General features: G+C 32.0%; 6 protein-coding genes and 1 long non-coding RNA gene across 9 annotated transcripts; 5 read left to right on the forward strand and 2 right to left on the reverse strand.

Annotated features, from left to right (window-relative positions):
- Positions 1–7,661: 7,661 nt before the first annotated feature.
- On the reverse strand, positions 7,662–16,012 carry LOC105160841 (uncharacterized). Of its 2 annotated transcripts, none has more exons than XM_011078340.3 (11): positions 15,752–16,012; positions 14,318–14,489; positions 14,039–14,223; positions 12,857–13,828; positions 12,670–12,747; positions 11,862–12,177; positions 11,578–11,777; positions 10,700–10,776; positions 9,338–9,439; positions 8,948–9,134; positions 7,662–8,059 (listed from the first exon to the last, which is right to left on the reverse strand). In XM_011078340.3, the coding sequence occupies exons 2-11, from the start codon at positions 14,487–14,489 to the stop codon at positions 7,970–7,972; spliced, it is 2,379 nt and encodes a 792-aa protein (XP_011076642.1). In that variant the 5' UTR covers positions 15,752–16,012; the 3' UTR covers positions 7,662–7,969. The 2 variants fall into 2 exon arrangements, with proteins under 2 accessions (XP_011076642.1, XP_011076641.1); XM_011078339.3 differs by lacking the exon at positions 15,752–16,012 and adding an exon at positions 14,997–15,237.
- Positions 16,013–19,390: 3,378 nt separating this feature from the next.
- Positions 19,391–25,133, forward strand: LOC105160843 (uncharacterized). The gene is made up of 9 exons (XM_088880171.1): positions 19,391–19,664; positions 21,517–21,714; positions 21,828–21,922; positions 22,122–22,175; positions 22,832–23,083; positions 23,159–23,221; positions 24,217–24,285; positions 24,391–24,436; positions 24,815–25,133. Exons 1-9 carry the CDS (start codon positions 19,631–19,633, stop codon positions 24,874–24,876), a joined length of 873 nt encoding a protein of 290 aa, XP_088736297.1. The 5' UTR covers positions 19,391–19,630; the 3' UTR covers positions 24,877–25,133.
- Positions 25,134–25,937: 804 nt separating this feature from the next.
- On the forward strand, positions 25,938–28,122 carry LOC105160844 (PRA1 family protein B1). Of its 2 annotated transcripts, none has more exons than XM_011078342.3 (2): positions 25,938–26,733; positions 27,870–28,122. In XM_011078342.3, exon 1 carries the CDS (start codon positions 26,046–26,048, stop codon positions 26,682–26,684), a length of 639 nt encoding a protein of 212 aa, XP_011076644.1. In that variant the 5' UTR covers positions 25,938–26,045; the 3' UTR covers positions 26,685–26,733; positions 27,870–28,122. The 2 variants fall into 2 exon arrangements, with proteins under 2 accessions (XP_011076644.1, XP_020549118.1); XM_020693459.2 differs by lacking the exon at positions 27,870–28,122 and adding an exon at positions 26,871–27,339.
- Positions 28,123–34,546: 6,424 nt separating this feature from the next.
- Positions 34,547–39,155, reverse strand: LOC105160845 (uncharacterized). The gene is made up of 5 exons (XR_847719.3): positions 38,999–39,155; positions 36,320–37,634; positions 36,120–36,223; positions 35,537–36,011; positions 34,547–35,329 (listed from the first exon to the last, which is right to left on the reverse strand). It is a non-coding gene; the product is annotated as an uncharacterized LOC105160845 (long non-coding RNA).
- Positions 34,943–37,604, forward strand: LOC105160846 (laccase-12). Its single transcript, XM_011078344.3, has 6 exons — positions 34,943–35,076; positions 35,165–35,316; positions 35,446–35,690; positions 35,842–35,970; positions 36,405–37,361; positions 37,466–37,604. Exons 1-6 carry the CDS (start codon positions 34,954–34,956, stop codon positions 37,594–37,596), a joined length of 1,737 nt encoding a protein of 578 aa, XP_011076646.1. The 5' UTR covers positions 34,943–34,953; the 3' UTR covers positions 37,597–37,604.
- A 6,467-nt stretch (positions 39,156–45,622) lies between the features above and the next one.
- LOC105160847 (dehydration-responsive element-binding protein 2C) lies at positions 45,623–48,028 on the forward strand. Its single transcript, XM_011078345.3, has 2 exons — positions 45,623–45,903; positions 46,586–48,028. Exons 1-2 carry the CDS (start codon positions 45,881–45,883, stop codon positions 47,688–47,690), a joined length of 1,128 nt encoding a protein of 375 aa, XP_011076647.1. The 5' UTR covers positions 45,623–45,880; the 3' UTR covers positions 47,691–48,028.
- Positions 48,029–59,019: 10,991 nt separating this feature from the next.
- Positions 59,020–59,979, forward strand: LOC105160848 (abscisic acid receptor PYL4). Its single transcript, XM_011078346.3, has one exon. It carries the CDS (start codon positions 59,206–59,208, stop codon positions 59,851–59,853), a length of 648 nt encoding a protein of 215 aa, XP_011076648.1. The 5' UTR covers positions 59,020–59,205; the 3' UTR covers positions 59,854–59,979.
- The last annotated feature ends 8,166 nt before the right edge of the window (positions 59,980–68,145 follow it).

Here is a 68,145-nt window from a genome sequence, read left to right on the forward strand (position 1 = left end):
ATAACTTTGTGCACATATTTATGACATTAATTCATGCTAAAGCATTTTTTACAAAATACTAGTAATTATTAAAATCATAAAACTACATTATGATGATAAAATAAATATTTAGATCACCAGAATATATATACATATAATTAATAATAATATTAAAATTCTCAGTTGATATGTATATATATTTTTTTATCACTGCTCTTCTATGTTTTCGTAGTGAAAATCCAGTGCAAGTTCATAAGGCCCCCCTCCTCAAATACGGATTTAATGAACAATGGGTTAAATATGGCTGTAATTTGGCCCGTTTGGTTTTATTTTTATTTTTAATTTTTTACAAATTTTAGCATTTTTAATGCAATAAAATGCTTTATTGATATTTATGAGAAAAAGAAAAATATATTTGAATTGTATGTTTCCAAACATATATTTATAGATGTGATAAATGAAAACTTATTTAGATTTGATTTGTTATATAAGTATTTCGTAGATATTGTATTTTGAATATATAGTATAACATTACTTTTATTTCTTGAAAAGTCAATATTTCTTTTTCATTAGGCAATGATGAGATCTAAACGGGTGGTTGGAGAAATGTGTTATCGGTACGCTAGGCTACCAATTTTCATTGAAAATGTGCTTTTCTAATGGGATTTGGCTAAACAAACAAGTATTTTTGAAATAGTGTAAAAACGAAAGCTGGCTTTTGGATTGGACTCGCTCGAACTTAAACAAATCATATAGTAAGTGCAATATACTTGTCATGTTACTAACGTAAAGTTCAGGAAAGGTAATCACATAGTAAGTATGATACATTTGCTTTGTAATTTGATTGATTCGATTAAACCTAATTCGAACAAGACTTTTTTCTCTGTTAACTAATTCTATTAACAATGAAGCTGATGTAAAATGACATAGACAAGAAAAAAAATGTGGTACACTTTACAGAGACGTACTATGCACAAAAACATGAACTCTTGAAGGAATTGTGAATAGACCTTCAACTTTTAAAATATTTTCTCTGGGTTTCAAATATGGGGTTAAGTGATGTGTTTGTCTCTTGAATGATTATGTAATAGCCGGTGCTTCTTTTGGAGTTGTTAGGTAATTACAATTTTAATGGACAATGTATTTTCTTGAATTGGAAATTTTGAAGTGTTGAATACAAAACATGATGTGTAGTAAAAATAAGAAATATTAATTCATCTATTACTTGTGACAAAATAGCAGTTTTCGTCTAATAAAATATGAGCCTATACTTTTGGTCCTTCATTTTATGCAATATTTTAGATTAAATAAAAAGTAAGACAACTCTGGAACAAAAATTACAATTTTGTCCCATGAACTAAACGGGTTTTACATTTTTGGATCCAAATTGATTTTTCATCGAATATTAAGTGCCACGTATATCTCATATGTGGTGGTTGTCTATTTTCTAACAAAGTTGGAGATTGAACTAAATATCTTGAAAACATTCAAATTTAAGATCATTTTAAAATTCACATATGACAAGAAACTAAAAATATAGTTTTGCTATTATTTGTAACAAGCAACCTACCACGTCAAGCATGTCTATGTTCATGCTCAACTTGTTAGTACATATATCTTTTTTTCATATTTATCATTAATTGAGTATATTTTAAGTATTTTTAACCATCACTTAGGCTAGATTTAGAAATTAATATGAGTTTTAAGTTTAGCCCAAGTCAACCCAACTTTTTTTGTTCTTTTAGTATTACTACAAAAACAAAGTTGTGGTAATTTGTGATAATATTTTTGAGAGTTAATATATATTTTTAAAAAAGTTCGTTACAAATTCTATCGTAAATATGTAGATAACATTTGCAATGCAAGATTTATCGTATAAGTGACTTCTAAGTGGTGGGATTTTGGTATAGAAAGATGTCATTGCAAAAGGTCGCTAATTTGCGGGGAAAAAAGCCCATCACAATATCTGGAACGAACTTGGTGTCGCACACACTTGAGATTGTATGACAATTGTTATAGGGTTATAATAAGACATCAGAAACCTTCAAGAGCAGTCGAGACCCTATGTATACAGTTATCTAAAGAAAGATTCTAGAGGAGACCTTCGTCAAGGATATATCTGAGGTCTCCCAAGAGACCCGCTATATGAGAACATAATATTTTAAGTACCCAAGGTGTCAACTGAAGACCTCCATATTTCTCAATAGAGATCACCTTTCGTTCGTGTTATCGTTAAAAGTTTCCCAAGAGACCTTCTGTCAAAAGTATTCAAGGTCTAACAGTAAGGCTCCCTAGTATTGCAATATTGCCTAAGTATCAAGGCTTCCATTAAATATTTTATAAAAAAACATCACGTGCTTAACACTTAGCCGTTAGAGTTTTTATACTTTTGGTCCCATAACTTAAAAAATTAGCACTTTTCGTCACATGCATTTAACGACTACGTGACCGTTAAATATCTAACGGAAAGGTGTCATGAGACCAAAATACTATATTTTAAAAGTAACGGGACCAAAAGTAAGAATCTCATAATTAATGAGACAAAAGTGGAAGGCCTTAAGGACAGGATGAAAATTACTATTTTCCCTCAACAATCAATAAGCATCACTTATCAATATCAAATATGTATATCTAACCAAGCTGTTTTATAATAAACGAACAATTACTATTAAAAATAAATCAATAACAACATATTAATAAAACTCAATGTCACGAGGCATCAACATCGTCAACTAAGACATATTACACCGCAAAGGCTTTATTCCATTATTCTGCCTAACCAAAAAGTGAAAAAAATTTAAACACGAAACCCTATCACATTTTATTAGACTTTGTAAAAACTCATTTCTTCTTGAGAACAAGTCAAAGACTCAAAAAGTGGAGAGAATCATATGCTCACACCTTTATGCAAATTGATATGCTCTATATATTAATTTTAGCAGTAGATGCATAATTTGTAAATTTTTGGACCATCTTAGCTATGAAATAATTAATTTTTTTTTTTTTTTATGTGAAGAGAAGTACGTATTTCATTTCACTGCATTACTTTTATTTACTTGCCTAACTTTTCAAATCTGTGATTTGGTACATTTATATTGTATATATATACATAAGATTGTTTATTATTTGAAAAGATTATTTATGTCTGTACAACATTCAGTCTTTTAATTTCTTATACACTATGCCATATAGAGCAAGAAACGAGCGCCAATATTTCTATATATAAGGGGTATTTATAATAGGTTCTACATTTTGTGGCAGCAATAATCTGTAGGAAAAATTTAGATTAAGTAGTAGTTGAAATAAGAGCGTTTGAAAACAAAAGTTAAAAGTAAAAATATATTCATAATGACATGCTTGTAAAAGTTAGGAAAGGATTACAAGATATATAATTTATATAAATGAGTTTGTATAGTCCTTTAAGCTACTTTTCATTCATTCTTGAAATATTCCACATTGCTTGTAAAAGTTAGAAGAGGATGTAGATGCAACATAAAAAGCTAAAAAGTTGTTTATATATGACTTGTTTTTTTAATTTTTGGGACAGCAAACTCGTGTGAAACTAGAGGTTAAGTTCGTTTTAGTCGGTGTCGTGTATATATATATATATATATATATATTTGGTAAAAACGCATTTGAGTAGGAAAATCGTGGATCTTTTGCCTTCATCTATTAGAAACAATAACGACATTTCAGTAATTAGTAATAGTTGACGATAGGGCGAGTTTTGGACAGATTGGAGTGGAACCGAAATATGTCTAACTTCATTTTGTGAAAATTTGGACCCACTCAGGAAAAAAACCCACCATGTCCTACCCCGCTCCACCCCCTCCGACCCATACTTATTATAGTGTGTGAAAGATAAATAAAATATATTATACGTCATTCAAGTACAAATATCAGCCCTACTGATTCAAATCATAATTTTTAATAATTTAAGTGGATGGATCAAAATTCTAATTTTTAAAAAAATTAATTATTTACAACAATTGTGTTCGGGTTCGGATTCGAATAAATCCCGAGATCTGCCCAAACCCTGCCCGAGACCCATTATTCGGGGTGGCTCCTGGTGTTTACCTTGATCTATTGCCATACATAGCAATCACTTTATAATTGAAAATGGTTTTTCTCCTTTTGGCCGTACACTTAATAATTCATATTATTGAATTTTGATCAGATTGATATCAATACTTCGTATTATTGAACTTTGATCAGATTGATATCAACTTTATGAGGTGTTCAGATGAGCTTATAAACTTTTCAAAGTATTTTACAATATATTACAAGTTATTTGATAAATTGTTTAGAGACCGAGCTTATAAAATCCAACAAAAGTAACATATTAAGAATTTACAAGCTCATTTAAAAAAATATAGAATTTCTAACTTATTTTTAAAAAATTTAACAAACTTTTTATCGTATAACATCAACAAAATTGTCATTAGTAACATCTCAATTATGAACATCATAACTTTATTTTATCCAAATATTTTGAAAAATTATTTTTAGAATAAGATCTCATGTCTTATAAATTGATGTTTTTATAAATTTACTGAAATAAGTGTGTGTTCATGCAACTCATAGAAAACATTTTAGTTTCAATTTGATGATATTATAAACTAGGGGAAATAACATTTTTTATTGGGATAGTCATACAACCCTCCCATAAGATTTGATATAATTACACATAAATTTTTTATGATTTAAAAAATTACATCTAGTACCCGTAAGATTTGTTTCTATCTATTAAACAAGTGCCTCCGTTAGTCAAAATTTGCAGAATTTGCTAATATTAACAAAAAAGAACTCGATGAGAAATCTATGTTTATCCCCAATTGACTTATTATTGTATTGTAACCAAACAAATCGTTTTATGATCAAACTACAATTATACATCTTCACACGTTAATGGATGTGAAAAGGTATATCATTACCCTTATAAGAGTAATTTTGTTACAAAGATTTTTTTTTTTTTACAATAAGCCAATAGAGGGTAAATACCGATTTTTAATTTTTTTTTTGTTAATATCAATAAAATTGATAAATCTTAACTATCGGATGGACCTACTTGTTAAATGAAAGCAATTCTTAAAGGTACTAGATGTAATTTTTTTATTTTACAAGATGTTTATGTGTAATTACACCAAACATCAGGGAGTGCAATGTTATTATCCCTTTTTCATCCCATACTTTAGGGTCAATATACTTTTTGCTCCATGCGTTACTGAAGAGATTTCGCTGACGAATCCCCTGAATTCCGAGCTTTCATTAATATTTCATAACTTACAAAAAAATATCAATTTTAGTTTTTAACTAGATTTCGTTAATATTTTGAAGAAATAAGCACATACTAAGCATATGGCCGTTAACTCTTTAGCCACTTTTAGTCACGTGCTTATTATTTTTAGTCCCATTAATTACGAAATTCTCATCAATAGTCCCATAAATTATAAAAACATTATCACTGTTAGTGATTCCTTTATATTCCGTTAGTATTTTGGATAACACCACGTACTTCTCACGTGCATTTTCTGTAAAAAAAAAAAAAGAACTAACAAAATATTATGGCATAACTAAAAATGATAGATTTTATAATTCTTAGACCATTAATGAGATCTCGTAATCAATAAAAATGAACGTATAGACTGATCTTAAAATACAATATCAAAATAAACTTTTCACTATAAAAAATATAATGTACAAATAATATATTACAATGTGATAAGTATCCCTTTCTCATCATTCATAATACCTGATGCAGTCGATATCTATAATCATGACAACATTAATTAATAGTTCTTCCAATTGTGAGAAGATGAAAATTTTTCCCTATTAATTAAAACACTTAACAAAAACCTAACTTTCTAACTCCTCAATTATTACATACTTAACAGAAACCCAACTTCTAATTTATTGCTATGCACTCAAAAAATATCACTACTATTTAAATTCATTATTATATATTTACTTCACATAACTAATTCTCTTGTATTTGAGGAAATTGGGGAAGAATGAAATAAAGGCTTATTACTTTTCAACTCCTAAATATTAACATCTTTACGGTGAGATCTAATTATAAAATACTTATTGGTATTTGTAAAATTATAAATAGACCCTTTAAAATTGTAATTATAAATATACATTCGATTCAAAAGTAAAATTTTACAAAACCACCACTTAAAATACATCATATTAACACCCCTTTGAGTCGCTGATTCATCTCCAAGTCATTACATGAGCGAATGACTCCAGCCGACTTAGGGCAAAATAACAAAATTAAAATAAATGGTTAATTAGGAAAATTTTTTAGTTCGAACCTAGCTCAATCAAATCTAAACTAGTCATATGACAAGTGCAATATACTTGTCGTATGATTGGTATACAGTTCTGAAAACTGACAAATCACATAACAAATGTAATACACTTGCTATATGATTTATTTGATTCGCCCAAACCTAATTCAAAAAAAAAAATTGCTGGTGAGTTGTCATTCCAAATGACAACTCACCTTGTTTTTACAGAACTTTATTTTTTATGTTAATCATACAATTTTTACTTTTTTCTTTATAATATTTATATATATAAGCCACAAAAATGAAAGCCTAAATTTAGAACTCCTTATTCGGTAGCATACGTTAAGAAAAAAACAAAAAGCCTAACTTTGTAAAGGCTCAACTTTCATGTCCCAATTTATTTACACGTCCAATAAAAGTTTTACGTAAATTCTAATTGTTCAATTTATACAACTTATTAACTAAGCTGATCTTATAAACTATACAATCAATTCAGTAATATTTTTATTGTATTAAGAAGGATATAACTTACTAAGTTGATCAATCATCTATGGAGTTTCTCTCATGATTAATGATGAAATTTAATTTTTATTAGTTGGAAACATATATAAGGTATAATTGCACTCTTCTCCCTTGAAGTTTAGAATAATTACATGTAGATTTCTTGAGGTTTAAAAAATTACATTAGCACCATCAAAGTTTGCTTCTGTCTAACAAATAAATTTCTTCATTAGTCGAAATTCACTGAATTTGCTAATATTAACAAATAAATAAACAAATAATTGATATTTATCATTAATTAACTTATTACTGACTTATAGCAAATCAAATAATTTTTCCGACCAAATTACCCTTATGACGGTGAAAATATGCCTCTTCACATGCATTAACGCATAAAAACATATGAGGGTAATTTAATTATAAAAAAAAATATTTAATTTGCAATAAATCAGTAAGTAATAAATCAATCGATGATAAAATATATGTTTTTTTAAATTTTTTTGTTAATATAAGCAAATTCGATAAATTTTGACTAACGGAAGAATTTATTTGTTAGACAAAAGCAAACCTCAGGGGTGTTAGATGTAATTTTCCAAAATATAGAAGGCCTCTGTGTAACGACACCAAATCTCAGGGGACAAGAGTCAAATCCCTATATATAGACATAATATTTCTCCTTCTCATCCCTTCCATTTTAACATTTCTTATTTCCTTAAGTTGCAAGAACAAGAATGCTGTTACCAGAGTTGTATGTGTACCATGGTGTGTGTTATCATGTGTAAGTAAACACACAAACATACACAGAGAGAGAAGTTTGCATGCCATACACACAGACACAGCAAAACAAATGAAGTCACACAGCGACGTACAAAGAGATGGGGCAACACATGCAAAACGTTAGCAGCATATTAATACACACATACAGAAACAAAGCGATAGGCCAACACAAGCTAAGTTAGAAGCATACTAATACACACAGACAGACTTACAAGCCATCAACATATGCAAAATCCTGCGGGATGTCGTCAGCTATTTATTTAGGCTTAATGTTGCTAATCTTGCAAGAAGAATCATGCATACAAAATCCTATTTTTCTTAAACAGCTTCTCAATATGATAGGCTCCAGCTCGCAAGAAATATTCAAACATAAAGGTCTCTGAGACTCTGCATTACGTTGTATCATGTTTTTTCCTTGTTCACAGCACAAGGCTAGAAAAGAAACACCTTTTACCAAGGGCCGTCTGTCCAGCCCCCTGCCAACCACAACCCTCCGAGTAGGATTCAATCTGTCATGATGTAAAAAGAAAACAATCAGGGGAATTACTTATTTCGTTTCCTTGTTCCTTTTTGTGTTTCTTTCCCCCTCTTGGAGCTCAAGGAACCAGTTTTTTGGTGCTCGAGCTCAACTGTCTCTATATACTTTAGACAATGAAAATAGTAATTCAGAAAAACTATACAAATTCACAAATGTATTATACCCATATGTGTCTATAAGTGACATGAATTAGTTCTTGGTGTACAAACTTCCTTATACTTTATGTAATTAACGAGATTTAAGTTGCTATTATCTTATCTTAAAATTTATTTTGAAAGTCATTCTCATATTATTTTTTAATATTTATTTACATTGGTACGTATAATAATATTACTACTATTAACTTCTTGTATAATTTAATTCATAATAATAGGTTTCTGCAGACAAACATACTTATAAAATGACATATTGTAAGAATTAATGAATATACGTATTTATTTATTTATCATAAAATATACAACAATACCAAGTTAAATGTGTATGTATGCTTTAATGCATATTGCTTAATACAAGTATATTGCCATCTGGAACTAGTAATATTTATAGATCAACAGTATAACAAAGTTCTGAGTTCAATTAATGGACTAATGTTATGAATAATTAATTAAGAAACATTATTTCAATTATTATTAATAATGTCTAATTCATATTTATTGTTATATTGTGTCTGTAAATTATCTTATTGGTTCTAATAAGAATAACTAAATACAAAATAAAATTCTTTTGTCAAATTAAATTGGTTGTAAGTACTACTTAAACTTTTTAATATTAAAAGTTTTAAATTACATCCTTTTTTTATATAATCGGCTTGAGCTCGACTCCTTTTCACTCTCTAGTATTAATTCATAAAGGAACTTACCACATCCAAAATTTCCATTTCTTGCATACAGCCACCAATGACATATATTTTTTCCCCTAACACGAAAGAGCCAAAATATCCCTTGGCAGCTTGCATAGGTTCTTCCATCATCCATGAACCAACACGTGGATCAAAAACCTCAACAGAGGAAACCATTTTATCTCCGTCATAACCCCCTAAAGCATATCTGCAAGGAAAAATTAGCTCGAGTACATAACAAAGTGGGAATCTCACAAGATGCTGGAATCTCCAGACAAATCCAAACTAGTATGCAATGTTTACGAAGTTGATAGTTGCTGCAGTCTAATCTTTTCCTCTGTTCAAATAAGCTTAACCATGCAGGTGTTTTGTCAAAAAAGAAGAAAAGAAGCTTCGTCTGTACTGACTTACATTTTTTCTTTGAATGCAACCAATGAATGGCACCCCCTCTTCGTGTTCATACTACCAATGCGAGTCCATGCATGTTCCCTCAGATCAAATCTTTCGACAGATCTGCATAAAATTAAAAACACAGAGAAACAAGGTCAAAGAACACGAAAAACAATTTTAAAAGTCTGTGCTAAGGAGGTGGGGAAGTTTTGAAGCTTATATTAAACAACTTCTTAATATCAAATAATGCTAGTCACAAATACACCTATACATTTCTTTGAAAATACATGGATATACTACCCTAATTGGAGGTAAAATTAGCCATCAAGAAGTAGTTGTCCTCCTCACTTCACAATGATCTTAGCTTTGCCATGCTCAGAACGGTTAGACGCAATAAGATATGCATCAAGATAGATACACATACACAAATTCTTGCACGCTAGCACCATTTTCCTCATAACACATTTGTTGCAACATACAAGAGTTTTCACCCTCTTCACATGCAATGGATTTGGATACAAAAGAAATGTGCCTCGAGGTTGGCATGAAAATAAGTTAAGGGCTAAACATTTATCCATTGTGATAAATGAGTCGTACTTAATTCGACAAGCATGCCAAAATATAAGATACTTGAAATGAATAAGTCTTGCACTTGGCGTGATTGGTTAATCACAGTGCAAAAAGAAAAAACCAATAATCAACTACTGAGATTAGGTTCTTCAATTTTGAGGACCATAACAACAAGAGGTGCAGCTTAAACGAAACCCGATGTTCCATTGATCCAAAACCGACAAGCTGAACGGCACGATAATAGCTAAAACTAAGGGGAGGCCAATCACATAAATGGTAAAATCAATTTTAAATTTCAGAATATATATGAATTTGCACTATAATATCGATTGAAGTAAGTTTGTATTTATGAATTGTTTTAACTAAAGATGATTGCTTCAGAGGCAGTTAACGTTTTTGGCTACTCAAATATCATGATAAGTTTGTGTAGTACATACCAAAACGAGCCAAAGAAGCAACCAATTCTTGAAAGATGATCAGAATAAGTGGAATCCCACAATTCAAAACTACACTAGTTTGACTAACTAAAAGTGATGGACCTTTAACTTTCATGTTTTATAAGCCGGCAAATCACTGTGTATGCATGGTTTGTTTGGTATTTTATTTTATTTGGATCTAGTATGCATGGTTTGATTCTTCCATATATATGGATAAGTTTCATGAAAAGGCAACATATAGGAGCAAGATGCTAAACTTACTCCCAAGTATATATATACACACATTGTGTGTCTGTGTGTATTTACCTTCAAATGCATGACTATGGTGTATGAAAGTGGCAAACAATGAGAGAAGAAAAGGAAATTAAGGTCCCACCTCAAGTAATCTTTTCCATCATAGCCACCAGCAACATATATTGCACCATTCATATCTGCTGCAGCAGGACCAAAACGCTGCAGAGAGAAAAGAACATAGACTGCTTCTGGTTCATTTCTACCAAGTAACAAAAGCACTTTATAGCACACAACATAAATGTCCACAAGAACGGAAAAAGAGATTGGGAACATAGACAAATTGATAATAAAAACGATTTGAGATGCTAATTATAAATCTTGTAGAGAAGCATCCTGAGCTGCCTTTAGCACCTCTGCGGTAGATCATAACTATTCAAGCTAGTGAATTCTTATACTTGACTGATCATTAATTTTGATCTTATCAACGTTGTGAATTATCTAATTCCTTCCCTTCTTTTTGTTATCTTTCCTTCTCCTTTTGGGGGGGGGGGGGGTTAAATATCTCAATCTCTCTACTCATGTTCAATCTAAAAAAAAAAAATTTAATGTAGCAGCTAGGTTACACAAGGAACTTCACGCTTCATATGTCCAAACTTCCAAAACTAAATGTTTTTGTCTTCCAATTTAACCATTCTAATTTTTATATTCATAAATAAAATCTTAATAAAGAAATTAATCACATTTTCAGCATTCATGTAGCTGAATCAAGCATCACATCCCCTTTTACAATCCGAGAAAATGACGGCATAAAGAAGTTTATCTGACAAAATTTGTACATACCATCTCAAAAACAAATTTCTTTTACCTAGGAAAGAAGTAGTAGCAAAATAAGATGCCTAACTTAGTGCACTACTGATACACTGATGTCCTAAATGCAATGTATGGATATAACAATTACACTGGAGGCAACCATCTTTCAAAATGTATATACAGTGAACAGAATAGAAAAACTAGACATACCTTTTCAAGCATAGATTGAGTGGAGATCCATCTTCCAATGTTTAGATCAAATAATTCCACATCTGAGAAGCATTCAACTCCATTTCCCCCACCAATTGCAAAAAGTTTGTCATAAATCGACGCTCCCGCCAGACTTCCTTTCTTCTGATTTAAAGAAGGCTGCTTGACCCACTGATTACTCATCGGGTTGTATGATTCAACTACCAAAGAGTGGATTTACTAATTTGGTACCAGAATGGGATTAGGAAAGAAAAACTCAAAACACATAAATACAGAAATTATACCTGTGTCATACCATACACCATCATGAACACCACCAAAGATGTAAAGTTCGCCATTCAACTTGGCTACAGAAGCATGTGAACGTAAAAAGGTCATTGGGCAGAGTGATTTAAAATGGTTCTCGGACGGAGAATACGAACTCAACTCTGAAAGCCATGAGCAACCATCAAATCCTCCAAGTACTAGTACGGACTCCTCAGCTGTGAAATTTGTGGATTCACAGTCCTGTATGTCGGAGTGGTCCTTGGCAGAAAATGGAACAGATTCCAACTTGTGGCAGCGCTTCTTCAATTGGTCAATTTCTAGTTTAGATTGGCTCTACATAGGCGTAGAAGTTATTAAGCACGAGAACACCAACAAACTAATCAAACAGAAAACAGAAAGAGCATGAGGGCAAAATCCTGTGTCAACCTACACTTGACTTTCTTATGGATCTTTAAAAATCTAAGCACGACACCCTTCTAAAAAGATCAAATTGTATTTAATTACAATGAACAAAATAATTAAAATCCCAACAAACATTACTAGCTTTTTAAACCAGCATGCCAGCAACATATGCAAAAGAATGTTGGTCAACCAAGTGAGGTATATAATTAGTAACATGCTAACAATAAAATAAAAATATAGAATAAAATCACCCATGAAAAGTTGGACTTTAGGAAGGTGGATCAGTTAGCATCATATCAACACTATCATAAAAGTTAAATTAAGATACAAAGTAAGTAAACATTTCTTTGCAAGTTCTATAGCTTCAGAATAATGAAAATTAAATGCAGTGCTCCATTATTATGACAGAGGAAGAAACCATACCAACTCATGCTCCAGAGAATCAACTTTTAGCATTTGTTTCAACTGAGAGTCCTTCAACCCTTCAATTTCTCGCATTAACTTCATAGTATATGCCAAAAGATTCAAGAGGAAAGGGGTAAATGAGAGAAAGAAAACTGTTGAATGCAAATATTAGAAATTTTCAAACTTAAAAGAGAGCTCAAGGCACCTTAATGATCACAGACTCAAAATCAGAAGGCCGTATATCTATCAGCACCTCTCCAGACATAGCATTGTTGTTCTCATGAAAGACCCCATTTGTCAAGTTTGGCATAGTATGGTCACTTTCACACTTTTCTTTGGGTGCCAAAGGATTGCAAAATCTTACTTCTTCTTTGGTATCAAGCACATCTTCTCCAGGTTCTTTGGCAACCACGGACTCCAATTCCAAGGGATTCAATTCACCATCCTTTCCATCCACAGAAGTCCTGCTCTGGGAAGATATGCCATCTTTCAAGTCAGAAGGCCTATCACTGTCTTGCTCAGGATATTGCAAGCATGATAACTTATTTTCATATATTTTCATTGCATCACTGTACATTAAAGCATGTTGTTCCCAACAGTCCACCACATATGAATCATACTTTGTATTAGCTGCATCTTTACAAGATTCACGATGCAGGTTATTCATCTTGTGAGAAGATGAGGCAAATTCCCACTCCATATCGAATTGATCTGACACTGATGAATCTAGTTTTACTTCATGAGATTCTGATCGTGCATGACTCTCCACTACACTTGAAGGTGGTGAAGTTTTGAACAACTCAGTCCACTTCTTCTCTGGAGCAAATGCGTCTTTGTTAACAACTACTGAGGCATCTAAATTGTCATTCTCCGTTAACTTAGTCTCAGCCATTTCAGAAAATTCTTGGGAGTCTAGATTCTTAAAATCCTCATCAGCATCATCATTTACATCAGAGTTAGACAAAAATTCAAACATGTTGTTCCACTGAACTGCATTGGGTGCACGAGGCATCTTCTCTGGCAATGGTGATGACAAGAATATTTTGGTCAATCTACTAGTTTGTTCTTTGTCAAGTTCAAACCAAAAAAGCCTCTCTGCATAGTAATTTTTTGCAATTATTGGTTTGAATTCTTTCTCAAGCAGAGCCCTGCATTGCCTCCGAACATTGATTCGTACCTGAACAAGAAGAATATCTGCAGGTCAGTATACTTCTTTCATTAAAGTCAACCACATTGGAACTAACAACAAATGAAGAACATGAAATGGTGGCACTCGTCACTTCATCCTCACCAATGTAGTGAGATCACCAGTGACCCTCGAACAATTGCATGCATTAAGTAATTATTGAATTACTTGGGAGAAAAAACACCAATTACAATTGCTCACCTGTGCAGCGTATGGTGTAATCTCAGCACCCTCGCTAGTAATCCATGCATATGGATTAATATTCATCTGCCCAGGGGATGCCGCCTCAAAAATACCATGAAGTTTCCGATCACTATAGTTAAAAAGAAACAGAGCAAGGCCAGGGGTAACATTCTTCACGTATGAATAATGTGAAGCTGGCAATCCTGCTCAAGAAATTTGTCAAGAAAATACCACTATCAAAGTAGATACATTAACCTAGAAATGAAGTAAAAAAACGTGTATGCCATGTAAGCACACCAAACATCTGCTTAAGCAAGCACTCCTTGATTGTGTGATGCTTGCACCCAAATATGACAGCCCCAAGTTCATTCTTTGTCAAATTTCTAGCAGTCGGGCTCATGTTGACTGTCCAGGAGACTTTCGATTTTTCCTTCAACGGAGCAGTTCCAGTTTTCCTCCTCCTAGCCATCTAAAATTACAGCAGACATGAGAAAAATTACTAGGCATAGTTATTACAACGTTAATAATCTTGAAGCATGAAAGCAAGAACAAACCAACAATAATGTCAATCATAGAAGCAACCAAGAATCGCAATGGGAACATCTCTTACAGTGCTACTGTATGTTCCGGAAACACAAATAACTACATGATGATCAAATGACAACTAATAAGAGAAGAGCAGAGCCAGATCAAAGCTTAGAAACTGGCTTAAGTGGTTTCAACATTCAGTATGCGAGAAGATGAAAAATAATGAGTAGAATTGTTAAAACAGGGGAGAAGAAACCATAACTTCTAGTAGTTAAGGCAATCTTTTAAGCTTTTTGTCAATAAAGTAAAAGGTTGGTCTCAACATGGACTCACAGTCTGTCCGTAAATTCTTCCTCAGTAACCTATCTGCGTCAAATATCCCCCAGCCCCGCAACATAATCCCCCCAAAGAAAAAGAAAAAAGGGAATAAAAAAAAAGAGAGAGAGACCATTTGTTGAAGTCTGACTCATTAATTAAAAGATGTTGAAAAATCATCTTCAGAAGCCCATGCAAGCATCAACCAAAGTGGGCGCAAGATAGAGATCGTGCACAAACATCACTCAATTTCATCCAAATGAAGTGCAAACCCTCAGACTAAATATAAATCACAAACTTCAAGCTTGACAGCCAAACAAGTTTAACGAAACTCTTCTCCATCCCACATCTAGATCATAGCATAATAGCACTGCAGAAATAAAAATGAAAATAAAATAAAATAAAGAGGGGGAAATGAAACTGCATAACTTAAGCAGTAGAACCAGTAAATTGGATGACATTGAATGTATATAATTCCTCAAAGAAGCGTATCAAGCCTCAAAACCGTGACAGTTTGACACATAAAAAACCAACACAGATCTTTATATCATTTATCATTCTCATCTCTCGCTGCAGTGTACATTTTCTGGCTTCTATCACGGTTTCAAAGGCGTGCGACAAACTGCTCAGCAGCAGCAGCCCATGAACAAAACAATAAAAGCCATCTCCCACTGAACATACATTACGGAATGACATTACGAAAATAATATAATTAAGTTTTCACTCTAGCTTCACCGATCACACAAAACATCATCCGCATTAGCAAAACTAACCACGTACCAACACTACACCACCCCTTAAAAATCAGTTCTCCGCCATTAAACAACTAAACTTCTCACCATTATTCAAACAAAAAAGGGGAAAAAGCAAAAGTTTCAGAAACTTCACCTCAAATCCCAGCGAAAAGGCCGCAAGCAAAAAATGACTACAAAACACAGATCTTTCGGTTTATACTAACACACACACGCTAACAGAGAAAAAGAAAGGACGATGTAGATGATTGGGAGAGAGGATCCGAATGAAACTATGCTGCGCCAGGTGCGTACGTCCCTGCAAATTTTGTGTTGAATGTTGCAGAAAATTTGCGCGAATGAAGAAAAGGTGGTGGGTGTGGAGGAAATGTCAATAATACCCCCTATAGATTGCAGAGAATGAGGACAATAGAGTTGATGGGGGATGGATGAAAGAAGAGGGTAAAAAAAAGAAAGGCTGCTCTTCTGGTAAGTTTTCCAGAGAGAAGTAAAAACTTTTCGATTTTTTTACCGTTTAAGGTGAAAGATATTTTCGAATGTTGTGCGCTTTTTCAAACTTCCCACCATAGTAAAAGATTGTGTTGCTCTCAAATTTACCTTTAGGCGGTTGAATTATGGGGAGCATTTAATTTCATTTTATAATTGAGATAATTATAATGTTTTGTTTTTTAATTTAGTATGATTACACAAAAATTCTTTATGATTTGAAAAGTTACATCTAATAATTGAATAGATATGTAACGTATTTACGTAAACTCATTGCAACGCACATATTGCATTGACCTTTTATTCATTTACCCCTTGATGAGACAAAATCCCAGCTTCTGTCAAACGTTTGGTGATGACGTTTTGAGCCTTTATCCCACCACCCACTTTAGGTAAATAACGCCAAATTCAAATTTGAAACGTTAGTTGGTTCAATAATTATATAGTCCAAAAAAATACTCTTCGAATGTATCAGCAACATACCGTAATGATGGTCCCCTGTTTTGGATTTTATTTATTGTATTTTTGTTTTATAATTAAAAGGGTACATATATTGTCATTCATTGCCATCAATACAGTAATTAGCGATCAAAGCTAAGCGGTGAAAATAAATAAGTCAAATATGGTCATTTAAACTCATAATAACGAGTACATAAAGGGTAACAAAATGTAATAGGATTAAGACATGAGCCGCACATAATGTTATCCAACAACGAAGGCCAGATTGCAATGGAGAGCGAGGGTCTAATAGGAGGGGGTTATACCAGGTCTTTCTACATTAAGGCCTTTTCCACATATTTCAGGCTCAATCCACTGGAAAGTTTTGCATCCACCTTATTTTCAATTTGGAGGTCATACAAATTTTCTTCCTAGATTATTTGTTGTCCCCAAAGTAAGAGTTTGTGTCATTTCTCCTCACGTTGCATTTAGACATATAATGGTAAGATTGATGGCACAACATGACTAACCTAAAGTATTTCTCAAACTGTTAGTTAAAAAAAAATAGCAACACAGAAAAGTGAATGCAAGGCAAAAGGTGGTTGATTTGAATGGATGTTGCACAAGTACTTGTAAGGAGGCGTATCACCTCCATTTATAGAGAGTACATAGTGGCATTCTCGTCCAATAAAGTCCCAATGGCTCTTTAATGCTACGAAGACAAGTTTTTACTGCCCACATTAGCATAATTTGGTTGTAACGGTCAAAATTGTTGACCGTAATGGGTAGGGAGTTTTTTGAGGTGGGGTAGGGGTGGGCGTTCGGGCTCATGTATTGGGCTGCTTGATACACAGATTTAAAAATTGAATCAGTGTTCGATAGGACTCCCCTACTCGAACTACCCGATCGAGTACTCAAACTTTTACTAAAAAAAACAGAATATACATTGTTTTCTTTTATCAATCTTCTATACTTTTACTAAAAAAAACAGAATATACATTGTTTTCTCTTGTCAATCTTCTATACTTTTACTTAAAAAAACAGAATATACATTGCTTTCTCTTGTCAATCTTCTATTCTTCTTTTTCCCTCCCAACCTCAACAAAAATCTCTTCTTTATTACAAATCCTAAATTTATAAAATGTCATAAGAAAATGATGAAATTAGAATATCAAATTCAAAGGTTAGTATATTTTCCTTTTCTTTTGTTGTTTAGTTAATTACATATTCAAATTTCTATTACTTATTGTAAACTCAAACACTTAAATTTTTATGAAAAGTAAAAAAAATTAAGTCAAAAGCTTTTATTAATTTTTATAAAGAGGCCAAATTGCCTCTGAATCAATGCATTAGAGGCAAAATATGCCTCTAACTCTTTATTTCAATTTAAAAAGAAAAAAAAAAACTTCATGTACCTAACTGCCGAGTACCCGACTAAAAAAGACGGGCCAAAAGTTCGGATACCCGACCCAAACTACTGAACTTTTATTATTGGACTCAACGCCACCCCTAAGGGGAACAACTGTTACATGATTTGTGAGTCAAGAGGGGGAAGCGTACTTTACCTTTATATTATACCTCTTACATATTGAGGAAGTGTATTTTACCTTTATATATATAATTCTTACGTATAGTCTGTTTATACAAATTTCTTTCTCTCTCTCTCTCTCTTTCTTGCACAATATAGAAACTATCCCTGACAATAAAAAAAAAAAGAGGTTAGTTTGTATAATGATATTAATATTTTTGAATATGCGTATTTACTTTTTTAAAAAGTAAGAATGAATTGTTGTATAAACGTACATTGACGTTTCTATTAAGAGTATACGTAATTATCCAAAAGGCAAATATACTTTGTGTAAAAAAACCATACATCGTAGATGTGGATATTATTATCGCCTTTTAATTTGATCATTAGTCGTTGAAACACATATAATGCGTATATACTAAAGTTTATTATATTTGTTTAGTTAAATAAAAAATAAAAAACAACTCAAAATTGATAAAATGGATTAAACTTTGAATGTCTATAAATAAAAACTTATTGATAAAGGCAATTAGTTACAAGATATATTATTTTGTGGTAGACATAAATATATTTTGAGGGTCAGTTTAGTTTATGTACATTATGTCAATCAAAACTGTTAGTCTAAAAGTCTCCCTCTAAATAGTATCAGCTATTTGAGCAAACTGCATGTGCATAATAACTTAATTATTTAGGATACTTATTTAATAATATGAAATAACACAAAAATAAAATAAAGAATTGATCAAATTTGATAAATTCAAAAATATTTTTTTATTAATTTTGAATATGATAAAAAATATTAAATAAATAGTTATTTTGTGTACAATTACTATACTTGAGGGTAGTTTAGTCAATACGTATTTGATCAATAAAAAAAGTTACTCAAAACCCCATATTTAATAAATAGTATACATAGATAATTGTGAAAAATATAAGACATAATGTTGAGAGTCCTTGAGTTGTTATATATCTATACCCTCGACCCCTAGATCAGTAACTACAATAATTTTGATTGTCATAGTACTGACGGACAAAAATATTTTTTAATATATTTATTTTTTAAAAATATAATTTATCTCTTAAAATTAATATGTTTTGTTTATTATTATTTTTATTTAAAAGAGTATTTATAATGTTTTAAAATATTGAGAAATATTTATAATTATGTTAGATTTCAATAAAGATAAATATAATTTATATAAAAATAATTGAATTATATACTCTAACAAAGTTTAAAGTAGAGGGCGCAGGATAAGCGCAAGCAAGGAAGCGGGCTCACGTTAGTGAAGGTAGCATAGAAATACAGGAAAGAGTGGGTGAAGAAATTGAAGAGAGAGGCGGACATTTCTAAGTAGAGAAACGAACTACTTAACCAACACATACCAACTCACACATTACCCCCCAAACAGGCTACATTTCAAAGAAGAACGCACACACACACACACCCACGCATTGTGATATCCGACGCCATTCTCATTTCTCACATCTGCAAGTCGAGAAATTCCTCTCTGTAAGCTCTGATTCCTGCGGATCTCTTCCGGTTTTAATCGGCATTGGATCGCCATGGAGTCCGCCGCTGTTCTCCGCTCTTCCCACTGTTAGTTCTTTTATCTTATTTCCTTTTTCCTGCAATGTTTCGGATATGTATGTGTTTGTGTTTTTTGTGTTTGAAACAATAGTAAATCTGTGGTTAGTGTAGTCTAGAAGTTGTGTGGTTAGGGCATTGAGCTGAAGAGAGCTTGCACTTCGTGAACGTGCCTCGTGGGGAATGTTTTTTGTTATTGATACAGAAGATTTGTCCGCTTATGAACCTCTATTTGTCTTTGGTATCCATGATAGAAAGTCGCTGTCGCTAAAATGCACCTTGGAAATAAATTTTCTCCGGGAATTTTGTCCAAGTAGTTTTAAATCGGGAGGTCTGTACTTTAGGTTTGATTAATTTTGGTATTTTGAGCTCAGCTAGCTGCAAAGGAAGTAAGGTTGAAAATTATGGCTTTGTTTATTTTCATCTTTCCACCATCCAATAGACAGCCAGATGTATTGTGAATGTTTGCCAATATCTTTATAGAACATACAATTCAGTCTGTTTTAGATTATTCTTACACTAATATAAAACGCCCGACAAACATTTTAAAAACACTCGAAAACATACGCATATCTTTATCTTTCTCTCCATACCTACCAAAAATAAAGAAAAACACCTTAAAAATAGAACCCAAGAAAGCTTATGGGTGGTAATGGTTCTAGATTGGGGAGAATTGTTGTCTACTAATTTAGTCTTTCAGGCTAATGCTTGATGTGCGAAACCATAGTTATTCAAGCCCCTGAAAAGTTCGTATCTCCTGTTGGCATTTAGAAGTGGAATGAACAGATAAGTTTCTTAAGTCTCGGTGGACTATACAGTCTATACTTATGCACATTATATTGTGTTTGGTGTCTTGCCAGTTACTATTTGATCCTGGCATTCAAAAATAAAATTAGGTGTTGGGAAAAACATGTCAGTTACTACATGATCGCTGTACTTGTTCTATGTTCTAGTAATGTCTGATTGAGTGGTCACAGTATTTAGTGGAGCAAACTGCTATGGTTTGGCACTGGAAACCAATATAACTCTTTCTTTTGCTCTGTAATTAAGAATTATCCAATTAAAATTTATCAACTGTTACTTAGTATAGTAAACATGTAGTTTCATTAGTTTGTTTTAATACTGCTCTCTAAACATCTCTTACCCTTACAGTTTATGAATATATCCGCTTACTATGTTCTATAAATATTTCTTTCTTGAAAATAGTGGGAGATTTGCAATTATTACTAGTTCAGACATTTCTCTCATAGAACTACTGTTTTTGATCCTGTCTAAACTTGGTTTTGTTGATATACCGTTATGGGTTTCAGAGGTTATTTTATTTATTTATTTATTTTCTGAATTATAGCACTATTAGTTCATTCTTCCAAAAAATGTATGTACCCTCAGTCTTGTTGGATTTGAATGGAAAACACACAGAAAGATGTGCCAGATGTGTGTGTATTGTTCTTTCGTGGGTTCTCTAGGCAGATATCCTGGTTGCTAAGGGGGTGGGTTTCTCTGGTATGCTAAGTTACTGAGAGTGAAACCTGTGTCTGGAAACAACTGAATCATACTACGTTCTCCAGCTCACCCATCCCCTGTTTTGCGCATCTGAGAAGAAAAGTTCATAGATAGGGACAAGTGACATATCTTCATGGAAAATTCTAGAATTGTATTTTTAAGAATGGCCTGAGTGGATATGTTTCCCATAGACTTAAGTAATCATTAATCATGTAAAATTAGTGCTGTTATTGGTTTAGATAAATCAGTCTAAGAATAAACAAATAGCTGGTTCAGTCTTGCCTAAGTTGCAGTATATTAGATATGTGCACTACTCAACTGTATTTGAAGCAGGGATTTGATGCTTAATATTGTGTTTCAGATGTGGTCAGCACAAGTTCTCATCTGAAATCCATTTTAGGAAGACCTGGAATGATTACCATGAAGAATTCAGCATTCTGCAACCCAAGTAGATTGCCTATATATGGTAGAAATATTACATCATCTACAAGCGGGCGTGGTGCATTACTTGTGTCATGTGTGAAGACCTCTGAAGCTACTGTTACAGCAACATCCAAAGGTGAATTGTTTTGTTGTATAGATAATAAAGAACTGAAAAAGATGTGTTGCACCCTCAATATCCTTTTGTCTTTTTGTATACATAAAATCATACAATGTCTACTTCCATTTCAGGCAACTCTAATGGAGCTTTTCTGTCAGATAGTCAACAAAATCGGTTGTCAGAGAAGAAATCATCACCTAGTGCTACTCTTCCCAAGGGTTTTGAGGTGTTTGTTGAATCTCATTTTATCCTATTTTTCTGTGTCTGTTAAGATGCCTTATTTATACAGAGTCAATCATACACTAGTTAGCTCTAGTAACTTTCAGTTATCTTGTTTTGCATGTAATAGATGTAGGTTAGGATCAGATATCTTGCCTTTTGTTTTTGTGCTCTGTTTGCTCATAAACATGTTATATTCATTTCAGGCCCTACTATCAGAAGTCTGTGATGAGACAGAGATTGCTGAGCTTAAATTTAAGGTAACGAATCAATGCTCTGCAATGAGTTGTATTCCAATTAAGACGTATGGGTTCTTATTCTAGTAGATGCTGAATTCTAGAAAAGTAAAGTATTATTAAAGAATGTGGAACTGGATTATTCTGTTACTAAGATAAAGATATTATCAAGGGAGAAACCATCAAGTTTGTTCTGTCTGTTTAAAAAGAGGATCAATCTTATATAATTGTGCTTGTATACAAATTGCAAATTTAAGATTTAAAGAAAGGTCAGAGAAAGTAGTCCCTAGCGTTTCATCAAGGTTTAGTTAAACAAGTTTAATCCTGAATGTCGTAACAATATGTTATATTTTACAACCATTACACACTCACATTTGTGCATTTATACATGGATGATGGGGGTATCACTGCTTAGTAGTTATTGATAACTGTTGGAGTATGTTATCTGTCCCAGTTTAATATTAAATCGTGGTATAATGTTAGCTTATTTACAAGGATTACATTGTTTCTGGTTCTAGATGTTGCTTAGTACGTTGCAGCTGTAAGGTATAATTAGGCTTGTTAATCAGCACAGTGTTCATGGAATAAAACTTGCAGAATATTGCCATTGGCAGCTTTTTATTGTGCCAATCCATGCTTTAGACATTCTTTTTATGTAATTTATTTTCATTATGTAACAGATTGGATCCTTCGAATTCCACATGAAGCGGAAAATTGATGCCCCAACAATTCCCCCACCTGTTGTTTCCCGAATAACTGCACCACCTGTTCCAAGTAAACAAGCAAATGAATCTACTCCTGCTGTTCCTCCACCCCAACCAAAAACCGAGAAGGTTAGCCCATTTACAAATGTCTCCATTGAGAAGGCAGCCAAATTGGCAGCACTGGAGGCCTCTGGATCAAGTAGCTATGTTTTAGCATCATCACCTACGGTACGTACTGCAAAATGTCTCATTAGTGTAGCAATGGGATATACTTTGTTAACTTGTTTACAATTCCCATATTAGGTTGGTTCATTCCGAAGAGCCAGGACTCTGAAAGGAAAGAAGCAACCACCTGCTTGTAAAGAGGTACTACCTTACAAGGAATTTCCTTTATTTTTTCTTGTGAATGAAGGAAACTTCAGAATACTGGGCACTAGAATTCTATTGATCAACACACTACTTCTGAGATATGCTTTGCTCCTGGTATTGAGTTGCTGTTATTTGTTTAATATTCATGTCCCTTAATGCTTTGTGTATCTTAAATATCCAAATATGTTAAGCACTTTGACATTAAGAATATATGACTCCATTGTGATTTGAAGCTAATGGTGAACTCTGTTTGTTAGGAAAACATCACAATTCTGTTTTTAAGGTAGTGTTGGGTCTAGAACCACCATGGCATGATTAATCAAGTTTTGTAATATGTTTTCCCCTTCCCCTCCATAAATCAGGAAGCAGAAGTAAATAACTTTTGTTTCAGTTAATCAATCAATAAGCCTAAGTTGAAACATCAACCATTGCTCTGAAGTGCTCACTGTCTTGTGCATGATGACTCTCTCCATCCAATAAACGCCATATGTTTGATCTGATATAAGATGAGTTTGTGGGGTCTGGAATTAGCAAATCAGCTATAAAATTATGACACCATGTAAATGGCTATAATTTGGGCTTAATATGGTTGAAGAGAATGCTGGTTTCTTTCAGGATCACTAGACAGTCTTTATTGCTTTGCTAGGATGGAATTGTGTTTCTGTCATCTTCAAGCTTATTATCTGGTTTAACTGTATCAAAGTGCTATGTGGTTACAGAGATTATATTATCAGATTATCTTTTTTGACCTCTTCTTCTTCCAAGTAACAAGGGATCCTTCTATCAAGTTCTATATTATTGTGTCCCTTTATGAGTTTCGTATACTTGTTATTTTATTATCATCATTATTCCACTTGTTGCCGCACTAGTAACAGTTTGCTTTATTTCATGCTGGTTAGTGTGGCACCATTTTATACATTATTCATACATTAAGATAAGATATGAAAACCCATTTACTTCACTATTATGCTTGTTCTTTCGCGTACATTCAGGGTGATATGATCAAGGAGGGTCAAACAATAGGCTTTTTGGATCAGTTTGGCACTGAACTTCCCGTCAAAGTGAGCCTCATTTTGAATTTTCTCATTGTACCACTGCCTTCGAGATTAAATACTAATGATCTTTCTCTCTTCTTATATGGTCCCGTTGGGATAAACACTTTGCAGTCAGATGTGGCTGGAGAAGTCTTGAAGTTCCTTTACGCCGATGGGGGTATAAAACCTTGAACATTTTCTTTCGAATTACATTTTTTTTTTCACATTTATACCTGAAAATTGTCTCCATAAATATGTGGGTTTCCTGAAAATCTTCCTTTATTCACTAGATAACCCGTCAAAGCGCTCATACCTTTTTCCAAAATAAACTTCTTATTGCATGTGTTCCAACGAAAATCTGCCAGTAGAACAGAAAACTAACTCAGTATGAATTGCATTGCATACCTTCTCGGTACAGTTATTCCAGACGACCGAGTTATCCTACTTCCCATGATAAACTCTGCTGCATATTGGCAGTGATAGACGTTAATACTTACCTACGGCTTGAGTTGTTTAAGATAACCAGCTTATTTCTCATTTTGCACTCGCACTGCAGAAGCTGTTGGTTATGGAGATCCCCTCATCGCTGTACTGCCATCATTTCATGATATCAAGTAATCCCCACTTGAAGCAGAAGTAGAAATCGGGTGAAGCACTGGAGCTTTACCCTCACCATTGGGAAATTTCAAGATGCGTTTTCTTTTTCTGTTTCTTTTGTCATCAATTTTCAAGAAACAAAACATATATCTGATCTTGTTGTGGCATTTGGTAGGAGAGGAGGATGGAGTCCGAATCGGATCAAGACTTCATATTTCTGATCATATTACTGCCTGTTACCTATATTACATTTGGATTAATGGATTTAAAATTAGGAATTTCATGTCCCTAATAACAAATCGTTTAAATTTGTTCAGATAATCATAAAAGATTTTAAATTCTTTAGCTTTAATTTTGAACTATATTTTATAAAAAGGTAAAATTATATTGTTGGTCCTATAATTTTAGGTTATTAGCATTTAGGGTTCTATAAACTTATTCCGTTTATATATTTAGTTTTTTTTTTGGTTGATGAATTTAGTCCTAAATGTCTCATTTTTAGTCCTTTTCCTGGCAAAATTAATTACAACTCATAGTTATAGGATAATGATATCTATTACAGTGTGAGGGTGGTGGGAACGAAATTATCTATGTAGCCTTAATTTATTAAAAGAGGACCAAATATGAGATTGTCAATTCTTAAAAAAAAAAGATTAAATATATAGAGTAAGTCACGGTATTAAAAATTCTAATGACTTAAAATTTATAGAATAAAAAATATATAAAATATTAATAAGTTTCAAATTCGTTGATTTGGAATTAGTTTCATATTATTCCATCAAATTCAAATAATTCCATCCAGTCATTCACTAAGTTGATGTATTAGGAATTTTTAAGAGCCCATTGTATCAAGTATTATTATTGTTTACACTTGAAAATAAGCGGCGCATTTCTTCAGTAATTTAATTTATAATGAGTAGCAGCAAGTTAATTTGAATTAAATAAATATATATTTTTTATTAATATCGATCAATTTGATAAATTTTAATTAAAGAATTTATTTTTGTAGGCCACAATCATATCATAATAAATTTACACAAATCTCCAGAAAATGTCGGTGCAAATTATCCCAAGCAAAAATAATAAAGTAGCTGGCGCTGGCCGTAGATGCCAAACTCATGTTGGGGGCGTTAGAACTGATTCCTATACTCTAAGAAAGCGTCCCCCAATTTTCTCTCTCTAGATCAGCTATGGCCGCCCCGGCTACGCTCCCGATCTCCAATCCCCAATCGGAATCCCAGCCACCGATCGCCACCCCCGCTTTCCGCGCCTTTCTCTCCCGCCTCAACGCCACCGTCCGCCACGGCTTCTCTCAGCGCCGCCCCTGGTTGGAGCTTCTCGACCGCTCCTCCTTCTCCCGTCCTGACTCCCTCGCCGAAGCTGCCTCCCGCATCCGCAAAAACTTTTCCTACTTCCGCATCAACTACATCTCCCTCCTCGCCCTCTCTCTCGCCTTCTCTCTCCTCTCCCACCCGTTTTCCCTCATTGTGTTATCATCCCTCCTCGCCGCGTGGCTCTTTCTGTACTCGTTCCGTCCTTCGGATCAGCCGGTTGTGGTTGCGGGCCGTACGTTTTCTGATCGCGAGGTTCTGGGCATTTTGGTGGTGTCTACTATAGTCGTGGTGTTCCTAACCAGCGTAGGGTCGCTGCTCATCTCCGCCTTGCTTGTCGGCCTTGCTGTGGTTTGCACGCACGGTGCTTTCCGCATGCCTGAGGATTTATTTTTGGATGAGCAGGAGCCGATTAATTCTGGGTTTCTCTCGTTCCTAGGTGGGGCTGCCTCCTCCGCTGCGGCTGCAGCTGCTCCTGCTGTTGCCACGCGTGTGTAACTCAGTTGTCTTCAGATCTGATCGGTTTTAATGGGATTCAAACCGAAAGGTACGTAATTCTAGTCAGGCTTTTCGACCTTAATTGAGTTCAGTTCGACTGAGTTGTGTATCCTTCGACAGAAATAGAGCAATTGTATTCTATTTTGGGTATTTACTTAAACATTTTGTATCATTGATTTAATACAGGATCTAAATTGTAAGATCTTTGGTTGAATGGTTTACAAATTTTTACTTCATTCTTAGCCTTTGACGATCCGCAGAAGATTTATTGTGATATCTTTGGTTCGTGCTTCAAAGTGGCTGGTGACTGAACATTTATTGTGATATCTTGAAATATTGAATTGGCTTATAGAGTGCAATTCATTTTTTTCATTTTCTCTCGTGTAATTAAGCTAGAAGGAAGTGGGAGGGCATTATATGACAGACACTGGAAAGTTTAGGGGACACAGGAAGTAGGCGGGTTTCATGTTTGTAGAATGTTGTAAAAGTAATCTAGCAGTTCTGTATTTAGGTCTGGATTTAGAGACCCAAGAATGATGGTCGAATCCTGTGCTGCCTCGTAAGCTTTATTGGTAAAGTACAAGTATTATGGCAATCCGTAACTCATCTGAATGTTTGATTTGGATTCTAATAATAAACGCATTGTTTATGTTCATAGCTCTGTGAGTTACCTGTACTCTTCGAGCTAAAGGGACTGTGTTTTTTCAACTGTTAGAAAAATTGAACGTAATTTATATGGAAATATGAAGGAATTAAATCGGATAACCGAAAGGGGTCAGAAACTAAGCTGGGAGCACATATATGTAGTAGTCAGAATTTGCATTTATATGTTCTGGATGCACTTTATGTGCAGACTTGAGAGTAGAACATCCATTTATAATAGTGGAGTGTTAGTTTCAAGTACCGCTACAATCCTTTAGTTTTGAAACAATATTGTGAACTTGCTTAATAGGGCCTTCTTGTCCTCATAATTTGTGTCAAATGCTGGTGTTTGCCCTTCCTAGCAATGGACAATTTCCATAGCTGAAGGTTGAGGATTTCCTACCCTCAATCTTCTCAAGGCAAAATTATCAGTTGCACTTGTTCAAATTTCTGAGAAATTCTAGACCGATTTTCTGCATAAGATGGATTTAGTATTGTCCAAATGCACCAAATAGACTGTGATTGTCAATATTGTTGGTTCAGTGTATGGCCTGCAGCTTGTAGTTATGGTGTTCATCACTCGGCCTTCTGCGTTCATATGTGTTCTTGTACACAATCTAGCCAAAGAGAAACGATGATAACAATGACGTAAGGTACTGTTCAGCCATAGACAAACTCTTCCATGTTTATGATAATGCTACACTTGAGCTTTTTGCGCATATATCTCATTCGAGTGTAAAGAATGCTTTCTTTTGTGGAGCTTCAGCTGTTTGTTAACTTGTTTTACAACGACCAACTGAGTATGGCGAGTCCCCAGCACTTATTCCACATTTCTGTTAACTGAAAGACTTCCATAGATTGTTAGCAGGGTGTTTTTATTTAAATTGACTGCAAGCACAGAAGTGAAGTCGTCTCACCTTTTTCTCCTACTGCAATTATTGCTGTAAAAATCGAGGTGGGTAATTTCATTGTAGTTGCTCCATGTTTAGATGGTGTTTACTTGCTAAGTGTGATGTCTGATTACCGCGATATCAAATGAGTTTGTTTAAGCAGAGTGCAATAAAAAGAAAAAATACATAAATAGAACAACGATAAATAACTTGCATCAATGCATCAATGGGGTCACAAATCATAAATAATATTTGTGTTAATTGTATTTAGCAAATATTTCAAGTTTTTTAGTGAATCAGCTAATATTTGAATTATCAATAAGTCAAAATTGGTGAATATATACACATATATATAATAATAATATGTGAGTATTTGGTCTCATTTTATTCAAGTTACTATAATTTAATTATCATTATAATATTGATGTATATTGAGATAAGTTATTTTAATCTATATACCACTATTTATATCGAAATTATAAATAATATCTACAATAATTAATTGTAAGTTATTTATTAGTAACTTTTTTAACATTAGTTATAATTAAAAAAATTTAAATTTTATTATAATAATAATAACATATAATATTTATAAAAATAAAAAACTGAAAAATAAATAAATAAAAACAAGGCTACTCGCCGTGGCTGGAGCGTCGGCCGTGTCTTGTCAAGGCTTGACAGCCACAAAAGAAAAAAAACAAATGATTTCTAGTCGTCCACGACTCGAAATCTTGGACGGTGTTTTCGATTTTGAGAAGTGGATGTCATTTACGACTCAATTTTTTATTTAAAAAAAAATCAATGTGTCTAGGATTCGATCTAAATTTGTTATATTATTTAAAAAATATTATTTTATCTTTTTTTATAATAAATAAATAATTAAGCCATCATTAATCAGTAGAATTCAATTTATTAAATTCTCAAATATTACATATATACCCCCAAACATTCTTATTTTTCCAATCTTCCCTCCCTTTTTTGGAGGGTGTTTTGGGGTTAGAGAAAATCAGTTTAAATTCAAAAGTAAATACAAATAGGAAGAAAAACAACAAGATACGACACCTAATAATTAAATTATTTTGCAGTTAATTAAATTATTTTGGGGTAACAGCCAATTCATGTGGAAGCTTATTAAAATTATTCGAGCCATAAAGTAAATTAAAATTAAGAATAATTATATTTATACCTCCTGATCTGTATACAATTTACACAAATCATCCCTGTTATTTGCAGAATTACAATAATTACACCTGACAACCAAAAAATAAGAGTAGTTTGTGTAATGATACTAATATTTTTAGAGTGTCGTGTAATTGTTCAAAAAAATAAGGGGTGGTTTGTGTTAGAGGTAATGATATTTTGGTGGGTGTATATGTAATTATCTAAAAAGTAGGAATAATTTGTGTAAACAGACCATAGATTAAGAGGAGTAAATTTAATTATCTGTTAAACTTATATAGTTGCAATTATTTAGGATAAGCTCTGCAAGAAGCTGATCACATATATTCCAGAGCTTTTTTATTGAAAATAAATTAAAATGAATGCTTTTTGTCTTATATAATTTATGATTTGAATGGCTTAAATTAAGTTTATTAAGCCAAAGTTTATAAATTTCTTCTCCCCAAATTTTGCAGTTCACAGATAAAATTATAAGTATTTATTTTTTTCCCCAAATACTTCAATTTTAGTTTTGAATAACTCCTAATTTTACTAGAATTGAATTTATGATTTCTATGATTTATTTTCGTCACAAAAATAAAAATTAAGGATAATTATACTTTCCTCCCATGAGATTTGGTGTAATTACAAGTAGATTCCTTGTGGTTTGAGGAATTACATATAGAATTCCTAAAATTTGCTTTTGTCAAGTAAATAAGTTCGTTCGTGGTCAAAATTTATTGAATTTGTTGATATAAACTAAAAAAAATTGAATGGTAAATTGATATTTACTATTGATTGACTTATTACTGATTTATTGTAGGTCAAATAAATCTTTTATCACTAAACTACCCTTATAGCGGTGAAGATATACCTCCTCATATGCATTAACATGTGAAGATGTATAAGAATAATATGGTTATAAAATGATTTATTTGACCAACAATAATTCAGTATAAGTCAATCGACGGTAAATACGGATTCTTCACACGTGAATACATGTCTTTTTACTGTTATAAGGGTAGTCTGATTGTAAAAGATATATTTAAACTGCAATAAATCAATTATAAGTCAATCGGGAGTAAATATGAACTTTTATTCAGTTTTTCTTTTTTGTTAATACATCAAATTCGATAAATTTTGACTGGAGAAGGAACTTATTTATTAGATAAAAATAAATCTAAAAAATAACTTTTTCAGATCATATAAAATTTATGTATAATTATATTAAATTTAAAAAAAAGAATATAATAATTCTAAAAGTTATTACAAATACTGTTCTTACCGAACGATATATAAGTGAAGAAAAGTAATTAAAGCACTCATTCTATTAGTACTTGTGTACTTTTTCATTTATGACGAATTCCTTAACCTTTCGAGGTGACCACCTAGCCTTTCATGTTGTATTGTAGTACTATTTATTTAATAAAATTTATATTTATCGAAAAAAAAATAAAAAAATTAAAGCACGTGGTAAAGTTGATTGGACTACATCTAGACTATAGTTAGAAAGACAGCATTATTACTGAATTAGGTGTCCAATTCCATCATTGCCTTGCCTCCTACATAGACATAGACACACTCACCAATCAATCCTAGTTTAGTTGCTGCTCCCAACTATTATTAACACAAATTACATACATACACCATCTCATAATTCCTCAAAAAAAAAAAAAAAACAAAAAAACAAAACATATAGAAAGAGAAAAATGAAAATAAGTAACTATGTGTTGAAAACATATGGTATGTTTGGATTTGTGTTTTGAGGTAATTTAAAATAAGTTGTGTAGGTTTGATGTTTGAATTTGAGAGCAAAAAATTACTGTTCCTTGTCAAATCATATCTCTTTTATATATAAATATGTATATATATAAATATTATATGTTTATAATAGTAGGTGTTGATGATTAATATATAATTGTTATAGTTGTCGACAGTTGTTAGATAGTTGATATTAATAACTATTACTAATTTACTCAGAAAATAGTAGTTCATCGCTTTTACTTCAAGAAAACGAGAATTGATTCTTTCATTGTCCCACTAGGTGTAAAAACATCACTAACCAATCATATAGTAAACTATGATGTATGGATACGGACACAGCGACATATACACAATACAATACGGACATGGCGACAGAAAAAATATAAAAAAATTAGGACAGGACATGGCACTGACACGACTATATATAGTATAATATATATTCTTAATTTTTCATAAAATTAAAATATATAAATATAACATAAGTATGTCTTACATCTATATTTTTAATAAATTGTGGCTCAAAAAATACAATAATCAGTTTATTTTAAAAAGAACAGAATGAAAATTTTCTAATAATTTAAATTAGTCAAATTATCGTGAACATAAATCGAATATTTAGTGATTTCATCCTAATACTCTTAGTTTAAGAAGAGTGAATGAATTCTTTTTCTTTTTTATTAAGCCTAAAATTCTTTTTTGTAAAGACAACTCAATTTTTTTTGAAATTATTAAAAAAAATTCAAAACGTGTCTATGGAGTATCCGACGCCGTGTCCTCCAACTTTCGGGGCATGTCCATGTCCGACACTGCGCTGAGTAATTTTTAGAGTCTCCGTGCATAATAAATAGTAAATATAAGAGTAACTTATATTCAGATCCCCAAAATTAGGTCTAAATACACAAATTCTTCACACCTTTTATAATAAATGATAAATACACCTCCTACTTATAGATAAAATTTTTACAACTACATCCCTCGAATCAATTTACATTGACACCCTTTTCCAGAAAAAGTATTTGTAACTTTTGCGAAGAATATAAAGTGTTTGTGTAATTAAACATGCAATTTTTTCCCCCCAAATACAATAACATTAATATTGAGTTGTTGTGGTGTCAATTTTAAATTTTCCATTTTGTTAGTAGAATTCTAAGGAGTTGATTGAATGGAGGGATGAGTGTTAATTGGTTTCATGCAAAGTCAGCAACAAACTTACCAACTTGAAAGCAATTTCATCCCTTTCTTGTTCAACTGTGTTTGATGTGTTTCTCATCAAATCATCTTTATTTTTCTTTCATTCAAAGTCACTTAAATGCTTTCTTAATCCCTAATTATTTTGGATTTTTGACTTTGGGGGAATTGAAATGATGTTTATGCACTAATAAATCATTTTTTTTTTCTTTTTCAATTGTCACGAAAAAAATTGAAAAAAAAAACAAAAATAAATTTTATTCATAAATTACGTTCTCATTTCTAAAATATCTTGTTTTGAAGTTAATAAATTTTAATTTTTTTTAAACAATGTTAAAGAAAAATTGTGAAGACCCTATATCTGATTTAAATGTATTTATTACAATTTTAAATTGTTTCATAGTTTACTATAATAATTATTTTTTAAAAATATCACGATTCATACACTTGCTTGATTCCCTAAGTCTTTTAAAAAGTTTGGTTGAAACCCATCTTAATATGTATAAATTTCAAGAACAAGAATCAATGAAAAACCACAACAACATGCAATGTAAATTAGAAAGAACATAAATAGTGAGAACTATTAGTTTTCGAGGAAATTAAAAAGAAAAATCAGAGTTGATCTATAATGCCTTAGTCTAGTAGTTAAGATGCGATGTTTTATGAATAAATTCGACGCCATGTGTTCGAGTCACCATCAGACGTGTGAGTATTCGTCCCATTTAATATGAATCTATTGTTAAAAAATCAATATATTTCTCAATTTATTGATATTGATATAAAATGTCATTGTTGCCTTAAAAAAAAAAGAGAGAGACAATAAAACATAGAGTAAATTGCAAGAGGCTTCCCGAAATTTTCCATAATTACAAATACCCTTTATTGTTTGAAAAATTATAAATATCCTACAATTAGACAAATGTCAGAGGAGCCCTTGCTATTTACCCTGAAAAATAAGAGTAGATTAATTAAAAAGGTTGACTTTGTATGATGAGAGGCAGGCTACCTACTTGTAGTTTAGTTATAGTTATGTAACTTGTGGTTATGGGATTCTCCAAACTGAACTGTGATGTTGCAAGACCAAATCCAAAACCAGAATCGGATCAAGTCTACAACCATCTTCTTTAATTATTAATAATTCTCACCTAAGCAATCAAACAAACACTTTGAGGGCGACATTCAGTTACGTCCATTGTCATCAAACCTCATCCTTCTGGGATTTCTGTCCACATTTCATCAATTTTTTGATAAAATATAATAAACTTTTGATCCTCCTCGGACAACTGTTTCACACTCTGACATATATTTGTTCTTAGATTCTCTTAGGATGGAGGGTGTGAAATAATCAGTTCATGTATTTCCTGAGTACTATATGGTCACTTTTTAGTGAAATTAAATGTCAAGAAATAATTGAATCTTTGTTTTCCAATGAATGTATTATCTATACTTTTAATTAAAAGAAATATGATTTTTTTAATGATGGTCAAAGGTACAAAATCTTGCCGAATATACTTAATAATAGTTGCGCAAACGACGTTGGTTTTGTTGGTTATGTTAAACCATTTATCCATAAATAAAAATCATGGTAAATGATTTGATTTTAGTCAAAGTCATGTATATATTGATTAATCACGGTCAATTTTTAATTTTTCACACTAGTTTCATTCGATTATGATAAATAATATTGATTTGCCACAAATTTTAAACCATAATCACTTATAACATAGGGTATTAATAATTCATTCTTTTCTAGTGTTGATATACACAAATTAAGTCCAAAGATACAAACACCCTATTGCCCTTTTCAATATTACAGGTACACCCCTTGAGTGGTGTTAGTGCAATGCAACAAGGGGATGCTTGTGTAAATTTTTACCACTCAACGGGGATGTGGTTGTGAACAACTAGAATTTCAAAGGATGTATCTCCAATTTTATAAAAGAAATGTGGTATTTTTGTGTATATAAACATAACATCAGGGAATATCAATGTGATTATTCCAAAATATGAATGTTTGATGATAATCCAATGAGGTCAAAATCTTGCTTTGGAGGTTAAACAAACAAATTATGTTGACTTTTGAGGTTAATTTTTCTCAAACACGAGTTGAAGTAATGTTGAATAACTTGTGTGCTAATGTGAAATAAAGTGGGAAAATTGTGACAAGAATTCCTATTTGGGTGGGAAAAGTGGGTATGAGGAATGAAATACAAGTACAAGTGCATGGGCAACAAGTTTCATCACCTAGAAAGTTTCACAAAAGAACAAGACCATTTTTTTGTAATAATTAATACAACAAAATCTTAAATAATAAGTCTCTGTTAAAAAACCAACCTCAAGAAAATGACTTATGAATCAAGCATAAACGAATATTTTTCCTGATCTTGATCAGCCAGTGGGTGCAACAACTGATACTTAGGGTTGAACTAAATTCTGCCCTCTAATCTGACTATCATAACCTAATCTGCCAACCTCAAGAATGAAGAACCCCCTCTCCCTCCAGTTCTTGTGTATATAAAGGACACCATCACTCCCATTCTCTCACCAGCAAACACCGTTTTTTCCTTCAAATTTTAGCACCTGTAACATCACATTCCACCGAAAATTGCCACACGACTGGAGTGGAAATGGAGGCTTACAGGAATAACAGCAATACCTTTTGTTCCTTTTTCGTGTTCTTCGGCCTCTTGGTTCTCTTTGTGAGCACAATGCCAATAACAGATGCAAAAGTTCACTACCATGATTTTGTCGTATGTCACTTGCCTTGCCTTCATACTTGTTAGCTTCTTGGTTTGCATGGGACATAGATATATGAATTGAGCTACTCTTGTGAAACAGGTGCAAGCGACGCCAGTGAAGAGGCTGTGCAGAACCCGCAGTACTATTACAGTGAATGGGATGTATCCAGGACCAACATTGGAAGTGAACAATGGAGACACTCTAGTGGTCAACGTTGTAAACAGAGCTCGTTATAATGTTACTATTCACTGGTAAATTCTGAACCTGCACGAATACATAATACAAGCAATATTTTATCAGTATGTAATATAGAATATTAGATGCTTATATACTTCTTGACTTTTCGGCTGACTATTAATTCCATGTTACACCAATCATAGGCATGGAGTTAGGCAGATAAGAACTGGATGGTCTGATGGGCCAGAATTTGTGACTCAATGCCCCATCAGACCAGGAGGGAGTTACACTTACCGGTTTACCATCCAAGGACAAGAAGGTACACTTTGGTGGCATGCTCACAGTTCATGGCTCAGAGCCACTGTCTATGGAGCTTTGATCATTCGCCCTAAAGAAGGAGATTCATATCCCTTCCCAAAGCCAAAGCGTGAAACTGCCCTTCTTCTTGGTAACTAATGGCCCTTCATCTATAATGTACAACTCGAGTAGCATAAGAAAAATTGGCTCATCCCCATTGTCCTTTAGAGTTCATTTACTAATACTAATCTTTCTTTCATTATATTCTGAATTGAGAGTTAACTGATGTTGATGGTGCTCAGGTGAATGGTGGAATGCGGATCCCATTGATGTTGTGAGACAAGCCACAAGAACAGGAGCGGCTCCTAATGTTTCCGATGCTTACACAATCAATGGTCAACCTGGTGATCTTTACAATTGCTCTAGCAGAGGTTGGTTTCTGAATCTTTGCTGGTCCAGCTCCATGTAACTCCTTAACACCAAATTAATTGGCTGAGGGTTCAGATTTATTCGAGGTTCTTTCAATTGAAATTTGTCAATAAAAGCCAAATACTGAATATGCAATTGTAAAGACACTTACTAAACATAGATAGCCATAAAAACAAAAATGCCAATGAGTAGGTGGAAGCAGCAATGCAGCACATATGCATCAAAGTTATTCTTGCGTAAATAAGAATAGGTCACCTGACAAAAGAAAAGTATAGAAACTTGAAATCAATAAACACATCATAGTCAAATTGGTCAAAAGAAATGTAAAAGGAAATAATAGACATCATTTACCTGTGTCATATGGGAAACATGACTAATATGCCATCATACACTGACTTAGCTGGGAAATAACATTTTGGTCATCATCCTAATGCAGACACAATAATAGTTCCAGTGGACTCCGGAGAGACAAATCTTCTCAGGGTTGTCAATTCTGCACTCAATCAACAACTTTTCTTCAAGGTTGCTAATCACAAGCTGACAGTGGTTGGAGCTGATGCCTCTTATGTTAAACCCTTCACCACCTCGGTGCTCATGCTTGGACCAGGCCAGACCACTGATATCCTAATCACAGCCGACCAACCACCAGCCAGATACTACATCGCAGCACGTGCCTATGCTAGCGCTCAAGGTGCACCATTTGATAATACCACAACCACAGCGATTCTTGAATATAAATCTGCCCCCTGCCCCGCCAAAGGTGCTACTATCAAGCCAGTTATGCCAACTATGCCGGCATTTAATGACACAGCCACTGCCACCTCCTTCACAACCAGCTTCAGAAGTCCAAGACAAGTGCCTGTGCCGACTAACATCGATCATAATCTGTTCTTCACAGTTGGACTAGGACTCAACAACTGTCCCCCTGGTGCCAGTCGTAGTAGCTGTCAGGGTCCAAATGGGACTCGATTTACTGCCAGCATGAACAATGTATCGTTTGTGCTTCCGTCCAATTTTTCCTTACTTCAAGCACATCAACAAGGTATACCTGGAGTCTTCACGAGGGATTTTCCAGCAAATCCCCCAGTAAAATTTGATTATACTGGAAACGTGAGCCGCACACTATGGCAACCTGTTCCAGGGACTAAGTTGTACCCATTAAAATATGGGGAAACAGTTCAGGTGGTGTTGCAGGGAACAAGTATCTTCACGGCTGAGAACCACCCAATTCATCTTCATGGTTACGACTTCTATATAATTGCTGAAGGCTTTGGAAATTTCAACCCAAGTACAGATACAGCCAAATTTAATCTCGTAGATCCTCCTCTACGAAATACAGCAAGTGTTCCTGTTGGTGGATGGACGGTGATCAGATTTGTTGCTGATAACCCAGGTTAGTGCAGGATATAAACAAATCTATATGCACTTTTAGTTTCTATTTTCTGTTCCATGTTTGTCTCATTGAAAACCCTAATGGATATGTTTAACTACAAACAGGGGTCTGGCTGATGCACTGTCACTTGGATGTCCACATCGGCTGGGGCTTGGCAACTGCTTTCCTGGTAGAAAATGGTGTTGGTGAGCTACAAACATTAGAGGCTCCTCCTGCAGACCTTCCCCTTTGCTAGTTGAAGCAACAGAAGATTTTACAGCAAATTCTGGTGTCCTGCAAGAAGGGAAACCAATATTTTTTCGGTCATAGCATATGAGCTCTATTGTTGTTTCCCCACATTCGGGGGCCAGTTTTCTTTTTTTTTTATTATTGTTTACATGGTCACGTAGGACCAAATCAGGAAAGATGGTGTAACATTCGCCAAAATACACCATCTTTTAACCCCCACATGTTATTTGATTGCAGTTGTATTGTTTTCCCTGAAATCGTGTTTAGAATTTCTGTCATTTTATGCTCCAGTGATATTTCGACTCGGTTTAATATGAGATTTCTTAGTGCCTGTTTTCACTTGTATGAGCAACTGAAAACATAGTAAAGAACAAGCTTTGGCACATAGCATTTTGTGAATTTATTCAAAGGAAAAGCAATGTCATGGTTGGATGAGATTATCAAGAAAATAACTAAATGTTAAGCCAGTAGAAATCATAAAATAAGTTGTCACATAAGCAATATGCTGAAAGGTGAGGTTATAAAAACAACATGAACTGAGTTGTCCACAGAAATGTTCGACACAAGGTACTCATAGTTATCTCAAAAGAACATGTGATCTTAACTGAACTAGCAGAACCCAGCTGATCAATCTCAAGCAAGAAGTCCTCAGAATCTTTCAATCAGTTAGATCAGCTTTTTCCATTCATCAAGTAGGTAACTCCATATTTACTAACATAACGACAGCAATTTTCTAAAATTTTCAAGCCTAATAATTGAAATTTCTACAAAAAGGTAATTTCAGTTTAACTGCTCGAATACTAGACTCATGTTATCAAATATAAAGATGAAAAACACACGTTAAGACCAAAAGTATAGTCCATGATCTCACAATGTTCCAATACCCAGTTCAACTATTTACTTAAAACATAAGTAAAAAGAATCAAAACCATGTAGGATCTCTGCGGTTCGCCTCAAATCTGTCTATATCAAAGTGGGAAAACATGATACTAAACATCCTTTCTACCTAATTTACTCCACAAGAAGCTGATCATTCTCAGGGCTAAGAAGACTAGCTTATTGGCTAAGAATTACACTCACGACAAATTCATGAAGACGCTAGAAAAGAACATGAAAAATCATATTTTAGCTAATCAACGCATTTTACTAATAAATTCACTCAATCCACCAATTGATTACTACATAAAAAAAACACCCTTTTACGTCCAGTTTCAGCTTCTTCGCAGTGCGCTACCCCTTGAGTAGCTTATTCACAATTAGCTCATAAAAACAAGAAAGAGGAAAGAGGAAACACCTTTGTTAATCAACTACTACTGAGTCAATGCAGGTGTACCAGCATGAAATCGAACAAGTAAAAACACTTGCGGAAACTTCCACTACTCATTCCTAAAAGAAGAATAAAATCATACCTCCAAATCAATCAAATTGACTAAAACTATACTTTTAGCATGAATTAGATAAATCGCCCAACAGAAGTAAGCAAGCAACCCGCATTGTTACAGGATTCCCGGATGCCGAAATTTTGCTCCAATCATTATCGATTTTGGGGAAAAGGGGTTTTGGATTTGGATTTGAATGATTTGGGAAATTCGAGTGGGTTTGGGCCTCCAGAGATTACCTTTCTAGTATTGTATTAGAAGGTCCATAACAATGAAGCCCAAGTCCTTCTAGGATTTGGGTCCAAGTTAATAGTCATTACCCAGTAATTTACAATAAATAATTATTACATTGTAAAAATAGACAAACACTCACATAAAATAGAATAAATACATACACATTCGGTAGAACTCAAACTCATAATTTCGAACTTGTTCATGGGACCTTAATCTTAACTTAACAACTAAGCTAAGACTTCATTGATAAAGCTTTTTCTTTTTTGAAACTTGAATTAAAGACTAAAAATTTTAACTCAAAATGGGTCTGGACATACCTGAATAAATCATATGATAAGTATAATATATTTGTCATATAATTGGTATACAATACAAAAAAGTATAACTTATTGCAAGTCAACTGTAATTGCACGTGCTATGCGAACGATTTGATTCAGCCAGACTTAATTTGAATAAATATTTCCACTCAAAGCGGTTGTGATTGCTTATGTTTTTACCTCATCTCATCTCAATGAGAAAAAATGAAATGGAATCAATTTGGTTGGGATTAAATATCATTTTTTTCTTTAAGTATGTGACAAGACGTAAGATAAAAATATAATGATAATAGTTGATGTGATGTGTAAAAACTGTTAAATAAAAAAATAATAATAATTATAAGTGATATGATATGTTTTTGTTGAAATTAGTGAAATACATTTGAGATCATTTTCCATTCGAATGAGAAAATTATCCCACAACCAAACACCATGACTTGATCGGATGGAATGGGATGAGAAATATCTGTGAGGTTACCTTCTCATCTCTTATATAACAACCTCTAATAAGGTTTGATATAATCAAAAATACTTCTTTATTATTTAAAAATTATAAATATTTTCCAAATATTTGATGAAATTATTTAATTCTAAGATAGAAGTATAAAATTGTCAACTTTGCACTTATTGTATTTTGTTTTTAAATTTGTAAAAATAAATCGAAGAGGATGGATGAAAAAATTTTAAAATTATAAAAAAAATTATCCACATAGTCCATAAAAAAATAAAAAAAATAAAAAAAATAAAAATTCTTAATCACAAGGGCATTTTGGTAGTTCATCACAAAAAATAGATAAAAACTTAAAGGATTGAGATAATTGTTAGACGGTCGTTAAAATCAAGGGAGAATAGATAATCTTTCAAACAACGAAAGGATATTTATAATTATGCCAAACTCCAACCCTTAATTGAATTATAAATTTATTAATCATTTATATCATACCTAATTTAGCGTGCAGGATTGAGTTGAATATCCAACCCAATCTTACATAGTCCTTTGTCTACCTTCAAGAAATTACATTTCAAGAAAAAAAAATAAAAAAAGAAAGAAATAGAAAAAAACAGATAATTGTCATATCATACTTATCGTAAAGGTATAATTGCCATATTTCAAAATTAGTATGACTGAAGAGGATATTTATTTATATAAATAATATATTAAAATTTATGAGGACATAATCATACAATAACTAGTAAATGATGGGTTAATATATGGCTCCCACACTTTTCAAAGAAGCAAAAATTGAGAGTGAAATGATGAATGAAGAAAGAAGGCAATGGCGCAATGCACCTTCTGGCTTTACCTCTCCAGAAACCCACTAGAACCGTGTTTTACAGTGCATCAGCAGTGGCCACTCTCGGGAAAGAGGGCAGTCAATTAACGCTTCTTTCTGTCACCACTGATGTCACTCAAGCCACACGATTTTTACACCAATCCAGACGTGCTCCACTCCAAGGACTCCGCTCCCCACACGTGGCGTGCATGCACGCCTCCTGGAGAGCGCTAGTTTGTTGGAGGTGGTCCCCACTTTATCCTTAGCAAGAAGATCTACGGATGGATGATGTCACCCTGGCAGTGTCGGGACGCGCTCTCAGCTTTGGAACCAACTCCGGATAATTCCGATTTATTCCTTTTTTTTTAAATTTGTGCTCACATTAGTTTTGTTTCCCAACGACAATACCAAAAGTGCAAACGGTGCCTATTTTGTGGTACTTTTTGTAAATTATGATATGTATTACAATTAATTCTAAATTATGGTATTAAAATTATAATTATTTTTACTTTTTAAACACCCCTTCTCTCTCGGTCCCTTATAGGAAGACACTTAATTTAACAACCACGTACAATATACGTGACTTTGCTGTTAGATTTCTAAAGAAAGTACTGAAGCCGCAAATGGTTCATTGTTATAGCCTATTTTCATTTATTTTTTAGGATAAATTGCATAACACCCTCATGTATTTTAGAAAAATAGGACGAAATCCCCTTAAATTATATTTATAGGCAAAAAATCCCCTGTTATCTAAATGCAGCAAAATACCCTGTCTAACGGAGACACGCATTTTGTGCTTGTTGTCATTGTTTTTTGTTACTTTTGAGGTTTTTTAGGTTGACAAATGTCCAATTTGATAATTTTGTTTGATATTTTAGTGTGCACATGTTTTAAATTAACAATAAAAATACAAAAATTAATATACTAGAAATTTCACTTTTAAAATTAAAAATTTATATGAATATAAAAAAAATCACTTATAATATTATATATTATTAATTAAATTAAATTATTATTTAATTTGAATATATTTTAATATTTATTTAAAAAAATACTAAATAAATATAAACACACCTAAAAGTTATATCAATTTTTTTAACTTATATAAAATATGAACATTAAAACTATTATATATAATTTAAATTAAATATTTAATCTTTTCTTATTATTTTATATTTTGTCAAACTAAATAATTTTACTTAATTTTTTTTTTTTTACCTTCTTTTCCGTCGGCGATGAGGAAAATTGGGCGACAGAGGTCGACCTCCGTCGCCTAGAACCTGGATGGTAGGGGCAACATTCATTTTTTTTTATGTTTTCTTCTTCTTCTCAGTCGGTGCCGGCGATGGAGGTCGCAACCTTTCTACGGAGCGGCGACGATGTTGATAATGACAACGTTGCCCAATCTAGGTGGCAATGGCTTCGGCGCCCATGTAGCGGCGGCCGTTGCCGCCATATATGTATATATAGTGTATATATAAATAAAAAATATATTTAAATTACTTAAAATTTGGAGCATCTATTTTTTTACATTAAAAGATCAATGATTATATAATAAGAGTATAACGATCAATTCAACAAAAATTAAACGCTGTTAGGACTTACATAACAAAGGAGGAAATATTTAATATTTTGAAAAATATAGGAAAATTTTTATCTATTTTTTAATACAGGAATTTTTTATCTATCTTTTTTAACACAAAGGGTATTTAGCCAAATTTTAAAAATATAAAGGGATTTTATACAATTTACCCTATTTTTTTTAAATCGGGGTACTAATATTGTAAGAGTCCTTAAACTATGACACCAAATTTCTCTTAAATATTTTTAAGTGTTTCTTATTGAAAATAAATTTTAAATAATTACTTTGATATATAGTTTATATTTTTTAAATTAGTTTAAAAGTAAACTCATATAAGTTGAATGGTATAAAATTTTCCCCAGTACCCATCCACTTCTTCGATTTATTGGTAAAAAACTATACATATTCCTCTTATGGAGAGATTCCCGAGGGGGTCGATCACCCTTGGTTTTCATGAATCCATCAGACTTAGCTTTATCGTCTAAGGAGGTCAGTGACAGTGGCCTCTCATTACTGACATAAAGTATTTGGAGATTACTCACACGCTTCCACCAATTCACAGGGATAATGATCGAATTGTTTGGAGATTTGCCGGTGGAATCCCTATGACCCAGCTCTACATCGATTATTTGATCCACCAGGCCCGAAAGTAGGCTGGGCTTCACTATTTTCTGGAGATTTAAAGATACCTCGCCACATATTTATCTTATGGCTTGCTATGTTGGAGAAACTACCTACGACGGACAAACCATGGTTATCGCACTTAGGTAGATGTGTATTATGTGATGAGGATGAGGTGGAGACACACACACACACACACACCCCTATTCTTCCGATGTCGATATAGTCGTCAATGCCTTCAAGCAATTAGACGAGTTGTACGCTTTCCGTAGCCCAATAGAAATTGGACGACAGATGTTGAGTGAGCTGCAAGGAAGTGGAGGGGTAAACATATCGTCAATGTAGCCTATCGCGTATTACTGGGTGCGTGTATCTACCATATATGGAGAGAGAGAAATCTTAGGCGATTCGAGCATACTGAGCGGAACCCGAATATTGTAGCTAGCTTAATTGTGGAGGATGTTAGACAGCGTATACTTGATATTACCTTAGCTAGCTCTGTTAGTACATACGCACTTTATAGATTGTGGCATATCTCTTGGCCTGTTGAGGGAATTAAACACTACCTGATTCATGATTGTTGTACTATATCTTTTCCTACTTATGAAAATTACACTTACCGAAAAAACTATACATATTAAGTTTTTTTTTTTTTGCAAAATACTTCAATTATAATTTTATTTTTTATTTTTACTTTTTTCTTCAAATACTTTTGATTTTTATTTAATTGAATTTACATTTTTTTAGTAAATTATTAGCCTAACAAAAATAGAAGCTACCGCAACTTGTTGGCTCGCCTAATGCTTGTTCTATATTTGATCTAAAATAAGTCAAATCTTAACATATAACTTAAATGGACCGGATCAAATCCAACTTGATGAAGAAACTTTAGAAATTAAAATTCAACCCTTCAATTCTATTATCTTTTCAAATCCAACCCCTGAATTCGTCGCCATATACATACAACTCCTTACCAATATCCTGTCTAATTTGGACAATATACTAACTCCTTAACAGTATACTGTCTAATTTGGACAATATACTAAGAAGTTATTAAGGGTAAATTACAATGAGTTAGTTTTAGGTTTGTCACAATGACAGATTTCTTTTTGTTATTTAAAAAATTATAAATACCTCTCTGAATTAACGGTTGTTTAATAAGAGACATTTGTTAAATAATTATTAATTTTAGAATGATATTATAATTTCTCAAATAATAAGAATGTATTTGTAATTATAATAAAATTTAATGAAACCCATTGTAATTTATCCAATTATTAATTTTATACGTCGATCCTCAACTTTTATCGTAAAATTGGTGTAATCTCATGTTGCACTTTAGATACACAAATTACATCTACAAAATTCATATAATTTCATGTGTAATGAAAATATTTTACATAGAATGTGTATATATAAAACAAAATACGAAAAATAGTATGAATTGTACTAGAGATTGGTACGTTTTGATGTACGATAGCAAGCCAATCGAGATTATTTTATCAAATACTTTATTGTGTCTTTTATATTTTAAAATAAAATGTTCCTGTTTTTTTAATTTGTAATCGATATTCAAAGCAGTATTTAATTACCATAAATTAAGACTTATATCCAAAAAATTCTCAATTAAATCGTAATAAAAAGAAAAATAATTTGCATGATAAATTGACATCTCAAGATTCTGAAATGTTTTAGTATTTGGGTAAATTATATATTCCTTTATTATAATACCAAATTATTAATTTATGACTACATAGCACTTTGCTATTATAGAAAATAACAGTTGAATAGCAAATCAGATCTATTACCGTAAATCAATCGCATATCGTGGTTCCATTTAATAAATATATATAGAAATAAATTAATTTTAAAATAATTAAATAAAAATACAAAACTATATAATCATATATTATTATAATAGAAACGAAAAATAACATGTTCCGTATCCTAATTCAGAGTCTTTTGCTCTCATTAATTACGAAATTCTTACTTTTAGTAACATATACATTAAAAAAATAACAGTTTTGGTCATATGACAGTTTTCAGTTAGATATTTAAGAGAATATGCTACCTGACCGTTAAGTGGACGGGATTAAAAGTAGTATATTTTTCAAAGTTTTAGGATCATTTGTATCTAGCGGAATAAAAAATGGAAAGTATCTGACGGCCACATGCTTAGCACTTGATATTGTCTTTTAAGATATCTAATAAAAAAAAAAAATACTATCTTTTAGAAATTACAAAAATAAAGTAAAAAGTCGAGACCAAAATTATTCTTTGAAAAAAAACCATTAAGTTGTGTAACAAAAAGTGTTATTTCAGCCAATAAAAGTACATGGATTGCTAAATAGGGAAGTAACGAGGAAAGGGGGCGAAACTGAAGTTTGACCAAAATACTGGGGCCAAAAGTGTGAAAATGGAAGGACTGAACTGAGACTGTTGCTTAGCACACAAGCAAAAATCAGTGGGCACAGCAGCACACAACCAAAACCCTCCTCCATCAGTAAAAATGTGTGGTTCTGGAAAGTTCACGTGACACGTGCCATAATCTCCGGCACCGAGAGGGCCACGTCACCCCTCCAAAACCTAATAGAAAAATCTGGACGTGCAATTTGGGAGGCCGCGGAAATATCTAGAGAAGGCTATAAATAAGCCAGCAGCGCTGTCTGAGAGAGGATTTCTCTTTTGATTCACTCTTTGCATACGAAAAGTAGACAAAAAATCAAACAAAGCTCTCCGGAAAGATCAACAAGCACGCGAAGTCGCGAACTGTTTTTTCTTTATTGATTGAGGAAGATATTTATTTATCCGGGCGTTACGCGGAAAGAAGAGGGTAAAGCTGAGATTCTTGGTGAAGGCTTCGGAATTGGGTTTGGAGAATCGCATGTCAGTGGAGACTGTTGAGAGGTATGTTTGAGTTGATCTGTGAATTGGGGATTCTTGTGGAGTTTTTCTGGTTTTGTGTTGTTTTTGAGGGTTGTCATTTTTGTTTCCTCTTTTTGGTTTTGCTTTACATCTCTGTGGGTTTTTGTGGTTTTGAGTTTGATTGGTCTTTCTGCCCTGTTTTGGGATTTGGTGGTTCTGTGGGCCGAGGCGATTTGGGAAGTTTTTCTTGCTTCTTTCTTCCGTTTTTCTGCTGCTGCTTCTGCCTCTGCCTCTTTTTCTTCTTTCAGCAAGTTTTCCTTTGTTTTTTTTTAGTAGTTCTGGTGTTTGGATTTTATTCGTCAAAATTGGGTGTTGCTGGGGTTCCTTGGCTGCTAAGATAAGCAGTTTCTAGTCAATAGTGGGTTTTCTGAACTGAAGTATTGGCGCGTGTGCATTGGTTTTTTTATGATAAGCATAAAAATTAAGTAAAAGTATTGGTAATTTTGATGGTGAGGTGTGAATCGCTCTCTGTTTATCTAATGTGTTGTGAGGCTATTCTACGCTGTGATATGGTCCGAGTATGGTTAATCTTCTGTTGTTATGTTGTGGGCTTTTTGATTGTTATGTGGGAGCTGGGTGTAGCAATTGATTTTCGTAATTGATTTTGAATTATGGCAACATTTTATGTTCAGTGGCTAACTCGGGACTGTTGCTCTTGTTGCAGAGATACTAAAATGGCTGTGTTAGGTCAAGATTCTAATTTGGTGTCTCAACCTGTGGATTACACGAGGAAGAGGAAATCAAGAAGTCGTAGGAGCGGAACTAAGAGTGTTGCGGAAACACTTGCAAAGTGGAAAGAGTACAATACTACCCTCGACAGTGACAACAAGATGGTGCGCAAAGCCCCGGCCAAGGGGTCGAAAAAAGGGTGTATGAAAGGAAAAGGTGGGCCAGAGAATGCTCGTTGCAATTACAGAGGTGTTAGGCAGAGAACATGGGGTAAATGGGTAGCTGAGATAAGGGAGCCACATAGGGGAAGCAGGTTGTGGTTAGGTACCTTTGGCACTGCGCTTGAGGCTGCTTTGGCCTATGATGAAGCGGCTAAGGCTATGTATGGTGTCTGTGCACGGCTCAATTTCCCCAGTTATAGTTCATCAAAAGACTCTGCCAAGGAGTCGTCTTCCCTTCTGACAACATCTGCGTCCGAGTCCACCAATTCCAGCATTTCTGATGTTTGTCTTGGTGAGGTGAGGCCAAAGCTTGGTATTGCTGAGATAAAAGGCGAAAATGGGTTGCAGATTTCTCAGAAGCCTGCGTTAAATGAAGCTAGCACGCCAATGAGTGTAGTGAAAGAGGAAGTCGAGGAAGAAGCTCAGACAGGGGAAGTGAAGGAAGGTAAAGGGGAGGACGTTAAGAAAGAATCCATGGAATGCTTGTATGATAGTGGATTTAATCCAATGGATAAACCTTATCCTGAGGACCGAAGTGCTATGGCTCCGCTGCATCAATTTAATAATTTTCCGCTGGATGAGATGTTTGATGTTGATGAGCTTCTTGCGGCATTGGATGCTGCTCCACGCCAAGCGTCGGGGCATCAGGTGGGACCTGGAGCATATGGCGGCCATCCCTCCGAAGCTGCTTGTGGCAGTGGATCCTTTGCCGATATGTCAGCTCGTTGGCAGCATTCCGGGTCAGAGTTGTTTGGGAGCGAGCAAACTACTTCTGGATACGAGAATGGCTTGGACTTTCTGAAACCAGGGAGACAAGAGGACTACAATTTCTTGTTGAGTGATTTATTCTTGGATTTGGATTCAGACTTGGCCATATGAAGCGTGGGTTTGCAGCGGATGGCCAAATGGAAACTGAAGAGGATATACTAGTTATGGGTAGTCATAGCATCTTTTGATATTAGGCTGGAACTCCTTCCAGTGAAAGAGGACCTTTGTGTTTCGACTTGCTGTTTGTAGGCAACATGTGTCTGTATTCTTTTTCTGCTAACCCTTTGTCTTATTTATTACAAAATGACCATAAGCTAATTCTGTACAAGTTTTAGGCGTACGGGGATGGCTGTGGTTCTCTAAACATGGATCTTGAAAGAGGAAAGATCGTTCTGTACAGATGTTTTAAGATGCTTTCAGTTTTACACATATATATCTTGGTTTTTGAATGCGTGGTTTGTTACTTCCTTTACTTGAGATGATGACCAGAGTGTTCAAGTATGCATCTGTTATGTTTTTGCTGTACACAGAGGATGCGAGCGGGTGTATATCCCAGGTGTTGAGGTTGTCTTGCTTGGTTGCATGACTGTGTATGAACCATCTTTACAGTGGAGCTTGTGACTGAGCTTGAAAAGCGCACATAGGTTCTGTACTCTGGTAATTGTTGGTGTTTGAATGAGGGGAAGAGCAACTCTTTTGACGGGGGTGGCAAAACATACTATACTAGCTGGTGCGGCGAGATGCGGAAATCGAGTCGTTCTAGGTTTGCTGATATTGAACAACTTAGGTAGGATAAACCTAGTTTGTTACAATATATAGTTAATTTCTCCAGCTCATCCATCATGAAACTCGAGTGCCCGGGAGCTGATACCTAAACAAAAGCAGGAAAGCTATGGCATATCTTTCTTTACCATCGCTTCCCGTAAGAGATAAGAGTCAAAGAAAGAGGTCTACCTTCCTCGTTGGGTTCATTCCCCTCAATGTTCCCGCTTGATAATGCGTTGACCTTTGCCGCTTAAATAGTTGGCCAGTTCGCCTATATTCTCTATTATAGGCTATTAATCCGTCCATATGGACAACGGATGGCAAAAATTTGTAAAATTTTTAGAAAGAATTATTTACTTAATTCATGTAAAAATATATAATTTTTTGACAAATAATTAAATTATAATTCATAGTCTATAGGAGAACTCCAGTAGTTTATCAAAATAAAAAATCCAACAGAGAACAACAAATTGGATTAGCTATTGAATGCTTGCTAAAATTAGGATGGTGTTGAGGAATTTTCATATAATAAAAAGGCATTCGTAATTATGCTAAATTTTAGAAGAGCTTGCTGTAATATATCTTAATTAATATTTATTATGATATTTTGCTTCTAATCATGATAATAGATGAAGAAAAGTCAGGATTTTTCTAGTGACAACATCTATCCTACATTATGTATATAGGAAAAATACAATTTTTAGTGAGGAGGAAGAAGATTTTAATTAAAGTGAAAAAGGAGAAGCAAAGTCAATTTTCACGAACGTTGGATTACATGGATATATCTTTTGACAATTCTTTTGCTAAAAAATCATTACATTTCTCCAACCTCTCAGAAGTACTTTTTTATTTTATTTTCTGAGTTGTCGGGTGGGGTTGAGAAGCCCACACATATACTATTAAATTTTATTCATTTGTTTTTATTTAAATATTTAGAAATTATTGACATAATTAATTAGTCGGTGAAGTTGAATAGTCATGGACTTAAATTCCGATAATGTGTGGGTGTTGGCTATTTTTTAATAACAAATATTTGTTTTTAATAATTATTGATTAATTATAAATATTTTATATAAACAATGGATATGATTAAAATTAGGTATAATTATGGATTCACTAAAATAAATTAGAAGAGTTTCGGAGCTATTTCATCATCCTAATGCTTCTTATAATCTATATATGTTTAATATTTTAGGCATAAATTAGATCAATTTTAACCTTTTTTACATTTTGCAAAATAGCTTGTAATGTATACATATTTAATTATGTATATTCCTTTGAAAGGGATTTAATTATGTATATAAAAGATATTCTAAATATACAAAATAATGAAAATTTCATATATATATATATATATACACATATACTCAAATACATATGTATTTATTAAAATTAAAAGTGCAACATTATTTTTCAATAAAAAATTGCCGGGCCCCGACTATTGTAAGTGTCTGCACACATTTTGTAATATTTGTTAGGGGTAATCGCATTTATACATATTGATTTATGATGTATTCACATAAATTATCTATATATATTACATAATTATAAAAATAATTAATAATAAAAAAATAAGAGTAATTTATATAAGTAATATTAAAATTTTAATGAGTACATATATATTTTTTAAAAAATAAAAATAATTTATATAAATAAAGCATAAATCGATTAATGTGAATACAATTCTCTCCTATTCTTACGTTCTTGTAACTCCATATTAAAACATAGTAGCTAGTGTACATAGTCAAAATCAAGTTGCACGTACATGTTGTAAGATAAAAACACTTAAAGAAGTAGAACCTTCGCTTTAGTATTCAAATTCAAATGTCTATCCTCTTAGTCCAATGGTTAAGACAGATTTTATTAGATGTGTAGGTATTTGTCTTATTTAATATGAGCTTATTATTTAAATTGATATATTGCTCGATTTACTAATATTGATATAATTGTGTAATCGTCGTTTCTATCAAAAAGAAATTCGGACATCACATTATTAATTAGTCAAAATTTTCTCATCACATTTTGATTTATACACTAATGTCATACCCACATGCGTACAGCACACACAATTTAAACACTATGTTGTTTTTTTTTTAAAATACAATGATGTCTTTAAAGCAAGTAATATATTATTACAATATTTGATATACAGTACAACAATAGTTCTAAATCAATCAACAACTTCAAATAAAATAAAAAAACAACATACACACACTATTATAAAAATATACTAAATTATAACACCTACATATATAATATCGGAACTCAACATTAAGCAAATTGCTTAGAAAGTATAAAAAAGGACAAAATTTGTTGAAAAATCTTCATAAAACCAAACACACATATGAACTGGGGAATTTGAAACAAAAAGAAGTGGCAACTTGATTTGTTGATCATGAGAGCGTGGTGACTATTTCCACCTCTCCCTCATCCCTTCATCGATATTAATGTAGTTGACTACAACACTCCATCTAATTAATTTTTCATATATACGGAATAAATTACGCTCATACCTCTCAACACTAAATTTAATTATATAAATATTTTTTTATTTTTTATAAAATTATAAATACTGCACTACTATATAGTATTGATGTAATGTACCTTAAGAGATCTTGTATAAATTTTTTCTCTAAAAAAAGATGTTTATGTAAGTTATATATAAAATTAGAAATGGCAATTGACTCTAAAAAATTAAGTCCCCGACTTGAACCTGCTCTATTTGGGTGAGTTTGGGATAGAATTTGGCGGGTTCGGGGGTGGTTTGATTGGGACGTGGTGGGGTACGGATTTTGTCCTGGACCTATTCCGAACCAGCCCCGTCTAGATCCACCCCGCCCCGAATCGTATATATATTTTGTTATCTGTTATTCATATATAATTCATTATTAACAAGTTTATAGTATTATATGTAAATTCTTAAGCAATTTTTATATATATCCAACTCTATATAAGAAATACAAAAAATAAACTTGATGAAAAAATTAATAATTTAGAGGAACGTATACTTTGTATTATACAATTCATTTTAGAGTGAAAAGTGAAAACTATATTAAGGTATTTAAATCTAAACTGATATTACTTATTAAAAAATAAAATATTAGTTGAATATGTTCGTTGTTTTATACAATTCATTGTAGATTGTAACATGATATTGCTTGATGAGAAAATTAATCATTTAGAGGAACGTATACTTGTGTTATGCAATTCATTTAGAGTAAAACTATGTTAATGTGTTTAAATTTAAACTGATATCACTTATTAAAAAAATAAATATTAGTTGAATCATGAATATATTTAAGCCTAATTAAATAATTAATTTAAATTATTTAACTCTAATTAATAGTGGTTAACTAAAATAACAACATAATTATTTTTAGTTAAAAAGAAAATACTTAAAAAGTCAAAATTCCTCATTGCATTCGGGGCGGGAAAAAATTAGGTGGGGCGGGTCTCGGATTCGGTCAGACCCGTCCTATTGCCATCACTAAATAAAATATAGCTACCTTCCCTGAGATCAGACATAATTATGAATATTCCATCGTTATTTAAAAAATTCCAAATACCCATTTCAAATGAAAATAATTATGCAGCCTCTAGAAGGTGATGTGAAAATTACTACTTTACCATATATTGGAGAAAATATAAAAAAAAAAGAAAAGAAAAGAAAACTAAGGGTGAGGAAAGCAAATAATCTGTAGGGCATATTAATCTATATAAATATTTTAAGAAATTCTAAAAAATTATAATACATAATCCAAATGGGCATTTAGGTCAGTTTAACACAAAAATTGGATGAACATTTAATGAAAGCTAACGGAATGAGCTCGTTATCTGGCAGACACTAAAATTAAATGAGGGTGTTATTTGTAATTTTTCAAACAATAAGAAGATATTTATATCTATAATTATGTCAAACGTCATAGAAGATGGTTATAATTTATACTAAACTATAATTATTACAACATTAGGGGATCTATTATAATTTCATAAAGTACATGATATATTTGTATAATTTGCCCAATATATTGATTTAAATGCATGTTGGGTTCCGAGGAGTCAACCTTTGGTAGCAGATAAACTACTTGTTAATTTCCTCAGATGCAAACCATATATATAAATTAAAGTTTTTAATTTCTAAGTTGATAATTAATCAAGCAATGAATAATGGAAGAATCAGATATGGTTCTTGCACAGCGTGCAGTGTACATGATTCATGTGTTTATAATATAGGAATATTAATCATTAGTAGACACAAGTTGACAAGTTGATCATACTTACACTAAAATTCACAAACTAGTACTATATTATGTATCTTTTGTTGAAAAAACGATTCAATTTAGGTGTGCCTACTAAACTTCTCCGTCAGTATACTTCTCGTCTCATAAAGTACCACTACAAAGAGAATTATTCAATAACTACGAAAAAAAAATAGCGTCGAGCTAATTATCAAGTAAAATTCTCATTTCTAATATATATTATTTAATATAAAAAAATTTACTTGCTAATAAATTTAGCAATTGAAAATACTTGCTAACGAATTTAACAACAAGCTGCTTAAAATATATATTAAATAATATAGATTAACAACGATAATTTTATTTGTTGATTAGTTCGACGCTGATTTTAGTAGCAAAACTTTTTATAACTATTGAATTATTTTCTTGCAGTGTGTATCATCACTTTTAGTCCTTAATTTCGTCAGGTTTCCTTGGCATTTTAATGAAAACGGCCATGTGTTAACAGAACTTGATAAAAGGATTAAAAACGAGAATTTTTTAAAATTGGTCAGACCGACTACTTTCCCTATATATATATACTTGTATATATGTGTGTACTTTTTCTCTTCTTTTCCCTTCCATTTTTTTTAAATTTTTTATGGGATTTCAATTTGTTGCATGTATGTATCAACTTTATTCATTTTTATATATTTAAAATAATGTCTACAATCTATGGTTGCATAATTATTGCATGCTTGTAGCTATCCATTACCTAGTTGTCTTTGTTTAATATAGCAACATATAATTTGTCATTTTTTTTTGTTTATGTACATATATATTTATATGACATACATTAAGGATGATGTCGTTTCGAAGTATATACTATATATTATGATTAATTATATTTCTATAGACTGCAGATGTAGAAGATAATTGTGAAATCAAGAGGATAATGCTATTCACTAGGTTGAAAAAATTACAACAGAGAAACTCTTTTTACTTTTAATTTATTGACGCGACCGCTTTATTCAGTCCTGACACTGATCTGTTTCCACTTAAAGCGACATTTTTATGTGCATCAATCATAATATATATACCTATCTTCCATACACATAGAGCTACGTAAGCAGTAATATTAAACACTCAAGACATGTATAAGAATGTTCTTTTTATCACTAACCACTTTGTAGTACTGATTGTAATAATTAATTAATGTACAATACAGCGTGGGACTGTCTGTGGTTTCACCAATGAACATGTCTCGAAATCATATTACAGGAAACTTCCACTTGCTCGTATATGGGATAGGTACAGTATATATATAATAATTCAAATTGTAGGGGTAATAGATATGCATTTATTTGGGTAAGGTACATTATTGTCATATTTATTACCAAGTTGTTGAATAAAGGGTGGTTTTTGGTCATACCTCCTAGGGTTTGATAATAAGGAGAACATCAAGTTGATATGTCTTTTTAGAAAAACCAGGATGTAAAGCTAAGGTTTCAACTTATAAAAACTATCAAGTTGATTAAAGTTGGTGGAAAATATAGGAAATCGACAAAAAGAAATAATGGGTTTTCATGAAAATTGCCAAATTGGAATAATTTAAAATTATGATGTACGAAGATTATAAAAAAAATATTATAAATCAAATTGGCTAGCAAACAACAACTATAGGGAGCCCACAGACTAGGATGGGATAAATGTTTTCTATTTTTAATTTGGAAAAGTGAGTATAAATTAATTAGAAATTATAACTTTAATTAATAATTAAGATTGGGATTAGTAAATTAGCTATTTGAATAAATGATATTTAAATATTAATGAAACGTACCTCATTTGGCGAAACTGAGGTTCCATAGTCATTGGTTCCAGTCCGAACAATATGTATTAATCTATTTTAAGTTATAAGTCATATATATATATATATATATATTTGATATTCGTAATTTATGTATAGTGATTGTTGATGATTCGAATTTATGATAAAATTGTAATCGCTTCACTAAAAAAATAATAATTAATAAATTGTCCTTATTCATCTTTTTTTAGGTTGTTTCCATGTCAGAATTGCAAGAATATTAAATTTTGAGACAGAGGGAACATTTCATTCTGAAATTACTACAAATAATTTTGAATATTGTAGTTATTATTACCAAAATATCTCAAATGCAATTAAAAAGTTGCGAGTTCACGTCTGTATATTACTATGAATATTAGTCAATTCAGAATTGCTGAGGTATTTGATCAATTTTCCGTATTTGGATGTATTAATTAAAAATTGTAATACATCAACTCTATAAAAAGAAAAATTTTATTTTATTTTATTTGGTACTTAATGTTTCCCGAAGAAAAAATTATTACAGAAAATAATTTTTTTTATTAATGATTGAGATTGTCCATAATCCATATCTCACCACGTTATGCGTGAGATACCAATTAATATACAGAGATAATTACACCAATTTTCCCATAAGTAATTAAGACATAGATTCAGGAATTAAATTTATTATCCCGATTGATTTATTACTAACTTATAAAATATCAAATAAATATTTTTTTTACCTTTACAAGGGTGAAAATATACCTCCTCATATGCATTATCACATGAGGATGTATTAGAGTAATTTGATTAGGAAAAAAATATTTAGCTTGCAATAGATCAGTAATAAGTCAATTGAAAATAAATACAAAATTTTAATCAAAATTTTTTTTTTTTGACTAATATCAGTAAATTATGTAAATTTTGACTAACAAGTAAATCAATTAGTTAGGCAGAAATAAATGTGGAGATAATCGATGTAATTTTTCAAATCATAAGAATTTATGTATAATTATACCCAATATCAGGGGCGGACTTTCGATTTAATCATAACAATTATTTTTAGATACGAGTGTTAAGTCGGAACATCAAACAATGCATTGGACGGAAAATTGTATTGTCTTTTGAAAATTGAGCCATTTAAATGTTTCTTTCCCTTTTTTGACTTTCAATACAAACGTTTTTCACAATTATATATTATTCTTAATTATGATTTTCATTTCTCCCAAACACGTCGCATCATTATATCAATATCAATTCTGATTAATAACAATCAACAAATAATCGATTATAGTAAAAATTGAGATAACAATTATAGATATACGGCTACCTAAAGTATGAAAGGTAATAAAAATACACATAATAAAATAATTTGGTATTGATAAGATAAAAATATCCATTTTACTTATCCCTATACTTTTTTATTCTATTTTCTAAAATATATTTTATTAAAATATCTCTTCAGAACTACTTTTAGTGATTTAAAATTTTATTGTAAAAAATAATATTTATATTTTATAAGTTTTTATAAATTACGGAATACAAAAAGTTTTCATCGTAAAAAAATTTGTGTATATCATGAGGGGTCATTTTGTTATGTTTTATAATTTAGGGGTGTAAATGCACTTTATGCATAATTCAGGGGTGCAAAGTATATTTAACCCAAAAAAACAGAAATTTGCATTTTTCTTAAGGAACTTTATGATTATTGATATTATTATTTTTATGGGATGATAAAAGACAATAAACATTAAAAATTATGGATAAATAGAAGGGTAAAATGCACTTTACTCCTGAATTATTTTTGATGTAATATCCATCCTTTGAAACTAATAAATATAATATTTATCTATTGGATGGACAAATATGTCCTACGTGCCTTGAATAGTTATATTATTTTTGATATATTTTATCATTAAATTGTTTTAATTAAAAAATAATAAGTAAAAAGTTTAATTAAAAATAGAGTAATAGGTTAATATATATATATATATAATAGATATACAATAAATATAATATAACCAACAGTTCATTTATACTTTTGACAAGGAATTAACAATATATATGTTTTAACCAAAAGTTAAATGTTTTTATTAAAAAAATAAATAAATACATTTTACCATACTTTTCAAACAAAATATATTCAATAAATTATTACATAATTATTCATTTTTATCTGAAAAATAAATAGTTAATAACTTAATTTTGTTATTAAATTAATTAAATCTTTTTTGTGCTCTATAATTCATAAAAAATAATTAATTATAAATATTATTTTTAAAATAAAATATGAGTAAGATTTTAAATCATTAAAAATAGTTTGGGGAGATTTTTTAATAAAATATATTTTAGGAAATAGAATAAAAATGTGTGGGGGTAAGTGAGAAGGGAATTTTTGTCTTATCAATGGTAAATTATTTTGTCAGGGGTGTTTTTATTACCTTTTATATTTTATGGGTGTAAATGAGACGAAATGCATAGTTCAGGAATGCAAAGTGTATTTAACCTAAAAATTATAATAAATCAGTATCACATAATAATAAAATAATTTAATGTAAAAAGTAATGTTATTGACAATAATTAATTAAGATTTGCGGTAATTTTAATTATGATTAAATTACAACGTGTTTTCACAAAATTTGTCATAAGTACGAATATTTTATCATTATTTGAAAAATTACCACTATACCTTTGATTTTAACCGTCGTTCACAACTATCTCACTCTGTTAGTCTCCATTAGTTTCCTATCTATTAATATGGTGAACCAACTTATTCTACAACTTTTTTTAATATTTTAATTTTTTCATTCACCTTGTTTAATTATTTTATAATTTTTTTAAAAGTACAATAAGGACAAAGTTGATCATTTCACGTCAATATTAGTAACTTTTCAAACAATGAAGAAATATTCATAAATATATAAAATTTTAGGGGAACTCATTGTAATTTACCAAAAAATTTATCATGATTCTTAAATATATTAAATATTTACCAGGAATTTTAACTAAAACTATGATAGATGTTGATTGAATATTATTGCACTGATTAAATCATTATATTGCTCAATTTATTCAAATACTGATGTAATCGTGTAATCACTATTAAAAAAAAAAAAATAGAAAACACACACACACACACACACACACACATATATATATATATGCATAGTGATTGAGTCTAACAAATGTGAATGGATACAGTCCATCGGTAGGGTATTTAACGAGTTTATAAGCTTATCAAAATATCTTAAAAGATGTTTCCAGATTTATAAGCTTTTGAAAGTCGTTTGACATTTTTTTTAGGGTTAAATACGCTTTGCACCCCTGAACCGTGCATTTTATCTAACAAGAATACCCTTCAACTGATAAGATAACTAATCTATTTAATTTTTCAAATGTTATATTAACCGATAAATTAATTTTTTTTCTGTTTTTTTAATGTAATGTATTAGTTCATATATTTTGCTCTTATTTATAATATATTTTAAAATATAAAAGTTTATTTATTACATGCACTTACGAGCAATGTGCCATAATGACTAATTTTTCAAATAAAATTTGACATATTTAAACACTTAAAACATCTTATAAAATACAGAATTTATAAGATGTTTCAAATAAATGTCATACACCCTCCTAATCTCGAATTTGAATGAAATCGTGGGTCCCAAAAACTTGAGGATTGAATTCCAAATTTTGAACAAATTCATCCGAAAATGACACCTTCATTTGATATACCTATCATCAACAATTTTAATTGCTATAAATTCTTTTAAGAATAATAAATGCTCTTCACCCCACTCCCAAAAAATGGGAATTCAAAATACCCATCAGGTAGGGTTGAAAAATAAATTAAATAATCTAATATTTAATTAAAATTAATCGATAAAAATTTATTTTTAATTTATTATACTCAATAAATCAAACTTCAGCAAAAAAAAAAAATATTATATAAGTTTTCAAATTTAAGTCAAACTCAATTCAATTAGTAAATAAAATAGGATAAATTACATTGATATGTCTCGAAATTAGATCTAATTAGACTAATACCTTTAATTTTTATAAAATTATAATTACACCCACTTGATATAAATCACACTTATATTTTTAGGAGGTGTACTTGTAATTTTATAAAAAATATGAATGGTTATATATTAAGTATTAACTTTAGGAAGTATATTTGAAAATATCAAACTAACTAAAACTCGATTTATATATTAATTAATTAAATTAAAAGTAAATATATTTATTAAATTAAATAATAATGTATTTAACTCGATTTAATTAATTGAAATTCGAATCGGCTGGCGTTGCTTGTCATGACCTTGAATCTAAAGTGTAGCTTTTCCCCATTCCCCGCGTACCCCACCAAATCAGGAGCCCGTACGGCCGTCGGCAGGCGGTCCAGTGACCATGGCAGGGGCATTCCCGTCATTAAAGATTAGCAGGAACCTGGGATGACGAAATGCCTGGTAGATCACGTAATTATAGGCTAATCTCAAGGGCAGTTTCAATTGTGACTACGTCCAAAGAGACGTTTGTGCAACTGGCGCATCCACTTGCACTTTGCCCAGCGTAAGCCCTGAGGTTTCAACTTCTTTCCTCCCAGGAAAGATCGAAATTTTATTGCAACTAGACAAATATTTCTGCACTTTCTCTCTCTACCCCCCCCCCCCCCTCGCGCTCTCTCTCTCTCTATGTGTATGTATCTATTGACTGCCTGCATTTTATATATCTCTCTCCATCCATTCATTCATTCGCATAGTTGATTGATACCAAGAAAGACTGAGGAAAGGTCGACGAGAGAGATAGAAACATGCCTTCTTCTCTTCAGCTTCACAGGATCAACCCCTTAAATCACTGCTCCGCCGCGACGGTGGCGGGTTTTCACCACAAACAGGAGAAGCCCATGTTGGTCTGTCCGGTTTCCGGCGAGATTTCGGTGCCGGAGAATGTGCTGCTTAACCACGCGCACGTGGTGGGGGAGAACCAGTGCTGTTCCGCGACGGTGCAGGCGATCGACGCCCCCGTGGACACAGTTTGGTCCGTGGTGCGTCGCTTCGACAAGCCGCAGGAGTACAAGCACTTCCTCAAGAGCTGCGACGTTATCCTGGGCGACGGCGACGTGGGCACTCTACGGGAGGTGCGCGTGGTGTCGGGCCTTCCGGCGGCGTGCAGCACCGAGAGGCTCGAGATCTTGGATGATGAGAGGCACGTGATGAGTTTCAGAGTGGTGGGAGGCGAGCACCGCCTGCATAACTACCGGTCAGTCACCTCCCTCCATGCAGCGCCGCCGGGCGGAAGTAGTGGGACGGTGGTGGTGGAGTCGTACGTGGTGGATGTGCCGCAGGGGAACACGAAGGAAGAAACGTGCGCGTTTGTTGATACCATTGTGAGGTGCAATCTGCAGTCGCTGGCTCAGATCGCTGAAAATTTGGCCAAAAATGGCAGTAAATCGTCTTAACTTTAATGTATTTTTTGGTTATTGATAAAAAAACACGACTCTTGTTTTCTTTTTGTACTGTAGATGATGAATGTCATGATAGATTGTTAGATTTTCTGGAATACATGGGCTGATGATTTGAATTAATCTTTAGCAAATAATAGCTACTAGTTAATGATATTGTAAATTTGAATTTTATTTAGGAAAAATTTGATGTTGTTCACATAAATCTGTACTCGTGTGAGCAATAAATCAATAATTAGATTAACATATTATGACGATTCATAACTGATGTGGGTACAAATTCACATGGTGGCATCGCCAATCTCCCTATTTAGTTTCTTCACGGTAATCTTCAAGACTTGTATATCACTATCGCAACCCCTTCAAACCTTTATATATATAGCAGTAATTAAAACATATTCAATGTAAGTACGAAATATAAATATGATTTATTTGATTAAATAAAAAAACACAAATATAATGGATTAAAGTTGATAAACTATATTGATTATAACGGATAATTATACTTTTATCCTTATGATTTGATATAATTATATATAGATGCTCATAGTTTGGAAAATTACATTTAATACTCCTAATATTTGTTTTCATTTCACAATATACCATTCTATTAGTCAGAATTTACCGAATTCGTTGATATTAGCAAAAAATTAAAATTAAAATTTATATTTACTCCAATTGAATTAATACCGACTTTTTGCAAATAAAAAAAATTCTTTTAACCAAACAACCCTTATTTATATTTTTACCCTTATAAGGGTAGTTTGATCAGAAAAATATTTATTTGATTTGTAATAAATCAATCATGAGTAAATACTGGCTAACTAAAATGCATTTAACTACACTTTCTTTCACAAATAATCATATTTTTTTTATTAATTAGCTGTATTAATATTTTTTTTATTTATACACAATTAAATTTATTTATTTTATTTTTATTCTCTTTATTCAATTAAATAAATTTAAAAAATATATAAATATGGAATGTGTTTCAATCACTTTACTGACATGGGATTGATTAATTAAGTAAGAAGGAAAAAATAGACAAGAACAAGAGCATTATCAAAGCTTCATTAGCTGTGTGCTCAGTATTTTATTAAAAATAATAAACAGGAGAAAATAAAAATATATGGTCAGTACTGCTCTTGCTATTGTAAAGAGCAATTAATGTAGAGACTATCATTTATTGTACAATTAGTTTACTACGTTAATTATAAAAGATACCTAGCATGTCACCCGTGTAATGCACCGATTTAATTTAATTATAATTAAAATTATATTTGCTTCCGTTTAACAAATGAGTCCATTCGTTAGTCAAAATTTACCGAATTTGCTGATATTAATAAAAAAATTAAGAAAAAAAAATCTACGATTGACTTATTGCAGGTCATATAAATCTTTTTACGATCAAATTCCGCTCATGCGCCTTTACGTGTTAAGGCATTTGAAGAGTTGTATCTTCACCGTTAATAAGGGTAATTTAGTATGAAAAAATTATTTTACCTGCAATAAGTCAATAATTAGTCAATCGAAAGTAAATATCAATTTTTAATTAAGTTTTTTGTTAACATCAGCAAATTCACTATATTTTGACTAACGGATGAATTTATTTGTTAAAGTAAGATCTGTAATTATCAAATTTAGATATAAAAAAAATGAACAGTGCCCACTAATATTAAAAATATATGGTTAGATATGGTGGGTTTTCAATTAAAAATAATTTAACATAAAATTAATTTAGAAACTAAAATGAGAGTAATCAGTACGACAAATATATATATGGGGGTGGAGAGGAGACTATATATGCTATAATCAATTAAGGAAATTATTAATATTGCCATTAACACTTGTCATTAATATTTACCTACCAATTATGTATTTTTACAGTTAAAACAATTCTAAATGCTAAGAATTCACCAATTGGTCAAAATTGAAGGATTTGGGTCAAAATACCCCCTTCAAATATATATATATTAATAGATTACATTACCCTTCCATAAAATTTAATGTAATTATATATAATTTTTTTATAATTTGAAAAATTACATTTAGTAACCATTTTATTTGTTTTCATCTAACAAATAAAATTTATGAAATTTGTCGACATTGACAAAAAAGTTAAATAAAAATTTCTGCTTAGATACTTATTTTAAATCTTTTTTAATCATCTATACTTAGAATGGTGAAGATGAATATCCTCGTATGCATTAGTGTGAAGATGTATATAAGGGTGTTTGTGTAAGTTATTTTTTTCGATGAGGTGTCGATGTAAAATGCAATTAGATTTTTAAAAATTATACTTATAATTTTATAAAAAATAAAAATATTTATATAACTAAATCTAATTTCAAGAATTTCGATGTAATTTATCTTAATATTATGAGAGAGATAATGCATATATGTCAGACTACTTGTAGTCAACGCAAAGGCACTTAAGTTGTTGGGTATTTACCTTCAGCGGAAGTTTTGATAACCTATTTAACTATTACAATAATGGAGTCCAAAACTCCTCTGAATAAATATTACATGTCAAGAAGATTACACAAATGAAATATATAGAAATAACAAACGAATAAAGAATCACAAAGATTATCAATCTGTGTATAAAGGCTCAGAGAGCCAGATCCAAAAAAAATGGGACAACAGTCACAGGGCATGCATCCAAAACACCCACGGCTGCACCACTAAGGTAACCGACCACCTCGAAGATTTTGATCACTGAGATTTGACAAATTAACCGGTCACTAAGACCCAACAAAAATAGATTTTATAGTTCACTTAGAACTATTAGTAAGACGCCCAAGAAGGAGAAGAGAGAGTGTTGGATCGGTTGGTTGGCCAAAGGCCAAGATCCCCTTTTAAAAGGTTGAAGTAATGAAGAGGGGTGTAGAAGAAGAGGGGACAAAAAAGAGTTAAAACTTTGGAAAAAATGGGTTAGAGAAAGCCGTTTACAATAAACCAAGGAAGAGAGAAAATGGAGAAGAGGGAGAGTTAATGTCAAGAGTGAGAGAGAGGAACAAGCGAACGGCTGTAAGAAAAAAATGAGAGAGAGAATAGTTAGGTTAAGTAGTAACTGGTTGAGTCGGGTCGCTTCGGTGGTGGGTCGAGTTGTGGGCTTTCAAGTGGGTGCTGGTTTGGGCCTCTTAATTTTTTGGGCCTACCAATAATTAATGGGTCATGAATTATCCAATTCTTACATGCTCCACCTTGGATCAAGACCCATTAGCGAAACAAGGTCTAGAGCATTTTGAATCTGGCAATTTATCACAACCATTTTTACTTGAAAATAGAGACGTTAGTAACATGATATCACGAGCTATAACACACAGTTCATTTTGTAATTAGCACTAAGCACTTTTAACAATTTGCACACAATAATTAACACTAAATTAATTTTCAAGTAAAAAACAAAAGCTATGGCATATAACTGAGGCACATTCATAAAGAGTTAATCAGCCATAAAGGCTCACCAAACCACCTAGATTCAACCAGTCACTTAGGCATATTTTACGAAAACTCAATTAGCCACTCAAGCACACACATATGGCCACTGAGGTACAATCACATAGCCACATAGGCAAAATTAAATATCCACATAAGCTCAATTTTAAAGAGGACACCTAGCCACTTAGGCAAGATACAAAAGACAGATTTTCCACTAAGGTAAAGTCACAAAAAAAAAAAAAAAAACTCATTTTATACTACAAAATATTTTAATACACTTAGCACATAGCGATCATAAGCTGAAGAATTATGGATTGATACAAAATCAATAAACTGTTAATTCTTCTTTTTCAAGCACTAAGTTTGTTTCTTCTTTATTTTTATTAAACTGTTTTGGTCTTTTACGATCTTTTATAAAGTGACCTTTTTGCCACAATTATAAACTGCATACAAAATTACATTTGGGCTATGATGTTTCATGATGATTTTCTATTAGAAAAAGATGTGATTTTTCACAATAATTTGTTTTAAAATGAAAAAAAAAACGTGATAGAATGAATTATACAGAACTTATTGCCAATCCCACAAAAAAAAAAAAAAAAATACTACTAACTAGACATAATTTTACACATAAAAAATATAAAAATTTATGGTAGCAACATGAGTTTGAAGTTATAATCCTTGAGAAAACATAATAATTAATCTCGACCGTCCATCAGGGATAGAAAAGCTTGGAGAACAAAAGCTCGTTCCAAATATCTTGGAGGCCTGGTAGGCACCAGTGTATGCAATCAGCGTAGCTTTGGGGATCTGAGAGCTGCTTCTCAGTTAGAGGGACCCACTGCTTCTTGTAGATTGAAGTGTGTGCGTCCTTTCTAGGGCTCGAGAGTTGTGTGATGTTGATGAATGTAATGGGAATCGTTGATTTGCTGAGTTCTTCAGTAATCACCTGCATTAAACTCTTTTTAGCTCCGAAGAAGGTTGGATCTTCTATCATGGTTGTCTCGTTGTAGCAATTTCCATTTTGATCACCTCCCCACTTGTAGCTCCTACAGTACATAAGTTGTAATAAAGCCAATTTGTCTTAAGGAAAGATTACAAAGGGTCGGATTTGATTTTCTATTCTAAATTTTATTTCATTTTCATCTCATTTAGTATACATAAGTCCCGTGTCCAAAATCGTTCTTTAGAAAAATAGATGAGGATAGTATTTGTACACGTGACATGTATATGTTAACTAAGATGTATGATGCAATAGGATTTAAGGTAAATTACAACGGCACTCCTGAGGTTGTTATGATTACAAATACTCACTTTTTGTTTGAAAATATAAATACCCCTTCGAAATTAATGACCGTCTAACAAATAATACCTTCTATAATAAGCTGTCACGAGGGGCATTTGTTAGATGGTCCATTAACTTTAAAAAGGGTATTTATAATTTTTCAAATAACGAGAGAATATTTATAATTATGATAAATTTTAAAAGAAACTGTTGTAATTTATCTTAAAATTTAAGATAGAAAATCCAATCCAAATGTTTGGAGAGGTAATTAAGGAATAGTGCTGTTTTGTCTGTCCTAAGCCTTCAATTCCTATTTTATGTTGAAAATGTGCTAAACTAATCTTTAATTTGAGAGAACTACAATTTTTTTGTTTCAAAATAATACCACTTATTCCAATCTAATCCCCAAACAATCACCACTTACAGTTTTGCTCCTTAAATATGCACTTTTTTTTTTTTTTTTGAATATCTAGGTCATAATTTATATGAATTGACCTGTTAAATAAAAAAAAAACACACACACACACAGAGACACACACATGCCAGCACGTCATGAGGATGTAATGGAGGCATGGAAAAAATCATTGCCCATATGATTTGATGATCGATTAACAAAAATAACCATAACGGATGAATGTTTAGAGATTGAAATCGAATAATTAAAAAGCCAAAAGTGTAATAATTATTCTTCTATTTAATTTTTGGAATGATGATTTTTGTTTTGCTTTTCCCATAAAGTAAGAATGTGATACGCTAATACTCAATAGAAATTTTTTAAAAAGATCTAAATGTAATTAACCCATATTTTTATGTTTTCCTCTAACAATTTGGCTTATAACATAAATTCAAGATGAGATTATTACCGTTGATGTGTAGGTGACATGCTGATGAAAAAGACTCGAGATTTTTGAGGATCAACGTTCGTATTTATCCATTTCACTAAGCTCTTCATGGCAATATGATAACCATCTTCCCTTGTTATATCTGCAATCTCTTTCACTTCATCTTCAAAAGATCCTTGCCTGGGAGAAACAAACACACACAGACATACAAAATATTTATGATGTCTATTTCACGATTTGTAGAATAAAGACATATATGTAAGTTTTAGGTATATTACCGTCAACTCTCATGAGATTTAGCATAATATACACTTATTAGTTGAAAAATTATAAATACCCTCTTGATTTTAACGTTCGTCTAACTACGGGCTCGTTTTATTAGAATTCCATCCAATTTTTACAGTGAACTCACTAAAATGTTCTTTTTGAATTACAAAGTATAATTTTATATATTCTTTAGATTTTTTTAAAAATATTTTTGTAGACTTATTTTTACTTTACCTACCTCCACACACACACACACACACACACACACACACACATATATATATATATATATATATATATTAACAGTTTTTCAAACATTCTTTTTAGGAAAAAGAAAAGCAAATATGAAAAGATAAAGTACCAATTTTTACCTCACGTTACATGACTATTATCCGTTTGAGCGGGATGTTTGTAATTTCAAAGTATTCGTAATTATTTCAAATTTTAAATGAGGTAGCTGTAATTTACTTTTTAAGTTTTAATAAGTTGGAATGAAAGGGTAAGAATCTACGTACAATAATATCCTCAATCCTGATATCCACCAAATATAAGAGTTGAAGACAAGTATGTCCGCTCCTTTCCAGTGCTCTCCATGTTTGTCTACCGATCCATTCCGAATAATCCTGTCGCTCACCCTGTGTTTGAAGGGATTATCTGCATTGGATTCCAGTAAAAACGGCGCCCAGTAGAACTCGATTGTAGCGTTGTATTCCTGATCATTTATATGCGCACAAAACAGTAAATAACAAAAGAAGTATCGGTACGAATGATATTTTATTTTAGTGGTTAAGACTGAGGTCTCCCATGACTAAGTTCAATATCATAGGTCCAATTCCCTCAAACATATGAGTGTTTGTATCACTTAACATGAGTTTGTTGTAATAGATATTTGTCTCGTTTGAATTTGATACTAGTTTACTATACTATAAATTCACTAATGGAATCGATATATTTTTACACTTATTGATATTAATGTAAAAATATGTAATTACCGTTACTATTTAAAAAATGAAAAACAAAAAAAAACAAAGAAACAAACAAAAGCAACAGTAGTATTCTAGTTTAAGTATAGTTTTGTAAGTTTTCAGTGCTGTGTTTAGTTTTATTACATAATATAAGTATCAAATGAGGGGGGAAAAAAAGAAAAGAGAAAATGATCTTTCCTGTCTGAATTGTCTATTTAAATTGATGATTTCATCTTAGTGTTTTAGTTTTCATATACATGTCGAATTTATAAAATATTTTCTTAAATATGTAGATGATGTAATCTTTTTATACGGTACATCTATGGGATAAATTACAACGACTTCTCCTGAGATTTTGCATAATTACGATACCCCCTCGTTGTTTGAAAAATTACTAATACCGTCTGATTTTAACACCCGTCTAATAATTAGCCTATTATGTTAATTAGTCTCCCTTATGTTTTCATCAATTTTTTGTGGTGAACTGACCATAATGCTCTTGTGGATTAAGAATTATAATATTTTAGTTTTTATAATACACACTTATCATATAATTGATTTAATTCGATCAAACTTAATTTGGATAAAAAATCTTCCGTCAAAATAGAAATAAATACCGACTCTTTGGTTTTGTTTTCATTATCAATTTTTAATTTTCACTATCTTTAAGTAATGTATCATTTTTATACTAGGTAATGTGTGAAAAAAATAAGAATATATTTGAATTAATATGATGTATGATAGATTATCTTACAAAAAAAACGTGATAAACAATGAGAATGTGCTTGAATCAGAATATTTTGTGATAGTTTTTTGTAGGAAAAATATGATATTTTGCAATAGTATTTTATATGAAAAAATGAATTAATTTTTGGATTCTATAATCAAATCCCAAAATAAAAAAGGGCTCGAACAAACATGATGTCAGGATTTGAAAACAGTATAGAATTGAAGACAGCATTTTGAGAATAGAAACCTAGTTACCTTGGCTGTAAAAACAGTGAGGGAGCCGAAAGTTTGCATGGATTTAGCATGTGGAGGGATGATTCTTTGAAGAAGACAAATGAGGGAGGTAAATTGTCCTCGATTTAGAGAATCGCCAATGAACATTGTTCTCTTCCCTCTAAGCCCTTCAAGCATTAATGTCGCATTAAAACTGCACAAAAATCACATTTCATTTTAAATCTCATGTAACGTATTACAGCATGACATCTTCCAGTTGAGCCCACCTCTGAAATCAAGTCATTAAACTAAATATTTTGAGAATACTAGCTAAGTTTGTCGGGTTTAAAGCATTTTATTTCCTGTGATAATCAAAATATTTACAAGAATCCTATGTTAAAAAAACCTGCCTGTAATCTTAAAATTATAGTAATTAACCCCCTTCTGGACAGCAGTGGGACAGATGGGCTTGGTGTGTGACCTATTTACCCATTATTTCTGCTTGAGTGACAAAATTGTCCCCATCCACCTCAAATACGAAGTC

The sequence above is a fragment of the Sesamum indicum genome, linkage group LG4 (genome assembly GCF_026168435.1).
Source record: "Sesamum indicum cultivar Baizhima isolate 11 linkage group LG4, ASM2616843v1, whole genome shotgun sequence".
Lineage (NCBI taxonomy): Eukaryota > Viridiplantae > Streptophyta > Magnoliopsida > Lamiales > Pedaliaceae > Sesamum > Sesamum indicum.

Excerpts from the sequence above, each read along its gene's own strand:
- LOC105160841 (XM_011078339.3), bottom strand. Across the intron at positions 14,224-14,317 it reads CTTGCTTAAGCAGATGTTTG|GATTGCCAGCTTCACATTAT; the intron begins GTGTGCTTACAT and ends TTTCTTGAGCAG. Across the intron at positions 12,178-12,669 it reads ATTCTCTGGAGCATGAGTTG|AGCCAATCTAAACTAGAAAT; the intron begins GTATGGTTTCTT and ends ACGCCTATGTAG.
- LOC105160843 (XM_088880171.1), top strand. The coding sequence starts at position 19,631 with ATGGAGTCCGCCGCTGTTCTCCGCTCTTCCCACT. Across the intron at positions 19,665-21,516 it reads TGTTCTCCGCTCTTCCCACT|ATGTGGTCAGCACAAGTTCT; the intron begins GTTAGTTCTTTT and ends ATTGTGTTTCAG. Across the intron at positions 24,286-24,390 it reads GCACTGAACTTCCCGTCAAA|TCAGATGTGGCTGGAGAAGT; the intron begins GTGAGCCTCATT and ends AACACTTTGCAG.
- LOC105160844 (XM_011078342.3), top strand. The coding sequence starts at position 26,046 with ATGGCCGCCCCGGCTACGCTCCCGATCTCCAATCCCCAATCGGAATCC.
- LOC105160846 (XM_011078344.3), top strand. The coding sequence starts at position 34,954 with ATGGAGGCTTACAGGAATAACAGCAATACCTTTTGTTCCTTTTTCGTG. Across the intron at positions 35,317-35,445 it reads TATAATGTTACTATTCACTG|GCATGGAGTTAGGCAGATAA; the intron begins GTAAATTCTGAA and ends CACCAATCATAG. Across the intron at positions 35,691-35,841 it reads TGAAACTGCCCTTCTTCTTG|GTGAATGGTGGAATGCGGAT; the intron begins GTAACTAATGGC and ends GATGGTGCTCAG.
- LOC105160847 (XM_011078345.3), top strand. The coding sequence starts at position 45,881 with ATGTCAGTGGAGACTGTTGAGAG. Across the intron at positions 45,904-46,585 it reads TCAGTGGAGACTGTTGAGAG|AGATACTAAAATGGCTGTGT; the intron begins GTATGTTTGAGT and ends CTCTTGTTGCAG.
- LOC105160848 (XM_011078346.3), top strand. The coding sequence starts at position 59,206 with ATGCCTTCTTCTCTTCAGCTTCACAGGATCAACCCCTTAAATCACTGC.